This window comes from Jaculus jaculus, chromosome 14 (genome assembly GCF_020740685.1).
Source record: "Jaculus jaculus isolate mJacJac1 chromosome 14, mJacJac1.mat.Y.cur, whole genome shotgun sequence".
Classification (NCBI taxonomy): Eukaryota; Metazoa; Chordata; class Mammalia; order Rodentia; family Dipodidae; genus Jaculus; species Jaculus jaculus.
In genome coordinates, this window is record NC_059115.1 from 9,149,623 (window position 1) to 9,204,568 (window position 54,946).

General features: G+C 49.1%; 2 protein-coding genes, 1 long non-coding RNA gene and 2 pseudogenes across 8 annotated transcripts; 3 read left to right on the forward strand and 2 right to left on the reverse strand.

The window, feature by feature from the left end:
• Nucleotides 1-6,985: 6,985 nt before the first annotated feature.
• On the forward strand, nt 6,986-14,189 carry LOC123454769 (C5a anaphylatoxin chemotactic receptor 2-like). The gene is made up of 2 exons (XM_045134151.1): nt 6,986-7,107; nt 12,662-14,189. The coding sequence occupies exons 1-2, from the start codon at nt 7,081-7,083 to the stop codon at nt 13,691-13,693; spliced, it is 1,059 nt and encodes a 352-aa protein (XP_044990086.1). The 5' UTR covers nt 6,986-7,080; the 3' UTR covers nt 13,694-14,189.
• A 2,715-nt stretch (nt 14,190-16,904) lies between these two features.
• LOC123454874 lies at nt 16,905-18,056 on the reverse strand (annotated as a pseudogene).
• A 3,683-nt stretch (nt 18,057-21,739) lies between these two features.
• Nucleotides 21,740-23,174, forward strand: LOC123454673 (annotated as a pseudogene).
• A 50-nt stretch (nt 23,175-23,224) lies between these two features.
• Nucleotides 23,225-46,120, forward strand: LOC123454674 (probable ATP-dependent RNA helicase DHX34). Of its 6 annotated transcripts, XR_006633430.1 has the most exons (4): nt 23,225-23,918; nt 27,301-27,607; nt 31,682-31,985; nt 37,853-37,893. XR_006633430.1 is itself a non-coding variant. In XM_045133442.1 (2 exons), exons 1-2 carry the CDS (start codon nt 23,238-23,240, stop codon nt 27,427-27,429), a joined length of 810 nt encoding a protein of 269 aa, XP_044989377.1. In that variant the 5' UTR covers nt 23,225-23,237; the 3' UTR covers nt 27,430-28,313. The 6 variants fall into 6 exon arrangements, 1 of the variants encoding a protein (XP_044989377.1); XR_006633432.1 differs by lacking the exons at nt 31,682-31,985; nt 37,853-37,893 and adding an exon at nt 44,758-46,120; XR_006633431.1 differs by lacking the exon at nt 31,682-31,985 and having other exon boundaries at nt 37,853-37,910.
• On the reverse strand, nt 45,054-49,860 carry LOC123454675. The gene is made up of 3 exons (XR_006633434.1): nt 49,841-49,860; nt 47,793-47,897; nt 45,054-45,108 (listed from the first exon to the last, which is right to left on the reverse strand). It is a non-coding gene; the product is annotated as an uncharacterized LOC123454675 (long non-coding RNA).
• Nucleotides 49,861-54,946: the final 5,086 nt, after the last annotated feature.

Sequence of the window (54,946 nt, forward strand, 5' to 3'; positions counted from 1 at the left end):
ATTCCCTCCCCACCCCCCACTTCCCCTTCTCAACTCCACTCTCCATCATATCTCCTCTCCCTCTCAATTAGTCTCTCTTTTATTTTGATGTCATCATCTTTTCCTATTATGAAAGTGCCACTTTGTCTCTGGAAGAGTGCATTGTAAGGAGTCCTTCCCTTCCTTTGGCTCTTACATTCTTTCTGCCACCTCTTCCACAATGGACCCTGAACCTTGGAAGGTGTGATAGAGATGTTTCAGTGCTGAGCACTCCTCTGTCACTTCTCAGTACTATGGTGCCTTTTGAGTCATCCCAGAGGTCACCACCATCTGAAAAGAGAAGATTCTTTAGCCAAAAGTAAGAGTAGCATTAATGTATGGGTATGAACATTAAGAGAAGTAATTACTGGACAGTTTGATGAGAATAATATATGCATTTAGCCAGATACCAGAAGACGTTATATCCCTACTGCTCATGACCTCCCCCATCATAGGTTTTCAATATCAGGCATGTATTCCCTCTTGTGGAGCGGGCCTCCAGTTCAATTAGAGAGCAGTTAGTTTCCCCCATAACAGACATGCCACTATTGCACCTGTTGGCTCATTTGGCCTGGCTGGCCAAACTTGAGGGTTCCAGTGGCCACTGTTTTCACCACTGATGGCTTCTGTCTCCCATAGGGCTGCATGCAGTGTGGCTTTTACCAGCTTTCTGTCAACTGGTCTACAAGGAGGAGGTTTTGCAGAAGTAGCAGGTCAGGGCTGCCGGCCTGAGATGAGTCCTTAGGATATATGCCTAGGAGTGCTATAGCTGGGTCATATGGTAGATCAATCTTTAGCTATTTTAGGAACCTCCACATTGACTGGATCAGATTGCATTCCCACCAGCAGTGTAGAAGGGTTCCTCTTTTTCCACATCCCCGCCAACATTTATGATCATTTGTTTTCATGATGGTGGCCACAACACCTAGGATTCTTAGTTTCTTCCTTCCTTCGTTCCTTCCTTACTTTTCTTTCTTTCTTTTTTTTTTTTTTTTTTTTTTTTTTTTGGTGTTTTGAGGTAGGGTCTTCGCTGTAGACCAGGCTGACCTGGAATTCACTATGTAGTCTCAGGGTGGCCTAGAACTTGGCGATCCTCCTATCTCTGCCTCCCCTGAGATTGGTATGGGCCGGTCCCTGCTTCTTCCAGGCAGTCCTCAGGGATTGCCCCGCCCCCAGCCTGCTGGGGGGGGAGGAGCGGAGCGCCACCCCTGTATGGCCTCCTGGGAACTGGGACGGCGTCTGGCTCAGTCTCTTTCTGCCCACAGATCAATTTCCTCATCTTCATCCGCATCCTTGGCATCCTGGTATCCAAACTGAGGACGCGGCAGATGCGCTGCCCAGACTACCGACTGAGGTGAGGAGGGAGGAGGAAGAGAAGGAGGGAGGAGAGGGAGGAGGAGAAAGGAGAGGGAGAGGAAGAGGGAGGAGATCCGGATGAGGGACGTGGGCACCGCGGACCCCCTCTGTCCCCAGGCTGGCTTGCTCCACGCTGACGCTGGTGCCCCTGCTGGGCGTCCACGAGGTGGTGTTTGCGCCCGTGACTGAGGAGCAAGCGCGGGGCGCCCTGCGCTTCGCCAAGCTGGGCTTCGAGATATTCCTGAGTTCGTTTCAGGTGCTGAGGCGCGGGGGCGGGGTGTGGGGTGTAGGGGGAGTGCAGAGGGCTCCACGCTTCCACTTGGGGTCCCCTCCTCACCGAGGCACAGGGCTACAGTCCAATCGTCCCACTTTATCCCAGGCGACTTGACAACCACAGTAGCTCCAGGCTGGCCTCGAACTCACAGCGACCTGCGCCAACACACGCGGCCTCTTTTTGTTAGTTTTTCGAGATAGGGTCTTGCTGTTGCCCAGGCTGACCTGGAATTCACTATGTAGTCTCAGGATGGCCTCGAACTCATGGTGATCCTCTGACCTCTGCCTCCCCAGTGCTGGGATTAAAGGTGTGCGCCACCACACTCTGCCCGAATGGACTTTAAAATTAATTCGTTAAAGCTGGGCATGGTGGTTCAAGCCTGGACTACAGACAGATTTATTGGGGCTGAGGAGATGACTCAGTGAGTAAACTGTCCTTCCTGCCCCCACATGTGCCCACACATGCATGCACAGCTCACACACGTGTAAAAAATAGGGGCTGGGATGTAGTCCAATTGGCAGAGCCCCTGCTCTAGCATGAACAGGGCCTTTCCAGCACTTCGGAGGTGGAGGCAGGAGGATCAGTTGTTCAGAGTTATGGTGACCACTTAGTGGGTTCAAGGTCAGCCTAGGCTACCTGAGACTCTGGAGAGAGGAAGGGAGGAGACGGGGGCATGAAGGGAGGAGAGAAAAAAACAGTAAGGTGTAGACATTTTAGTTCCTTGCATATTAATTCCAAGCCTGGCTTAATACCTTAATTCTTACAACTACCTTGGGATGGTCCATTTTGCAGATGATGATTCTGGGGCACAGAGGTGTTAAGCAGGCTCAAAAGCAAAGGGCTGGGCTGGAGAGATGGCTTAGCGGTTAAGGAAAGGAGCTTGCCTGCAAAACCAAAGGTTTGGGTTTGATTCCCCAGTACCCATGTAAGCCAGGTGCACAAGGTGACACATGGATCCTGAGTTTGTTTGCGGTGGCTAGAGGCCCTGGCGCACCCGTTCTTTCTACCTGCCTCTCTCAAATAAAAAAAATAAAAATTTTTAAAAATCACCAAAGAATAAAACAAAAGAGCCGGGCATGGTGGCGCACGCTTTTAATCCCAGCACTCGGGAGGCAGAGGTAGGATGATCGCTGAGAGTTCAAGGCCACCCTGAAACTACAGAGTGAATTCCAGGTCAGCCTGAGATAGAGTGAGACCCTACCTCAAAAAAAAAAAAAAAAATCAAAACAGGGCTGGAGAGATGGCTTAGTGGTTAGGGCGTTTGCCTGCAAAGCCAAAGGATCCAGGTTCAATTCTCCAGGACCCATGAAAGCCAGATCGCACGCATCTGGAGTTCGTTTGCAGTGGCTGGAGGCCCTGGCATGCCCATTCTCATTCTCATTCTCTCTCTCTCTCTCTCTCTCTCTCTCTCTCTCTCTCTCTCTCAAATAAGTAAAATTTAAAAAAAATAATAAACGAAAGGCCTTCTTGCCTTCTTCACCCAGGTCTTAGTCCCTGGTGCTCTCTAGTCGCTGGAGAAGAACGCCTGACCTTTGCACCCCTTTTTGCTTTTGGTTTACATAGGTGGCCTGGGAATTGAACCCAGGGCGGCAGGCTTTGAAAGCAAGTGTCTTTAATCACGGGGCCATCTTCCCAGCACCCAACCACACCCCCCCCCCGTAGGACAGTGGGTGGGGGGAGCCCGTGAGCGCATGGCTTCAGCAGAAGTGCTTTGGAGCCATCCGTCACTCGCGGGGTTCGGTGCTGTGCACACCCCGCCATGTAACCTGCGCCTCCCCTGGCAGGGCTTCCTGGTCAGCGTGCTCTACTGCTTCGTCAACAAGGAGGTAGGGACCGCTGCCCCTGCCCACCCGCGCCCCGGCCCCGGCCCCCGCGCCCGCGCCCGCTCAGCGCCCGCCTTGCAGGTGCAGTCGGAGATCCGCCGCGGCTGGCACCACCGCCGCCTGCAGCTCGGCGTCCCGGAGGAGCCGCGAGCCAGCCCGGAGCGCGTGGCCCGCGCCCTGTCCTCCCGCCCGGGTCCTCACGACATCCCCGTGGGCCGCCGCGCCGCCCCGTCCTCGGGGACGCCGCCCGGGCCCGGGCTCGAGGCCGGCCGGGTCTCGGAAAGCTACTGCTAGGTGATGGAGTCCCGCGTCCTTACCGACCGAGCGCCTACCGTGTGGCCCGCCCCGGTGTGGGGGGAAGCTGGCGTCATCGTCGTCGGGGAGAAAGGAAGAACCAGAAGGACCGGGGGTCCCGACCTCCTGGGTGTCACCACTGAGCAGGGGGAGGGGACCGTGGACGCAAGTCACGTGCTTGATGTGGAATGACCTTTGGAAGGGTGGCCGGGGCCACCAACGGGGAGGCCACCTTCGAGGTGGCATTGAAGCCAGGAGTAAAACCTTTGGGGATAATTGAAGACGATTCCAGTGCCCTTCGGGGCAGGAAGAAGCTTGGGCCAAGCGCGCAGGAGGAGGAGGAGGAGGAGGGAGCTTTCATACCTGGAGTGCAGTTGGCCTAGAGCCCGCAGGTGGGGAGGGAAAAGGGCGGGGTGCAGGCATTGGGGTTTCATTCCCAATGCGCTCAAGCTTGCGGCACGAGCGACCTTTGGGTTCTGCAGGGGACAGATTATTAGGCCCGGCACATAGGGACTACAGGCAGGTGGGGACAGTGGCGGGAGGAAAGGATTTGCAAGGGGAGACAGAGGTCAAGAGGGGGGGGGAGTTTGTGGGGGTCCTGAGGTTGGAGTGTGGAGGGGGGAGGGAGGGAGAACCAAGTGCGTTCTTTGGATATGTGGAACTGACCAGCCCTTTGGAGACCCAAGGGAGCTGAGTATTAGGGTGTGGGGCTGAAGGACATTAGGAGTTGGCTCCCTAGGAGCTGGAGAGATGGCTTAGCGGTTAAGGCGTTTGCTTGCAAAGCCAAAGGACCCCGGTTCGACTCTCCAGGACCCACATAAGCCAGATGCACAAGGGGGCACATGCCTCTGGAGTTCGTTTGTAGTGGCTGGTGGCCCTGGAGTGCCCATTCTCTCTTTCTCTCATAAATTAAAATAAAAAGAGTTGGCCCTAGGACACAGAGCGGGCCTCGGGCTGGAACTTGCCTACCCAGAATAGCGAGCCCGTTGCTGGCAGGGCAGAGGAGGCCAGACCCCACCTCCCGAGGTGGGTGGCCCCTGGGGACTGGGAGATGCAGGAATATCCCAAATGACCCCGGCTCCTAAACCGGTACCTGGGTGCTGTGTTTCCCCTGGGCTTCCCAGCTCCCAGAAAAGACGTGCCCCATAGGCGAACTGGGAGCCTTTTGAAGCCCCCACCCCCACCCCCCAGGAAATTAAGCACGGGGAAGGAGCTGCTTTTGTTTGTGGATGGAATTTCCGCGGTGGCCTGTGTGGGTGGCTGGGTGGGGGCTCTGTGATGTTCTTGCTCTTCTGTGAGCCGCTGTCCCCTTCCTTAAGAGAACCCCAGGTGGAAAATATTTAAGACATATACAAATTAAAGTTGTTTGTGTTTGTGTGGATGTGTTATTTCTCTAACAAAGCAATATGGAAATAGGTGGGGTCAGGCCAGGTGTGGTAGAATACACCTATAATCGGGGCACTTGGGAGGCCAAGGCAGGTGGATCAGCCTGAGGCAAGGCTGGACAAGACAGAGAGTTTGAGGGCCGACCTGTAAACAAACACCTTAAGGTGTCTTTTTTTTTTTTTGGTTTTTCGAGGTAGGATCTCACTCTGGTCCAGGCTGACCTGGAATTCACTATGTAGTCTCAGGGTGGCCTCGAACTCACGGTGGTCCTCCTACTTCTGCCTCCTGAATGCTTGGATTAAAGGTATGCGCCACCATGCTAGGCTGTCTTTTTTGTTTGTTTGTTTTTTGATATTTTTGAGGTAGAGTCTTACTGTAGCCCAGGCTGACCTGGAATTCACTCTGTATCCCCAGGCTGGCCTCAAACTCATGGCAATCTTCCTACGTCTGCCTCGTGAGTGCTGGGATTAAAGGTCTGTGCCACCAAGCCTGGCTCCTTACTTTTAAAAGTAGGATTTATTTATTCATTTGTGTGTGTGAGAGAGAGATTGGAGAAGAGAAAGAAGGGACTGGAGAAATGGCTCAGTGGGTAAAGGCACTTGTTTGCAGGGCTTAATAGCCCAGGTTTGATGTTCGATTCCCCAGTACCCACATAAAGCCAGATGCACAGAGTGGCACCTCCATCTGGAAGTGATTTGCAGTGTTTTGAGGCCTCAGCCCACCTATTCTCTCTCTCTCTCTGTACTCTTTTTTTTTTTGTTTGTTTGTTTGTTTTTCGAGGTAGGGTCTCACTCTAGCTCAGGCTGACGTGGAATTCACTAGGTAGTCTCAGGTGGCCTCGAATTCACAGTGATCCTCCTACCTCTGCCTCCCGAGTGCTGGGATTAAAGGCGTGCGCCACCACGCCTGGCAAATAAATTTTTTAAAAAAGAAAATAAAGAGAGAATAAGTGTTGCCACTGAAAACTAACTCTAGATGCATGTGCCACTTTGTGCAACTGGCTTTAAGTGGGTACTAAGGAGTTGAACTTGGGCCCACAGGCTTTGCAAGCAAGCACCTTTAACCAATGACTCATCTTCTCAGCCCTTCACCTTATTTCTTGAGACAAGATCTCTAATTGAACCCAGAGCTCACAGATTTGGCTAGGCTAGCTAGCCAGCAAGTGCCAGGGATCCCCCTGTCTGTACCACCCCAGAGTTGGGATCGCAGATGCATGGCACCATGCCCAGCATTTTGGCATGGGTCCTAGGAACCTGAACTGCAGGACTCATGCTTTCACATGCCTTGTTCCTTCCTATTCTACTTGTGAAAAACTGAGGCCCAGAAAGGGGACAGGACTTGTGTTTCGTCCACCATGCAAGCCACGGGCCCTGGGCTTTGCTTCCCAGACCTTTCTGTGCAGGGTGTTACCCTGGAGTGGCTTCCTTGGAACATTTTTTTCCCTTTTTGTTTGGAAAGGAAGAATATTTATCAGTGTGCAGCTGGCAGGCAGGGCAGGGCTGAGAGCCCTGATCAAGGTCAGGAGGGGTACTAGCGGCAGAACCTCAGACGCCCCCGTGGAGGAGTTGGAAGCCAAGCCAAGATCTCCAAGTGAAATCCCATGTATAGCTGGCTTGCAGGAAGTGGTCGATAAGATTAGGGTTGGGGACGCTGTCTAGTCTCTCTGTACTGAGGCTTGTCTAGGTCTTCTCTCTGCCCTGTAATTTTGGGCTATGTGACTCATGGGAAGAGCGCAGGACAAACACACTCCAGGCACCGGGAGGGGCCCCTCCCGCCTTTCCTGGTTCTGAAGGGATCCTGGGGCAGCACACCGCGAACCCCATTGGAGCCTGGGTTGCCTGGGACCGGCCAGCTCCTGGCTCCCGTGGAGCAGCTCTGAGTCTCCCAACTGACTGTGGACTTGGATCTTGTTCACAAGTGGGTTTAGCCATGTTGGAGACCTTCTTGGAAGAGACGGTAAGGATGGACGGAAAGAAGGAAGGAGGGAAAGAGGAACTGGGGATTTTAGGAGCTTGGCTTTTTGGAATCATTCCTTTTGGAATCTGAAAGTCAGAACTACATTTCCTGGGGCACGGGATGTGGCTCCGTTAGAGTGCTTGCCTGGTGTGTACAAAGCCCCGAGTTCCCTCCCCAGCGCCCCATTACCTGAGTGTCCTAACACTTACCTGTAATCCCACGTTGGGAAGGTGGAGGCAGAAGGATCAGAAGTTCAAGGTCATCCTTGGCTACGTAGTGAGTTTGAGGCTAGCCTGGGCTCCATGAAGCCCTATCTAAAGAAAACTACAATTCTAGAGCTCCGGGTTCTGGGGATAGCGAGAGCAGCCCAGCAGACATCCCCCAGAAGAGCAGGAAGCGTTTTGTCATCAGTCAATCGAGGACGAGGCTCAGACTGTTCTGAGGAAGTCCTGCAGTTGAACAGAGGCTTCCCTGCTTTCTTTTCTTTTCTCTTTCCTTCATTTACTTTTCGAGGTAGGGTCTCACTGTAGCCCAGGCTGACCTGGAACTCACTATGTGTAGCCTCAGGCTGGCCCCAAACTCATGGCGATCCTCCTACCTTAGCTTCCTGGTGCTGTGATTAAAGGTGTGCACCACCACTCCCTGCTTTGTGAACCTTATTTCTTTTTTTTAAAAATAATTTGTTTTTGTTTTTGTTTTTCAAGATAGGGTCTCACTCTAGTCCAGGCTGACCTGGAATTCACTATGTAGTCTCAAGTGTGGCCTTGAACTCATAGTGATCCTCCTACCTCTGCCTCCCGAGTGAGGCGTGTGCCACCATGCCTGACTTAAAATAATTTTTATAAATTAATTATGGACTTTATGAAAAAATCATGTATTGGTCATATTTCCATTCGCTGATACTCTTATGCCTGCTCTCTCCTGCCCTCATTCCAGTGAGGGAACTCCTCAGTGGGGTTATTGATATTTACCCTGGGGTTATGAATGCATGTCAGTCTCTGTGGGGGAAAGGGAAATGCCTCAGGATACACCTTTCCACCTTGTGGCTCTTATAATCATTCCAGACACCCTTGTGCATCTGGTTAACATGGGTCCTGGGGAATTGAACCTGGGTTCTTTGGCTTTGCAGGCAAATGCCTTAACCACTAAGGCATCCCTCCAGCCCCCTGATTGAGTTTTGAGTACCCTCAGTGTCCATCTCCATCTCCGTGGAGCTGGTTGTCAGGCTAGCAGTGAGAGCAGCAATGATCACCAAGTCTTCTGTTATGTCTCCTGGGCCCTGGCAGATGTGATAGAGGTGGCTCACTTTGGGCTAAGCAGTCGTCTTTTCTTGTTGTACTGATGGATCTTGGTTCTCCCCAGCCTTCTCTCCCATCTGTAAACAAACAAACAAACAAATAAACCTAGATTCTCCAACAAAGAGTGAAAGCAGTATGTATTAGAGGGAATAGAAATAAGCACAGTTATTTAAGAGACGTTTTGACCCCTGTGGTCCTGCTTCCTAAGACACTGTTAGTCACTTATGCTAGTGGGCCCTCAACACAGGTGAACAGGGCAGTTTCGGGGTTCTTCATGAACTGAGTATACCAATGTGACAGCATTAGCATGATCCCCAGACCCAGCACCTCCCGGGGGGCCACTCAGAGCAGCTGGTTTTGATTTTCAATCACAGCTGAGGGTGTCCTTGAACTTCGGACCCTCCTGCCTCAGCCCCCCAGCGTTGGCATTATAGGCACTGCCATGCAAGGCTTGCACGGCTTTTGAAGACAGGGTCTAATGTGTTGCTGAGGCTGGTCTCTAACTCTGGGGTTTAAGCAATCTTCCAGCCTCAGCCTCCGGTGTACGTTGGGACTTTTTGAAGTTGCAAATGAACACGAGATGCTTGTGCCACTTTTTGTGTCTGGCTTACACGGGTGGCTTGGGATTTCAATTTCAGGCCCTCAGGCTTTGCAAGCAAGCAACTTTAAATACTGTACCATCTTTCCAGTCCCCCCCCACACCAGTGTTTCCTTTTGATAAGCATGTGTATTCTTTTCTTTTTCTTTAAAAAAATATTTTATTTATTCATTTTCCAGTAGAGAGAGAGAGAGAGAATGGGTGTGCCAGGGCCTCCAGCCACTGCAAACTCCAGACACTTGTGCCACCATGTGCATCTGGCTTACATAGGTCCTGGAGAATTCAGCCTGGATCCTTATGCTTCTCAGGCAAGTGCCTTAACTGCTAAGCCATCTCTCCAGCCCTATTTTTTTTTTAAATTGGACTGGGTGTGCTGGGCGTGGTGGCGCAGTCCTTTAATCCCAGCACTCAGGAGGCAGATGTAGGAGGATTGCTGTGAGTTCAAGGCCATCGTTAGACTACATAGTTACAAGCTGGGACTCCAGAGTGAGTTCCAGGTCAGACGTGGGAGTGACTACGAACATTCCAGGGCGCAGGCATCTGGTGTGGGACGCTGTGGCTGCAAGGCGCTCTGCGCCCTGCCTAGCTGAGGGCTCGTAGGTAAGGTACCTCGCGTCTCTGCCTCTGGCTGCAGGATGACGTTGTATACATACCAAAGTCAGAGGGAAACGATCTGATACAATGTTCAAAGCTGCCAGGAGGCTGTCTGGCAGACACTGGAAAGTGCTTAGTAAGCGAATATTATCTTTAACAATACTACATTATGACTATTAGCATTATTATTATTGCCAGAGGATTATGTCACTTTACTACCAACAGAGAGTGAAAATGAGAGCAAGAGAGAGAGTGAAAAACTGGGTGCTCCAGGGCCTCCTGGCCCTGCAGACCAACTCCAGGCGCACACACCACTTTGTTCATCTGGTTTTCCATGGGAACTGGGGGAATCGAATCCCAGGTGGACATGATTTGCAATGAAGTGATGTTAATCACTGAGCTATCCTCCCAACCCCGTTTTTGGACAAAGTGTCTATCGGGTATCCCTGGCTGTTTGTTTTTTTTCAAGGTAGGGTCTCACTCTAGCCCAGGCTGACCTGGAATTCACTATGGAGTCTCAGGGTGGCCTCAAACTCATGGCAATCCTCCTACCTCTGTCTCCCGAGTGCTGGGATTAAAGGCGTGTGCCACCACACCTGGCTTTTTTTTTTTTTTTTAATGCAAACAGTTTTGGGCCTGGAGAGATGGAGTCTCTGAGGTTCTCGCCTGCAAAGCCTAATAACCTGGGGCCGATCCTCCAACACCTATGTAAAGCCAGATGTACAAAGTGGTGCATGGAGTTTGCTAGAGGCCCTGGTGCTCCCATTCTCTCTCTCTCTCTTTCTTTGTCTCTCTCTCTCTCTTTCTGCTTATAAATAGAAAAGAATATTTTAAAACATAATTTTTGCCGGGCGTGGTGGCGCACACCTTTAATCCCAGCACTCGGGAGGCAGAGGTAGGAGGATCGCCGTGAGTTCAAGGCCACCCTGAGACTACAGAGTTTATTCCAGGTCAGCCTGGACCACAGTGAGACCCTACCTCAAAAAACCAAAAAAAAAAAAAAAAAAAAAAAAAACAAAACATAATTTTTATATAGGTATGTAACTATGTAAATACATATACACCATTTCTCTGCAATATAGCAGCATATGTATGTGTATGTGTGTGTGTGTGTGTGTGAGTGTGTGTATCTATGTATATGTGTATGTATGTGTGTGTATATATATATATATATATAATTTTTTTCCCCAAGGTAAGGTCTCCCTCTAGCCCAGGCTGACCTGGAACTCACTATGTAGTCTCAGGCTGGCCTCATTCACAGTGATCCTCCTGCTTCTGCCAGCCAAGTGCTGAGATTAAAGGTGTGTGCCACCACGGCCGGCTTCAGTAACATTAAAAAAATTTTTTTTGTTCATTTTTATTTTTTATTTGAGAGTGACAAAGAGAGAAAGAGGGAGAGAGAGAAAGAGAGAGAGAGAGAAAGGATGGATGGGCACGCCAGGGCTTCCCGCCACTGCAAACGAACTCAGATGCGTGCGCCCCCTTGTGCATCTGGCTAACGTGGGTCCTGGAGAATTGAGCCTCGAACTGGGGTCCTTCAGCTTCACAAGCAAGCGCTTAACCACTAAGCCATCTCTCCAGCCCTAGTAACATTTTTGACATCAACAGTAATGTACTAAGTGTATCCTCAGCACTGAATGTATCCATGTCTATTGAAACAGTAGGTGCATTACTTCTAAATTAGTCTATGCTGAGGCAAGTGAAGGCTCATGATTATTGTTTCACTGGCTTCTGTACTTTAGAAGATAACCAGTTAAGGGCTGGAGAGATGGCTTAGCAGTTAAGGCACTTGCCTGTGAAGACTAAGGGCCCATGTTCCCCTCCCCAGATCCCATGTAAGCCAGATGCACAACAGCGATGCACGCGCAAGGTCACACACGCGCACTAGGTGGTGCACACGTCGGGAGTTCGATTACAGTGGTTGGAGGCCCTGGTGTACCATCACACTCTCTCATCAAAAGGCCAGTCTGTTCAAATTTTGGCTCCTTTGTAAAAATATAATTTTGCCAGGCTGAGTTTGAACTTACTCTGTAGTCAAGGGTGATCCCGAACTCCTGCTCTTCTGCCTCCTCCTCCCAAGCACAGGGACTTCAAGGCGCACACCGTCACGTTCAGGTAGCACTTTTCACCTTGCGAAATACTGCCCACCTGGCTCCCTTATGCTTCCACTGGAATTCAATTGACAAGGGAGGAAAAGCTGTTTACTCTCCTGCTGTCTCAGTGCCTTCGTCACCCCCAGAACAAAAATGTTTGGAGCTGGACCGAGGTTCGATTCCCCAGGACCCATGTAAGCCAGATGCACAAGGTGGCGCATGGGTCTGGAGTGTGTTTGCAGTGGCTGGAGGTCCTGGCATGTCTATTCTCTCTATCCGCCTCTTTCTCTCTCAAATAAATAAAATATTTTTAAAAATACAGTGTTTAGGATCTATTTTTGTTGAATGAACAAATGAATGGTAGGGAATCCAACATTTCACTTGTCCTGATTCTGCAATGTTTTTTCTCACTGTAGCTCAGGCTGACCTGGAACTCATTCTGTAGCCCAGGCTGCTACTCACGGTGATCCTTCTACCTCAGCTTCCTGAGTGTTGGGATTAAAGACGTGTGCACCACACCTGGCTTCTGCTTTCCCAATGTCAACATTATCTTAAACAATTGCTGTAACAGGACTTTTTTTTTTGAGGCAAGGTCTTACTCTAGGTCAAGGCTGGCTTGAATTCATGGTTATCCTCTTACCTCCAATGCTAGGGTTACAGGGTGCTTCTTCCAACAGGCCCACCAAGGGTGGGAATTTTTTAATTTATTTAAGAGAGAGGCAGAGAGAGAATGGATGCATCAGGGCCTGTAGCCACTGCCAACTCCAGACACATGTACATCTGGTTTACATGGGAATTGGGGAATCAAACCTGGGTCCTTAGACTTTGTAGGCAAGCGCCTTAACCACTGAGCCATCTCTCCAGCCCACACGTGATATTGGAGTGTCCGGTGGCTGGGCGTCACTGCTCCAGGGTAACAAGCCTGTAGGCATTCTCCCGACTGTGTTCTCATCAAGTAACTGTCCCATCAGGTGTCTGGGCTCCAGATGGAGAACCGCTCCTTCAGCTACGAGCTTGAGTATGGAGGTTACGCTGACCTCCCAGACGTCCCCGTGGACTGCGCAGATGGTGCCTGCCTCTCTTTGGACACCCTCCGCGTGGCCCCACTCCTGCTGAACGCTGCCATCTTCCTGGTGGGCGTGCCAGGCAATGCCATGGTGGTTTGGGTGACCTGGAAGGAAGCCGTCCAGAGACTTGGGGCCACTTGGTTCCTGCACCTCGCTGTGGCCGACTTGCTGTGCTGTTTGTCTCTCCCGCTCCTAGCCGTGCCCATCGCCCAGAGGGAACACTGGCCCTATGGGGCACTGGGCTGCTGGCTGCTGCCCTCTGTCATCCTGCTATCCATGTACACCGGCGTACTCCTCCTGGCTGCTCTCAGCGCTGATCTCTGCCTGCTGGCCTTCAGACCCCCCTGGTGGGCTGCCACTCGGAGGATACTCGGGGTACGGGTGGCCCAGGGCACCGCCTGGATGCTGGCCTTGCTGCTCACAGTGCCCTCTGCCATCCACCGTCGCCTACATCAAGAACATTTCCCCTCCCGCCTCGAGTGTGTCATGGGCTACCAGGGCTCCGTCACCGCAGAGGCCATGGTGACCGCTGCCCGATTGCTCTTCGGTTTCCTGGGGCCACTGGTACTGGTGATGGGCTGCCACGGTGTCCTCCTGTGTCGAGTGTCCCGGCGCCACTGGCCACTGGGCACGGCTGTCATGGGGTTTTTTTTTGTATGCTGGGTGCAGTACCACATCCTGGGGGTGGTACTCACTGTGGCTAGCCCTCACTCTGTGCTCCTGGCCCGGGCTTTGCGGGCTGAACCTTTGGTCGTGGGCCTGGCCCTGGCACACAGTTGCCTCAATCCCATGCTCTTCTTGTATTTTGGGAGGGGCCGACTCCGCCAGTCACTGCCAGCCGCCTGTCACTGGGCCCTGAGGGAGTCGCAGGATGAGGGCAGTGTGGTGAGCAAGCTATCTACCAGCCACGAGACGGTGTCAGAGGTGGAGGTGTAGGGAGAGGGGTGCTGCCTGTGAACCCCCTGGCCTGGTTCACCATGGAGCAGCCAGCCTCGGGCATAGCTGGGCACAGGGACGTGATGGGGGCCGTGTTTTATTCTTCATGCAACAAACATCCATTCTGTGCTGGCCTTGTGGGAAGCCCTGGTATGGGCACTGGGGCATCAGTGGCCAGAACAGACACAAATCCTGCCCTCCAAGACCAGACACTCTAGAGGAGGAGCACACAAGTAAGCAGTCAAACACAGGAATGTGAACCGCGTCAAGCGCGGTAGGTGGCATCAACCTTAACAGGGACAAAGGGGACTGGGTGGGGAAGCAGAGGTCATCCGGGCTAGGTCTCCCAGGAAAGGTGGTATTTGAGCCAAAATCCGAATAATGGAGAGGGGAGCTGTTGGGTGAGGGGGTTGTGCAAATAGTGAGATAGGGACTGCTCAAGCTCAAAAACTAGATGAAGTTTATTTCAGCCAAGGCATGACCCAGCTGATTGATCAGGGACGCAGCCAGACTTGGAAGCTGGAACTGCAACCCTGAAGGAGTGCCTTAAGGGCTTTTAAAGAAAAATCACAATCAGGTACTAGGCAAACTAGGGGAGGACTTGGGTGACCTTTACAGGATTGGTGGGCTCGAGGTGGAAAAATACATTGTAACCATGTAATCGTAGTTAAGAAACTAGTTGTTTTGGTTTGGGGATGTTGGCAAATATAGAGGGTATTCAGAGAAGGTATCTCACTTTTTATTGATCTGCTCAGCTACAGGGATATACCTTTAACAAAAGTACATGAACAATATGGAGAATGTTTAACAAAATGGAGTTCCTGAGGTCAGCTTACAAGATGGAGTGTTTATGGTTAGCTTAGTCCTTTCAGAGCCATGCTTAAATCAGAGGAAGAGCAAGTTTAAAACTCTCACTCCAAAGACACTCCCTACAGGAAGTGTCTGATCCATATCTCTCTCCCAGGGAAAAGAGCTCTCCTTGTCTTGGGTTCTCAAACACAAGTTCCCAGATAAATTGTTCATCCTGCAAAGGTGATAAATGGACCTATTTAATTTCTTTGGATCCTTTTGCCTCCACCTCCCCAGTGCTGGGATTACAGGTGTGCCCCAGAACGCCTTGAACCCCAGCACTTGGGAAGAGGCAGAAGGGGGAGGATCGCAGTGAGCTCAAGGCCACTCCAAGACTATATAGTGAATTCCAAGTCAGCCTGGTCTACAGCGAGACTTTACTTCGAAAAACAAACTGAATTCATTGCTTCCCAGTCCTGTTGGTGGGCTGTGGCTCCTTCCTTGATTTCATATTTATTAATTTTTATTTTCCTTCCATTTAGAAAATATAGTTCTGGGCTGGAGAGAAAGCTCAGTAGTTAAAGGTGCTTGCTTGAAAAGCTTGATGGCCCAGGTTCAATTCCCCAGTACCCATGTAAAGCCAGGTACACAAAGTGACACATGCATCTGGAGCTCATTTGCAGTGGCAAGGGGCCCTGCCCTCCCTATTCACTATGTGTCTCTGATTACAAATAAATAGTTTAATGGCATTGTTTGGAAGCTGTAAGTAGGATGCTTAGTTCATGACTTTTTTTTTTTTTTGCTTCTGTGTAGGGGTGTAGTGTGGGGTGACACCCCCATATACTCGTCTGTGGCTGGTGGCACTTGCCTGTGGTGGCTAAGTGGGATGTCGTGAGTTCCACTCCAATGCTCTTTCTTTCTTTCTTTCTTTCTTTTGAAGGGGTGGGGCGTGTTTATTATGATAGGAAAGACTACTCCCTAGGAATTTTAACAAACAAGAACATTTTGCTGGGAGAACAAGACACTAGGATACAAAATTTTATTTATTTATTTATTTATTTATTTGAGAGCGACAGACAGAGAGAGAAAGACAGATAGAGGCAGAGAGAGAGAATGGGCGCGCCCGGGCTTCCAGCCTCTGCAGACGAACTCCAGACGCATGTGCCCCCTTGTGCATCTGGCTAACGTGGGACCTGGGGAACCGAGCCTCCACCAGGGTTCTTAGGCTTCACAGGCAAGCGCTTAACCGCTAAGCCATCTCTCCAGCCCAAGGATACAAAATTACAAGTGTTTTAACTCCAGGTCTGTCCCCAGCTCCGCCAAGAAGCAAGTGGAAAGACAGTTGAAGCAAACAAGCAATTCTGTAAAACTAGACTTAGAAACCCTACAAATCTGATTAAAATCTTAAACTTGTTTTGCTTTAAAAAATTTAATATATCAAAAGGCCTGCTTTAGTGACATGCTAAAATCCCACCAAAAAATAACACCAACACCCCCTTGTGAGTAACAAAGTTGACCAGCCAACTCATACTTCTAAACCCACGTGTGGACAAGTGCATGTGTGTCTTCTAGAGTTAGACACGGGGCTCAGAGACTGCAAGTAATGTGTACCATTGCCTGCAAAAAATGGGCAGGGAAATCCTGGTAAAATGAGGAATAGTCCCAAATAACCAATTTTTCTAGTACTGTGCTCCCCACTGCTACTTCCTTTACTTACAAAGGGGACCCTTGAGCCAAATAATTTACCTCACATTTGGCACCCAGTGACCAGGCTGTTTGTTTTCTTTAGAAAAACTCACATATCCACAACCCTTATATAATTTCTTTGTTTTTACATTTAAATATAAAACTACTACTTTGCTTTGTGTTATAAATGGAGGACCAAGCAGTAAAGAACTTTTCTTCTCTTAAGGTAGGACAGCCATCTGTTGTCGCTGAGCTGCTGTTTGTGAAGGGTGTGGGTGGCTCCAAGCAAGAGAAACACAAGAGGTAAAAAAAAAAAAAAAAAAAAAAAAAAACCAGTTCTTGCTCTTCTCCTAACCTCCACTAGTGAGAGTTGGTTTAATTTTAAGAACTGAAGGAGACATGCCATCCTAAGTAGTCAGGCCTGCCCCTTCAGCTGTCCTTCAGAGAAAGTTCTCCCCTCCTTCAAACACTGCTTTGTACGGAGGTGACATCTACCAGACAAGCTCACCTCCAGAGAGAAGCGGTCACCACCTTTCCCTGCGCCCACCCACACATCAGAAAGGAAGAAAACGGGGGCTGGGTACATGGAGATTACGAACTTGACCCCTCTATCCCGACCAAGGAAAGCAAGGTTCACTGGGCATGAGGAATAAAAAGACCTTGAAATCCCACTTTTGAGTAATGAGGATAATTAAGACACCAGGGAGAGGCACAGTTGCAGTGGGATGCAGAGCTGGGAAGGGCTCAGTCGCTGGAAGCATCGTCCCCTTAGTTTTTGTACTGGAAGGGCTCGTCGCCATTCTTGTTGAGAAGACACGTACGGATGATGGCCTCTGTCACTGCCAAGGGGTCGCAGTTGGCAGAAGGGCACCGGTCTTCGAAATAACTCCTCTTCTCCTGGCCGACAGACAGGGGAATAAGGATGCTGGCACTGCAGTTGGCAACACCGGTGGAAAAGTCGTTGATGTTGGAGGTCTCGTGGAAGCCAGTCAGGCTCCGGGCATTGCCCACGCCCCCCTTGGGATGGTAGGCACGGACGTGGTACTGGTGGCGCTTGCTGAGTTTCTCGATGGCCTCCTCAATGTACTTCAGGCCATTCTCCTCCCGCATGGCCTTCGTGCTGAAGTTGGTGTGGCAGCCCGCGCTGTTCCAGTTCCCAGGAATGGGCTTAGGGTCAAAGGTTGCTATCACACTGAAGTCTTCACATACACGATGTAAGATAAAGCAGGCCACCCACGGGTGATCTCCCAGGCGGATTCCTTCACTGGGTCCAATTTGGAATTCCCACTGGGCAGGCATGACCTCGGCATTTGTTCCTGAGATCTTGACTCCAGCATACAAGCAGGCCCGGTAGTGAGCCTCCATGATGTCTCTGCCATAGGCTTTGTGGGCTCCCATGCCACAGTAATAAGGGCCTTGGGACCCAGGGAAGCCATTGGAAGGCCAACCAAAGGGGTGCCCATCCATCCTCCTGAGAGTGTATTCCTGCTCCATTCCAAACCAGGGTGGCTGGTTGCTGACCTTGTCCATGATCCGCTTCCAGGTGTGCCTTAAATTAGTCTCAGCAGGCTTCCGATTATACTTGAAAACTTCACAGAACACCAGCTTGTTGGGATCCTTGCGGAAAGGGTCACGAAACACGGCAACTGGGAGGAGGCACATGTCACTGTTGGAGCCTTCAGACTGGAAAGTGCTAGAGCCATCAAAATTCCATTCCAGCAACTCTTCTACACACCTGGGCTCAGTCCAGGGTGTGGGGCTCGCAACGCAGCCCTTCTCCGGTACCATTGATTCAGACACACATGGCTTGGACTTTCTCACCCTGAGGCAGGGCCATGTACATCTGCTTGATGCCTTTGTTCCAGTTGGAACTTGCTGAGGTGGCCATGGTGGAAGGCGTTCTGGGTGGCCTGGCCAGTGGGAAGGAAGGTGGGCAGGCGGCGAGAGTGAGGTGGAGAGAGAGCGCGGAAAGGAGATCAGTGTACGGTTCAGACGCTGCGCTCGGCTCCCATTCTCGGCTCTCTCCAATGCTCTTTCACGTGGAGTTGTTTTGAGCTAGAATCTCTCTACAATCCTAAGCTTGCAGAGCTCCTGTGCTTCTTAGGTTCCTGCTCCTTTGCAGGGCTGGAGTTACGGGTGTGTGTGGCCATACTGAGCTGTTTACTTGACATCTGGGGATTTGAACTCGGGTAGTCTAAGGGGCCCCTCTGGCTCCCATGCTTGCTCAGGAAGTTCACATAAGTGTTGAGCCATCTCTCCAGCCCCTTCTTTTCCTTTTGATAATCATGTTTGTTGTTTGATACATCCAGCTCCCCTAACTGATGTCCAATATATAACTCAACCTAGACTGAGCAGCCCTATTGTGGAAATCCAAAATACGAAATGCTGGGCTGGGAAGTTGGCTCAGTGGACAAACAAAGTGCTTGCCATGAAGACAGGAGTTTGGATCCCCAGAAACCATGTAAATGCAGGCTGGTGTGGAAGGGATCCAAGCCCTCAGGGAGGGTGGAGACAGGGATCCCTGTGACAAACTGGTAACCTAGACTAGATGAATAGGTGAGCTCTGAGTTCAGGTGAGAGACCGTGCCTCAAGTCAATATATGGTGGAGGGGCTGGGGAGATCATCCGTGGTTAAAAATGCTTGCTGGGGGCTGGAGAGATGGCTTAGTGGTTAAGTGCTTGCCTGTGAAGCCTAAGGACCCTGGTTCGAGGCTCGATTGCCCAGGACCCACATTAGCTAGATGCACAATAGGGCACATGTGTCTGGAGTTCGTTTGCAGTGGCTGGAGGCCCTGGCGTGCCCATTCATATTCTCTCTTTCTCTCTCTGTCTGTTGCTCTCAAATAAATAAAAATGATTTAAATTTTAAAAAATTATTTAAAAAATGCTTGCTGAAGCCAGGCATGGTGGCTTATGCCTTCAGTCCCAGTACTTTGGAGGGAGAGGTAGGATGATCACCATGAGCTTAAGGCCACCTTGAAACTATATAGTAAATTCCAGATCAGCCTGAGCTAGAGTGAGACCCTACCTTGAAAAAACAAAAAACAAACAAAAAAACTTGCTGAGGGCTGGAGAGATGGCTTAGCAGTTAAGGAGCTTGCCTAAGAACCCAGGTTCAATTCACCAGAACACATATAAATCAGATGCACAAGGTAATGCATGCATGTGGAGTTTGTTTGCAGTGGCTGGAGGCCCTGGTGCACCCATTCTCTCTCTCTACCTGCCTCCTTCATCTCTCTCTCTTTCCTCTCTCAAATAAATAAAATATATTACACGCTAGGTGTGGTGGCACACGCCATAATCCCACTATCTGGGAGGCAGAGGATCATCATGAGTTTGAGGCCACCCTGAGACTACATAGTGAATTCCAGGTGAGCATGGGGAAGAGCAAGACTCTATGTCAAAAGAAGAAAGGGGTGGGGGGAGGAGAGAGGAGGAACAAAGACAGATAGATGTTGTTGCAGTCCGGTTCGCATTGCTGGTAGAAATCACCCAACAAGAGTAGCTTCTGGGAAAAAGAGATTTATTTTGGCTTATAGGCTCAAGGGGAAGCTTCACGATAGCAGGGGAAAACGATGGCATGAGCAGAGGGTGGACATCACCCCCTGGCCAACAGAAGGTGGACAACAGCAACAGGAGGGTGTGCCAAACACTGGCATGGGGAAACTGGCTATAAAGCCCATAAGCCCGCCCCCAACAATACACTCCCTCCAGGAGGCATTGATTCCCAAATATCCATCAGCTGGGGAGCTAGCATTCACAACACCTAAGTTTATGGGGGACACCTGAATCAAACCACCACAGATGTCTTTAATCCCAACACTCAGGAGGCAGAGGTAGGAGGATTGCCAAGTTCGAGGCCAGCCTGGGACCAGACAGTAAGTTCCAGGTCAGCCTGGGCTAGAGTGAGACCTACCTCAAACAAACAAAAAAGACTATTCAACTTTAAATGTCCCAAACTGATCGCTTCCCTCAAATCTAATTCATCTGGGTGACCATACTTCTAGGAGTTCAGGTCAAACATTTCCAGTCATCTCTCACCGCCTTCTCTATCACCATTCCTCAGTATTCCAGGGCGACCATTATGGTCTCCTCTAGCCACTACAAAGGAACTCCAGACGCATGTGCCAACTTGAGCAGCTGGCCTACATGGGTACTGGGGAATCGAACCTGGGTCCTCAGGCTTAACCACTAAGCCATCTCTGCAGCCACGATCACTGTTTTAATAGTGTTTAAGCTCCTTCCCGTTTCCCTGGAGGCCGGTTTGCAAGCGGCTTTGATGGCAAGTGGGAGGGAGGGAAAGGCCTGGAAGAGGCACTTGAAGTCTCCATCACAATGCCTCCACTGACCTCCAGATGGCGCTGGTGCTCTCGAGTCAGGAGCGCTCGGTGCGCAGGCGCATGGTGGTCTTGGTTCGTCCGCCGCTTCCTATTGGCTCTCGTGTGTGCAGAGGCGGGGTGTCGGTGTGCGCCTGCGCAGCCTCGGCTTTGCGCTCTGGAGCGCCGCTCGGGGCCGGAAGTGGGGGCGTCCGCAAAGGTGAGTGAAGTTGAGGCGGCGGCGGCTGTGCCTGGGTTCCGGGGAGCCTCGGGCCTCCGGCGGAGGGAAGACGTGTGTGAGGCCGGTTAGGACCTAGGAGACCCTGCGGGGGTGGTGTGAGGACAGAGCCCGGGACTGAGAGGAGGCGCGAGAAGGAGAAACTGAGGCGCCGGGAGCCGGAGACCGGAGAGGGAGACGGCAGAGCGGGACGGACGCCGCCCACGGCCCTCGGTGGGGGACCCGGGCCCGCTGGGGACAGACGGACAAGTCGGGGACGGAAGATACTGTTGCCAGACATCAGGACAGGCATCTGCCAGGCAGGCAAAGCCAGCCCGTACCACTGGTAAAGTTTCCCATGTGATCTCACGGTGCTCCCCGTGGGACATTCAGTGGACCCCAGAGGAAACCTTCCTTTTCATTCTGTCACACCTCTTGTGTTACTCCTGACAAGATCTTTTGTGACCTACATCCCTCCTTTAGGGCTCATAGCAAACATCCCTTTTTGTTTTTTAAGTCTTTTAAAAAGCTTATTTAATTGTTTGCGAGCAGAGAGAACACAGAATGGGTGCGCCAGGGCCTCCAGCCACTGCCAATGAACTCCACACGCATACGCTCCTTCTACAGCTGGCTAACGTGGTTCCTGGGGAATTGAACCTGGGTCTTTGGCTTTCAGGCAAGCACCTTCACCTTAACCACTAAGCCATCTCCCCAGCCTCAAACATCCCTTCTTCGTGGGGACCTTTTCTGGTTCCCAAACATGGAGAGCCGCCTCCAGACCCCCATGAATCCTTGAGGTTCTGTTATCACAGGCAGTCACTGGATTGTCACAGTGTGGTGAAATGTGTCTCTCATGTGACTATGGCCATCTGTAAGGGCCCTTGTAGTATTCATGACCTTTTTCTTTAGAATATTTCTTTTAAATTATTTACTTATATGTTTGTAATCAAAGAGAGACAGAAAAGAGAGAAGGGTGTGTCGGGGTCTCTAGCCACTGCAAATAAACTCCAGCTGCATGTGCCACTTTGTGCATCTGGCCTTACCTGGGTACAGGGGAATTGAACCCGGTCACTAGGCTTTGCAGGCAAGCACCTTAACCTCTGTGCCATCTTTCCAGCCCATGTTTTGACTTTTTTCTAGTTCAGTGCATAATTACTAGGCCTCTGATAAATGTTCTAAAAATGAACAGGCTAGACGTGGTGGCGCATACCTTTAATCTCAGCACTCGGGAGGCAGAAATAGGAGGATCATTGTGAGTTTGAGGCCACCCTGAGACTGCATAGTGAATTTCAGGTCAGCCTGGACTAGAGGGAGACCCTACCTCGAAAAACCAAAAAATAAATGAATAAAAATGAACAAATGGCTTCTTCCTCGGGCAAACACCAAATGGCGGGTGCACCGTGGTGGCTTCTGTGGAAGCTTTGGCAGCTGTCTCCGGGGTTGTGGGTGTGGGCGTGGCCGTGGTTGGGCAAGGCCGTGGGGAGCCAAAGACGAGGAGTGGATCCCCGTCACCAAGCTGGGACGCCTGGTCAAGGACATGAAGATCAAGTCCCTGGAGGAGATGTATCTGTTCTCCCTGCCCATCAAGAAGTCTGAGATTATTGACTTCTTCTTAGGCATGTCCCTTTAGGATGAAGTTTTGAAGATCATGCCACTGCAAAAGCAGACTCGTGCTGATCAGCAGACCAGGTTCAAGGCTTTGGTCGCCATTGGGGACTACAACGGTCATGTTGGCCTGGGTGTCAAGTGTCCTAAGGAAGTAGCCACTGCCACACAAGGGGCCATCATCTTGGCTAAGCTGTCTATTGTGCCTGTCCGGAGAGGCTACTGGGGGAACAAGATCGGCAAGCCTCACAGGGTCCCCTGTAAAGTGACAGGCCGCTGTGGTTCTGTGCTAGTGTGCCTTATCCCTCCCCCAGGAGCACTGGCATTGTCTCTGCGCCGCCCCCCCCCCCCAAGAAGCTGCTGATGGTGGTATTGACGACTGTTACACTTCAGCCAGGGGCTGCACTGCCACCCTGGGCAACTTTGCTAAGGCCACTTTTGACACCATCTCTAAGACCTACAGCTATCTGACCCCCGACCTCTGGAAAGAGACTGTGTTCACCAAGTCTCCCTACCAGGAATTCATTGACCATCTTGTGAAAACCCACACCAGAGTCACAGTGCAGAGAACCCAGGCTCCAGCTGTGGCTACCACATAGAGATTTTATACAGAAAAAATAAAACTGGATTAAGCCTGTTAAAAAAAATGAACAAATGCCTTTTGTTTTATTCCTCAAGCATCCAAATCTGAAAGTCCAGCACAAACTTGTGTCCCTTCTAGAGCTACCAGCAGGAGTCATGAAGTGCCTTGTCACCAACTCACTGGCACTGGCCACCTGCTCTGTCATTTGCAGTGGACCAGTATGAGGAAAGGAAACTTAGCTCCTTGAAGAGAGTTCGATTCAGTACGCAGGCACTGGCCTCATCCTTGTGGAGATGGGAACTGGTGACAGTGTATAGCTCGGGGGCAAAGCTGAGGCCAGGACAAGGGATGAACGAGATCGCCAAGACAACCACCAGGCTTCCCGGGACAAAGGTGCTTCAGAGAATTGGGACTGGAATTGTCCAGAGACCCATCGCCTCCTGGAGGATGTCTTCTTCAGAGATGAGGACTATATCCTTCGTGGCTCTGAGGAGCGTCAGAAGTTCTGGGCTTTCTTTGAACGCCTTCAGAGATTCCAGAATCTCAAGAGTTCCAAAAAAGAGGAGAAAAACTGGGCATCCCAAGCACAGCATCCCAGCCCTGGCTGACCTACCTCGCACTTACGACCCGCGCTTCCGCATCAACCTGTCCATCCTTGGCCCTGACACGCGGGAATCTCAGCAGCCGGGCAGTCGCCTTCCTGCGGCGAGAGCGTCTGAGTTCCGCCGGGCCCTGCTGCACTACCTGGACTTCGGGCAGAAGCAGGCCTTTGCACGGCTCGCCAGGCTGCAGCGCGAGCGGGCAGCGCTCCCCGTTGCCCAGTATGGGAACCGCATCCTGCAGACACTGAAGGAGCATCAGGCGGTGGTGGTGGCTGGTGACACAGGCTGTGGCAAGTCCACCCAGGTGCCCCAGTACTTGCTGGCTGCTGGCTTCAGTCACGTGGCATGCACTCAGCCCCGGCGGATTGCCTGCATCTCTCTGGCCAAGCGTGTTGGCTTTGAGAGCCTCAGCCAGTACGGCTCACAGGTGAGTGGTACGTACCGGTTTGTTCAGTGTGACTTTCAGAGTAAGCTGATTGTCCTCATGGCGGTATCCTTAACAGTTACACACGGGGGCTGGAGAAATGGCCTAGTGGTTAAAGGCACTTGGTTGCACAGCCTGACTGGGTTCGATTCCCCGGTACCCACATAAAGCCAGACATACGCAGTGATGCATGTGTCTGCAGTTCCTTTGCAATAGCACTTGGCCTAGCACAGCCATTCTCATTTTCTCTCCGCTTGCAAATAAGTAGACATACTTAATTAAATTTAATTTACTTATTTGGCAGAGAGAGAGGGGGCGGGGCAGATGCAAAGAGAGAATGTCATGCCAGAGCCTCTAGCCACTGCAAATGAACTACAGACACTGTGCCACCTTGTGCATCTGGCTGTACGTAGGTACTGGCGAATCAAAACTGAGTTCTTTGGCTTTATCAGCAAGCGCCTTAACCACTAAGCCATCTCTCTAGCCCCCAATTTAAAAAAATCATATATATGTGTGTGTGTCTATGTATGTTTATGTGTTGGTTTTGCAAGGTAGGGTTTCAGTCTAGTCCAGGCTGACCTGAAATTCACTATGTAGTCTCAGGCTGGCCTCAATGTCATGGCGATCCTCCTACCTCTGCCTCCTGAGTGCTGGGATTAAAGGTGTGCACCGTCACGCCTGGCAAAGATTTTTTTTTTTTTAAGTTACACAGGGGGGCTGGAGGGATGGCTTAACCATTAAGGCGTTGGCCTGCAAAGCCAAAGGACCCAGGTTCAATTCCCCAGAACCCGTGCTAGCCAAATGCACAAGGGAGCGCAAGCGTCTGGAGTTCATTTGCAGTGACTGGAGGCCCTGGAGTGCCCATTCTTTCTCTCTACCCCTTCCTCACTCCCTTTTTCTCTGTCAAATAAGTAAATTAATTAATAAAACAATAAATTAAATTAATTAATTTAAAAAGTTACACATGGAGGGCTGGAGATACGGCTTAGCAGTTAAGGCATTTGCCTGCAAAGCCTAAGGACCCAGGTTTGATTCTCCAGGTCCCACATAAACCAGATGCACGTGGTGGCGCATGCATCTGGAGTTCATTTGCAGTGGCTATAGGTTCTGGCGTGCCCATAATCACTCTTTCCTTCTCTCTCTCCCTCTCCCTCCTCTGTCTCCATTAGATAAATAAAAATAAATAAAAAAGTTACACATGGAACTGGAAAGATGGCTCAAGCAGTTAAGGGTGCTTGTTTGCAAAGTCTGATGACCTGGGTTCGATTCCCCAATAGCCACATAAACCCAGATGCACAAAGTGGCATGTGCATGTGGGATTCATTTGCAGTGGCAAGAGGCTCTGGCATGCTCATACTCACTTAAGTCTTTCTGCTTCTTTCTCTCTCTCCCTGTCTAAAATACATAAAATTATATTTAAAACATAAAAATCAAGCTGGAAAGATGGCTAAGTGGTTAAGGCGCTTGCCTGCAAAGCCTAATGACCTGGGTTCAGCTCCCTAGAGCCCACATAAAGCCAGATGCACAAAGTAGCACATGTGTCTTGAGTTGGTTTGCAGAGGCTGGAGGCTCTGCCACGCTTTCTCTTTCTCTCTGGCTCTCTGTGCTTGCAAATAAATAAAATATTTAAGAGTAAAAAGTTGCATTCTGTATCACAGGTGTGCACCACCATGCCTAGCCACCCACCTTCCTTCCCTTCTTCCCTTCCTCTCTCCTTCCCTTCCTTCTTCCTTCCTCCTCGCCTCCCTTCTCTCCTCCCTCCCTCCTCCCTTTCCTTCCCACCTCTATTCCCTCCTTCCTCCCTCCCTCCATTCCTTCTCTCCTCCTACCCTCCCTTTCTCCTTCCCTCCCTCCCTCTTAGTCCCTTCCTCCCTTCTTTCCCTCCCTTATTTTTCCCTCCATTCCTTTCTCCCTCCTCCCTCCCCTCCTCCCTCCCTTCCTTCCAGCAGTCCTGCTGGAGCCTCATGAGTGCTCCGAGTCCAGCCTCCTCGGCGCTTCTCTGTGGTGGCCTTCTCATGCATGTGTTGGCCATTTGGAGATTCACTTCGGTTTTTTTGTTGTAGGAGATCCTCTTTCTGAAGGGTGTGTGCTAGCCTTCTGCATAATTCTTCGTTTTTAGGTATTTTTAGGTTCTGATGCGGGTAATTGTAGGATTTTTGATTTGTTTTGTTTTGATTTTGATGTTTTCAGGTAGAGTCTCTCTCTAGCGCAGGCTGACCTGCAATCCACTGTGTAGTCTCAGGCTGGCCTCGAGCTCACGGTAATCCTCCTCCCTCTGCCTCCCCAGTGCTGGGATTCAAGGCGTGGAAGTCCCAGTGCTTGTGGGAGTTTTGTGTTGCATCCCTTGCCTCTTAACTGAGAGCTGCCCTCTGTTCTCTCTGTGGTGTCCTTTAGTAATTGTTGCCTTTTCATTTCAGTACAATTGTTTGTGATTTTTAAAAAAATGTTTTTTGCTCATTTTTATTTATTTGAGAGCAACAGAGAGAAAGAGGCAGAGAGACAGAATGGGCGCACCAGGACCTCCTGCCACTGCAAACAAAATCCAAACGTGTGCCCCCTTGTGCATCTGGCTAATGTGAGTCCTGGGGAATTGAGCCTCAAACCGGGGTCCTTAGGCTTCATGGGCAAGCGTTTAACCGCTAAGCTGTCTCTCCAGTCCTGTGGTTTTCTTTTGATGGTTAGTGCACTTTGGCTCCTCTTTAAGAAATTTTGCCTACTTTCAAACCATGAAGCCAGGTGGCGCATGCCTTTAATCCCAGCACTCAGTAGGCAGAGGTAGGAGGCTCGCTGTGAGTCTGAGGCCAGCCTGAGACGACATAGTGAATTCCAGGTCAGCCTGAGCTAGACGGAACTCCTACCTCAAAAAACAAAACAAAACCAAAAAACATCCATGAAAATGTTCCAAGAACTCTTGCCTTTAGAACTGCGTTTCCTGTAGAATTGTGTGCTGAGAGGTGAGGTTAACGCTGGAGGAGTGAGTCGGGGTGAAAGCTGGCACGTGCGGCAGTGGTGTGAGGCGAGGTGGGTGGTGCAGTAAAGCGGCAGTAGTGGCTGGCACATGGTGAAAGCAGCAAGCTTTGAAAGCAAGCATCTTTAACTGCTGAGTCATCTCACCAGCCCAGAAAGAGTAAATATTACTATGATCAGTGATGCCATGTGTTAGGAAACACTGCACAAAATTTTTGCGTGCATTTTCACGGGTCTCAGGGCATCCTGGAGGGTGAAGTTGAGTCTCAGAGGGGTGGTGGTGTGGGCCACGGTCAGGAGCAGAGACGGGATTGAACCTCTCTGCGTGGCTTTGGCTTAGATTTCCACATCCGGCAGGGGGCTCTGGTGCCCAAGCTCATGGTCTTCTGACCTGACAGTCTCCTTCCTCCCACCTCAGGTTGGCTACCAGATCCGCTTTGAAAGCACGCGCTCAGCGGCCACCAGGATCGTGTTCCTGACGGCTGCTCCTGCGCCAGATCCAGCGGGAGCCCAGCCTGCCCTAGTACCACGTTCTGATCGTGGATGAGGTCCATGAGCGGCACCTGCACAACGACTTCCTCCTGGGCATCCTCTGGCGCTTGCTGCCCAGGCGGCCGGACCTCAAGGTCATCCTCATGTCTGCCACTATCAACATCTCGCTCTTCTCCCGCTACTTCGACCACGCGCCCGTGGTGCAGGTGCCCGGGAGGCTCTTCCCCATCACGGTACGTAGCGCTGCTTCCCGGCTCCCAGCTGCCCTCCGTGCACTCTGCTCCCCTCGCTTCTCCACTTCGGCCGTCTCTTGTGGAAGCTGCTGTTCCCTGCACGTTTGCACCACGCTACGTGCTGAGTCTTGGGTCCAGTGAGCGCTGCATCCCAGTGCAGAGACACGCAGGAATTAAAGGTCTAACAAAGGGTTTCTGTCCTGTGACGTCTGGCCATTCTGGGCTGGGAGGCAGCTCTGCGCTGTATGGTCATCCCGAGGCTCAGCACCTCCCTTCTTGTGGCTCGGCCACCTTGCAGCGCTGGGTTCTCATAGTCAGCAACCTTGAACTTTCGGGCTGGATGTTGTATGGTGGGAGCTATAGATTTTTTGAGGATGGGGAGGATTTTTGAGGTAGGGTCTCGCTCTAGCCCTCGCTGGCCTGGAATGCACTCTGTAGTCTCAGGCTGGCCTCGGACTCATAGCGATCCTCCTACCTCTGCCTCCTTCAGAACACCCGCAACCGAAAAATCAGTGGGACTTGTCTCTGTCTGTGTCACAGCTTCCGGGAGGACTTCCTTGTCCTTGGTGGTTTCCAGCTTTACACGCCTTTGCAAGCAAGTGCTTGTAACCGCCGGGCCATCTTAACTTAAAAAGAAATAGCTGAAGAGATGGCTTAGCAGTTAAGGCACTTGCCTGCAAAGCCTGAGGACCCAGGTTTGACTCCTCAGAACCCACATAAGCCAGATGCACAAGGTCATGCATGCACACAAGGTGGTGCACATATCTGCAGTGGCTAGAGGCCCTGGTATGCCAATCCCCCCCCTCCTCTCTCTCTTTCTCTCTCTCTCTCTCTCAATATATATATAATTTTTTTGCAAGTAGAGAGAGAGAATATGAACACACCAAGGTCTCTTGCCACTGCAAACAAACTCCAGATGCATGTACCACTTTGTGCATCTGGTTTTATGTGGGTACTGGAGAATCAAACCTGAGCTGACATGCTTTGCAAGCAGACACTTTTAACCACTGAGCCATCTCCCTCACCCTCTACATGCCTTTGAATCTGTCTCCTAAGCAGTCATGAAGTAAAAAACAGGATGTGTCCCAAGAAGTATTTTCAAGGGCTTTCTACCATTTGAAACTTTTTTTGTCTCATTGAAGTTATCATGCAAAAGAGTGTGCTATACAATTAATTTTCGTAAGTTGAATACATCTTTGTAGCCAGCACCCATATTTTCAAAATTCAAACATTGCCAGCACTCAGAGGCCTTCCTGTTACCACTTGGTGTTGTTTACTTGAGAGAGAGAGAGAGAGGGAGAGAAAGAGAAGGAGAGAGTGTATGTGTGTGTGTGTGTGTGTGTGTATGGGTGTGTCAGAGCTTCCTGCCACTGCAAATGAACTGCAGATACATGTGTCACTTTGTGCATCTGGCTTTATGTGGGTACTTGGAAACTGAGCCCTGGTCAACAGGCTTTGCAAGCAAGTGTTCCTTTACAATGACAGCCTGGGTTTGGTTTACTGCAATTTAAGCCCTGTTCTGACTAGAGAGGACTCTCCTCCAGGGCTCCCTTAGAAACCTTTAGATAGTGTTTGTGGGTCTTAAGCTTAGAAATTTCCTTTCTGAGTTTCTGCTTTTCCCTTGATAGTTTGTCCAGGATTGCTAGAAGCAACCAGCCAGCATTATCATTCATCTTACTTTTCTACAGATATTCAAGTTTTAGACACAGAGTCTCTAAATTCCTTGCCCTTCCTAAGATATGACTCTGGATCACCAAATACATGTATCTTGTGGAGTTCTTTAAACAGTTCACACCATGGATTACTAGTGCCCTCCTTATTGCCAGTAAAAGTGCTCTCCTTGTTATTACCAGTAGAGCCTTTATTGGCACCAAAGTTGGAGAACCAACTCCAGAGAGCACCAAGCCCCATAGGGAAATCCATCCTTATCATTCAGTTTCTCTAGAACCACACTCAAGGTACCATTTTCTGTAGCAGACAGCTTCAGGTTCACTGAGATAAACTTCCAGACCAGACACAGTTATGGAGAAAGAGATTTTTAATTTTTTTTTGTTTATTTTTATTTATGTATTTGAGAGTGACAGATGGAGGGAGAGAGAGGGAAAAAGAATGGGCATGCCAGGGCCTCCAGCTACTGCAAATGAACTCCAGACACGTGCGCCCCCTTGTGCATCTGGCTAACGTGGGTCCTGGGAAATCGAGCCTCCAACCGGGTTCCTTAGGCTTTGCAGGCAAGCGCTTAATCGCTAAGCAATCTCTTCTGCCTGAGGAAGGGATTTATTGAAGCTTACAGATCTATGGGAAGTTCCATACTGGCAGAAGAAGCTGGCCTGCCTTCACAGGTCCAAGCAGAGAGAGAAGGGAGAACCACACAGCACACATCAGGAACTCCAGCGAAGCACACTTTGCATATCTTTAGATTGGAATCTCAGCCCCATCACCACACCTTCGGGCTGGACCCTGAGATCCACCCAGTGACATCACCTCCAGCCAGGTGGCTGCAGATGAAACTACTGAATATATATAACAAAACACTGAACATATTGGGGGCCATCTAGTCAAACTACCACAGTGCTGTTTGGAATGGAAGTTAGAGCCTTACAAAAGCTATGAGAGCTATGCAGACACTGAGCCTCCAGCCCCTCACTGGGGAGTTCTAGGCAAGTGCTGTGTCATTAAGCAGCATCCCCAGTCTTTGGACTTAAAAAAGAAAAAAAGCCTTTATTGGGCTGGAGAGATGGCTCACTGGTTAAAGGCACTTGCTCACAAAGCCTAATAGCCCAAGTTCAAATCCCCAGTAACCACATGAAGCCAGATGCACACGATGCCACCGCATCTGGAATTTGTTTCAGTGGCAAGAGACCCTTGTGCATATACACTTTCTTCTCCTCCTCTCTCCTTCTCTCTGCTTGCATAGAAATAATAAATAAAATACCTTAAAAGCTTCATTTTATTGCTTTCATATATGTGCACGGGCATGTGTGCCACTGCCTCTTGCTGCTGCAAGGGAACTCCTGTCCTGTTTTATTTAGGTGGGTAGCTGGGGAGTTGAACCAGGCCAGCAGCAAGTGCCTTTAACCACAGAGCCATCTCCCCCGCCCTCTTTAAAATTATTTATGTATTTATTCGCAGGTGTGTGTATGTATGCACCAATTTCTTTTCCATTGCAAATAAATGAATGCCTCGCTGGCTTTCATAGATACTGAGGAATTGAACATGGGCAGGCAAGCTTTGCAAGCAAGTACCTTTAATCACTGAACCTTCTCCCCCGCCCCCATTGCTTTTCTTTTCTTTCTCCTCCCCATCCTTTCTCCCTTCCTGGGTCCTTCCATCTCCACCATTTGTTAGGTCTGGGAGCCTTTCAAAGAGAGGACTCTGGAGTTTGTTTTTAGAAAGGTCTCATATCTCTTTTTTTTTTTTTTAATTTTTTATTTATTTGAGAGTGGCAGAGAGAGAGAGAATGAGAAAGGGCGCCGCCAGGGCTTCTACCACCACAAACGAACTCCAGATGCTTGTGCCCCCTTGTGCATCTGGCTAACGTGGGTCCTGGGGAATTGAGCCTCAAACTGGGGTCCTTAGGCTTCACAGGCAAGCACTTAACTGCTAAGCCATCTCTCCAGCCCCTATCTCTGTTCTTGATAACAGACATGATTTGGAAATATCTCCTACCCTCTCTGGAGCCTCACTTTGCTCATCTGTGGGTCTTACAGCAGCAATAGCCCTCTTAGGTCTGTTGTGTGAATTAAATGACATAATATATGAAAACAGCCCAGAAATCTAGATGTAGTAGCACATGTCTGTAATCTCAGCATTTGGGAAGTGGGGGGCAGTAAAATCAGGAATTCAAAGTTATCCTGGGCCTGCATAGTAGTAAGCTGAAGAACAGCCTGGCCTATATGAGATCCTGCCTTAAAAATAAAACAAAACAAAAACCACACACACACACACACACACACACAGCATGAGCACAACCAGGCGTGGTGGCACATGCCTTTAATCCCAGCACTCAGGAGGAGGTGGTAGGAGGATTGCTGTGAGTTCAAGGCCAGCCTGAAACTTCATACTGACTTCTAGGTCTGCTTGGGATAGAGTGAAACCCTACATCAAAAAACTGAGCCTGGAAACTGGCGCGCGCTGGCCTGACCGCGGCCTCCGGGCCACCCCAGAGGATCTGGAGCGCGGTGTCCCAGCCACCCTGCCGCCGCGCCCACCCACAATAAACCCAGCTCAGCCATGGCGCGTGTGTGTCGTGTTGTGTGCAGAGGCGCCCCGCCCCGGGAAGAGAAGGCCTTCCTGGGTCTGTCCATCGTCTTCTCCCTCGTCCCCGTGGCTGCGCGGCCTTCCCCAGCGGCTCTGGTCCTTCCTCATCGCTGCCATGGTATGTTTTGGGTTGGGGTGGTGAGAAGAGACTTGCCGTTTCTGTGGCCATTGAAGGTCAGATAGTGTCTATCTGGGTTCGAGGACACACACGAACCAACCCTGTGATAGCTGCAGGCAAGCTGGCCTGGGGATGAGTTAAAGCGGTTGGGCAAACCGCCTCAGCCCCCACAGCTGCTGGGAAGGATGCCTTTGTCTTCCTCCTGGGGTCAGAGATGAAGCGGGGTCGGGGAAGGGTATGCTGGGGAGGTTCTCTGATACTCTGGGGAGCGCGCAGCACATTGCTGCACTATGCTGCCTTGTAGGGAGACTGAGAAACAGGTAGCTTCCGAGGAAGTCAAAGTGGTTGAACCCTTTCCCCCTTCTGGACCATTGAGGCCTGCCACTGTGCAGACCTGGGAGCCCACCTGCAGGAAGTAGTTTGCCTGTGCGGCTTCCGTCTTGACCTGGGGACCTTTCCAGCAATGTGAGTTCCAGTGTCTCGGAGTGAGTGCCAGCTAGCCATCCCGGGAATCGCGAAGCCAGCAGCATCATCAGGCTGTGGCTGTGAGCACTGCCTTTTGGTCCTCCTCTATTACCCTGTGGGCCTCCGGGCAACTTAGTTCACCTCTCTGGTTCTCTAAGATGAGGTTGATGATAGTGTTTTCAGAGTTAGTCAGAACAGTGTTGCATGCCCCTGCCCCCACCCTTTTCCTCCTCAAAGGCTTTCACCAAGGTGGGTTCCCACCTTGTATTCAAAGGCCACTCACACTTGGTTTTTGGAGACAGGATTTGGCTATGTATCCAGGCTGGGTCTGAACTCTCAGCAGTCCTGTTCCAGCCTCCTCAGGTGCTAAATTACAGGTGTGCACCACCAGCGCTTTTTCTTTGCTTCTCTTCCTTTCCTGTTTCAGTCCTTTCCTCCCCCTCCCCCCAATGTAGAGTTTCACACTATCCCAGGCTGACCTGGATACTCAGGTTGTCCTTGAACTCACAACAATCCTCCTGCCTCTGCCTGCCAATCGAAGCCCAGCTCTTAGTCCATACCTTACTCTTTCATGTAAAAAGTACTTCTGTGAATATGCACTGTGTCTGACTAGTTGGCCCCCAAACTTCACATTCTCCTGGCTCGGCCTCCCGTTGTCATAGGAGTGTTGACATCCCATTTTCATCTCCACGTGGATGCTGGGGTATTGAACCTGGACTGTCAGGCCTTGTCAGCAAGCTCCTTTTAACTGCTGAGCCCTCTCCCCAGCCACCAGAAGACGTGCTCTTGATGGATGCGGCCTCAGACATGGCAAGCTCTTGACATACTCTGCTCTTCTATCTCCCATCTACCACCCTTGGAAAGGGAAGCCCACAGTGGGGAGCAGGGAGTACCATGTCGCCCAGCAAGCGGGGTGGGAGCAAAACCGCGGGGCTGGGCATACGGTTCTGCGGTCAGACTTGGCCTGGGCCACTGGGTTAGATAGAGATTTGCTGGGGGAGAGAGCCGGGAGGACAAGAGGAGCGCTGGGAAGATGCTGGTGGGTGATCCTCCTGAGATGGCAGCCTTTCTGCTATGCAGCAAGCCCTTTACCCATTGAGCCATCTCACTAGCCCCATTTTTCTTTTCCCTCCCTTCCCTTCCCTCCCCGTCTTCCCCTCCTTTCTTTCCCTTCTTCCTTCTTAATATATATCTATATATAGCTGAAGGGGGGGGGGAGCCTTCTAGAGGCAGGCAGAGAGAATGAGAATGAATGGGCCTGCCAGGCCTCCTGCCACTGCACCTGAGCTCCAGACACATGCCCCACTTTGTGCAGCTGGCTTTCCCTGGGTACTGAAGATTCAAGTCCAGGCTGTCAATCTTGCAAGTATGCGTCTTGAACCGCTGAACTATCTTTCCAGCCTTTTTTTTTTTTTTTAAACGCAAGGGAGAGAGAATTGGCATGCTAGGGCCTCCAGCCACTGTAGACACATGCTCACCTAGTGCACATGTGCGGCCTCGCGTCTTCTTGTGTGTCTGGCCTATGAAGGACCTGGAGAGTCAAACATGCATCCTTACGCTTTGCAGTTAAGTGCAGTAACTGCTAAACCATCTCTCCAGCCCTTTTAAAAAAACTTTTTACCACAGTTTTTTGTAATGTTTATTTACAAGCAGAGAGAATAGACAGAGATAATGGGCATGCCAGGCCTCTAGCCACTGCAAATAAACTGCCACTTTGTGCATCTGGGTACTGGGTGATGGAACCTGGGTCCTTAGGCTTCACAGGTGAGGATCTCGAGGTAGGGTCTCACTCTGGCTCAGGCCGACCTGAATTTCACCATGTAGTCTCAGGGTGGCCTTGAGCTCACAGCAGTCCTTCTGCCTCTGCCTCCCAAGGGCTGGGATTAAAGGCGTGCGCCACCACACCTGGCTATTGTTCTTTTTTTCTTTTTCTTTTTTCTTTTTTTTTTTTTTTTTTTGCCTCTTCTTTTTTTGAGGTAGGGTCTCATACTTTAGGCTGGACTTGAACTCCAGATCCTCTTGCCTCTGCCTCCAGAGTGCTGGGATTAAAGGCGTGCCCCACCACGCCTGGTTTCTGGTTCTGAATTCTGAAACACATGGGACTGTGGGGGTGGGGTGGGGTGGGGATAATTTTGTCCCAGTATCATGGTAATGAATGAATTACTGAGCTATTTATATCCTTTGTTTATCCCGCTTAGTGTGAATATTCATAGATTTTGCTGCAAAACTATTAACATGTCTGTCTGGGGCTTGGGGAGGGTTAGCTTGCTTCAGACCCCTAGTGGGGGTTGCATTGTTTGCGATTTGGGGTCAGAATTAAGTCTAGGGCTTGGCGAGGTGCCTCAGTGGTTAAAGGTGTTCCCTTATAAAACCTGCTGGTCTGCATTCACTTCCCAAGCCACCCAAGAAAGCAGCACAAACGTCTAGGGTTTGCAGGGGTGAGAGGACCTGGCTTGCCCCCACCCCCAACAAGTGCAAATACATAAACGTTTAAAAAAAAAAAAAAAGAGCTGCCTCCAAACCTAGGGCAAAGACTTCAGCCAAGGGACTGTGGACCTTTGATTACACGTGCTGCCAAGCCTAGGTTCATCCTAATTACTGATTCAGCATTTATTTAATGACTTTGAGAAGAAATTAATTTTCCATCACATTTAAACAAATTTATTACTTATTTGCAAGCGGGGAGCAAGAGAGAGAATAAGAATGGACATGCCAGGGCCTCCGGCCACTACAAAGGAATTCCAGATGCATGCACCACTTTGTGCATCTGGCTTTATGTGGGTACTGGGGAGTCAAATCCAGGTTGTTAGGCTTTGCAGGTAAGTGCCTTAACCGTAGAGCCATTTCTCCTGCCCTCCATCACAATTTAAAAAATTATAAATATAAATATAAATGTGTGTGTGTGTGTGTAGTTTTGGGTTTTTTTTAATTTTTTATTTATTTATTTGAGAGCGACAGACGCAGAGAGAAAGACAGATAGAGGGAGAGAGAGAGAATGGGTGCGCCAGAGCTTCCAGCCTCTGCAAACGAACTCCAGACGCGTGCGCCCCCTTGTGCATCTGGATAACGTGGGACCTGGGGAACCGAGCCTCGAACCAGGGTCCTTAGGCTTCACAGGCAAGCACTTAACCGCTAAGCCATCTCTCCAGCCCAGTTTTGGTTTTTTGAAGTAGGGCTGCCTCACTTTAGCCCAGGCTGACTGGGAATTCACTATGTAGTCTCAGGCTGGCCTTAAACTCATGGCGATTCTCCTATCTTTGCCTCCTGAGTCCTGGTATTAAAGGCGTGTGCACCATGCTTAGCTAAAACATAATTTTATTAACTTAATAGAGAGGGAGAAAGGGCACACCAGAGTCTCTGGTATCTGCACATGCACTCCAGATGCATCTGGCTTTACATGGGTACTGGGGAACCAAACCTGGGTCCTTTGGCTTAACCTCCAAGCTATCCCTCTAGCCTCCCCCCCCCAAATTTTTTTTTTTTTTTTTTTTTGAGGTAGGGTCTTTCTCTAGCCCAGACTGACCTGGAATTCACTGTGTAGTCTCAGGCTGGCCTCAAACTCTCAGCGCTTCTCCTACCTCTGCCTCCTGAGTGCTGGGATTAAAGGCGTGTGTTACCATGCCCACCTGACTTCTCTCTCTCTCAAGAAGACACTAGCTGTTAGATGAAAGAGGGTGGTGACTGGTCAGTCTTTAACTGCTTCTCACTGAACAGGGGTGTAGAAATATGGCAGTTAAGAGAGTCACTTTCAGAGAGGGGAGCCATTCTAAAGGATCCTGAAAGTGCATTGATGGAATGCAGGAAGACAGTTCAGGAAGAAAATGTTGGGGAGAAAGAATAAAAGGGGATATTTTAAAGTAGAGATAGGACACAGACAGAACGGGCACATCAGGGTCTCCAGCCGCTGCAAACGAACTTCAAATGCATGTGCCACTTTGTACATTTGGCTTTATGTGGGTACTGGGGAATAGGACATAGGTCATTAGGCTTTGCAGGCAAATACCTTTAACCGCTGAGCTATCTCCCCAGATGCCCAAGTTTTTTGAGAAAGGGTCCCATGTAGCCCAGGTCTTGATTTCACTATGTAGCCAACAGTGACCTTGAATTTGTGATCCTTTTGCCTCCCAAGTGCTGGGATTATAGGCTTGCGCCACCATGCTGCGTTTATGCAGTGCTGGGGGTGGACGCTCAGTGCTCGGCGCATGCTAGGCAAACACTCTTCCAACTGAGGTACATCCCCAGCACTCTACAGTTTACAAAATAAGGAGAGTGGCATTCACTAGGTTCCATTTGTTAACCATAAACTATGTTTGAGTCTCTGATGGGTATGTCTGTCATGGGAGTGTGTATTTGTGTTTGGTATTGTTTCCATGTGTGAGTGTGTGTCTATGAACGTGTGTTTGTGGGCTGGAGAGATGGTTTAGCGGTTAAGGTGCTTGCCTGCAAAGCCAAAAGACCCACATTCGATTCCCCAGGACCCATGTAAGCCAGGTGCACAAGGTGGCACATATGTCTGGAGTTTGTTTGCAGTGGCCGGAGGCCCTGGTGCACCCATTTCCTCTATCTCTGCTTCTCTCAAATAAATAAGGAACTTTAAAAAAAGTGTTTATACGCACTCTAGTTGTGCCCGGGTGACTGTGTGTGTGTGACTGTCTGTGTAAGCACGTGTATGAATATCTGTGAGAGCAGGAATGGTTCAGAGCTTAAATCTTACATGCTGGTCAGGAGTAATGGGCCACACTTGTGACCCCAGCCCTAGGGGGTGCTGATGCAGGTGGAGCCCAAGCTGGAGGCTAGCCTGGTCTAAATAATGAAGCTATGTCTCAAAAATATGATGGGCTTTCAGGGAAGTCACTGATGCTCCCAAAACATTATAGGCCATTGCCGAGGCCCTTGGTTTTCCACCAGGAATAGATGGTAAGACCCTATTGCTGAAGACTCCACATATTTGGGCTGCAAGTTCACTGAGAAATCCTGCTGGAACTGAGTTGATAGCCTCTTCCATGTTGACCAGCTGACCGAAAGCTGGAAGAAGCCCTTCTGCATGCAGTTCAATGGGAGAGAGAGAAATCACCAGTGAAGATACTTAACAGTGGACACTGCAAGCCTTATATTTGGCCAGCCAGGCTAAATGAGCGAAGGGGTGCAATAGTGGCACGTCTGTCATGGTGGAAACCAACTGCCCTCTAATTGGACTGGAGGCCTGCTCCATGGAGGGGATACATCCCTGATACTGAAAACTTAAAATGGGTAGTCATAAGCCCTAAGGGTGTAACGTCTGCTGCTGTCTGGCTAAATGTATATATTATGCTTATCAAGCTGCCTGGTAAGCACTTCTCTTAATGTTCATACCCATATATTAATGCTACTCTCACTTTTAGTAGAGAACCTTCTCTTTTCAGATGGCAGTGACCTTGGGATGACTCAGAAGGTATCATGGTGCTGGGAAGAAGTGACAGGAGTGCTCAGCACTACAATATCTCTATCACACCTTCCAAGGCTCAGGGTCTAATGCGGAAGAGGTGGCGGAAAGAATGTAAGAGCCAAAGGAAGAGTAGAACTCCTTACAACGTGCTCCCCCCAGACACAAAATGGCCTGGACATCCATGACCTCACCGTGTATGACACTACCTACACAAGACCATCATAAGAGGAGGAAAAGATCATGACATCAAAATACAAGAGACTGATTGAGAGGAGGAGGGGATATGATGGAGAGTGGAGTTTCAAATGGTAAAGTGGGGGGGGGGGCATCACCATGGGATATTATTTATAATCATGGAAGATGTTAATAAAAAAATTAAAAATATATGGGCCGGATGTGGTGGCACCCACCTTTAATCTGGCACTCAGGAGGCTGAGGTAGGAGGATCGTGATGAGTTCAAGGCCTGCCTGAGACTCCACAGTGAATTCCAGGTCCGCCTGGGCTGCAGTGAGACCCTACCTCAAAAATCCAAAACCAAACAAACAAAAATACCAAAAAAAAAAAAAGAAAGAAAGAAAAGGGCTTAGGGATGTAACTTAGTGGCTGCATATTTTCCAAGCATGCACAAGACCTGTAGTTTGGTTCTCAGCACTGAGCAAAACAAAACAAAATGAAAAACAATAAAGTTCTTGAATTGAAGAATTTCAGTGAGTTATGAATCTACTCAGACATTGGGTGCTGTACCTCTTCTGGCCACAGCAGGTCGCCTGTGCTCTTTGTTTAGAACATAGGAACACTTCCCCCCTTCCCCCCCCCCATTTTGGTCCTGAAGTTTGTAGACCCTTCTTGAGACCCTGGGGACAGGGGTTGGCTTAGCTGCTGTGAGGATTTTGCCATGTAGCCCAAGCTGCTCTCAAAGACTCAGCACTCCTCCTGCCTCAACTGGCCGAGTGCTGGGATGACAGACACGTGCCAGTGTACCTGATTCTCTCGTCTTAAAGAATATTCAACATGTTTTTGAATCATTTACCCATTGGTGTGATGCACAACTGTAACCGGCACTTGGGTCGTGGAGGCGGGAGGGTCAGAAGTTCAAGGTCATACTTGACTATTTAGCAAAGGCCACTGTACGTTCAACAACAAAACATCTGGTGGGAAGAGTGACAGTTCTTTACCTGTTTGAGCGGCTGCCTCACTCTAAAACATCTGGATCCACACAGCTGCCTGTGCTGGTTCCATTCTCATCCCAGAAGGCAGTGGGTCCCTCAAAAGCCCTCTGGACGTTCATGAGACAATGACAATGGCAAAAATCTCATTGCTATGCTTTTTATTTTTATTTTTATTTATTTTTCGAGGTAGGGTCTCACTCTAGCCCAGGCAGACATGGAAGTCACTGTGTAGTGTCAGGGTGGCCTTGAACTCATGGCGATTTCATCCTCCTATCTCTGCCTCCCGAGTGCTGGGATTAAGGGCGTGCACCACCATGCTCTGCTATTTATTTAAGAGAGAATGGGTGTGCCAGAGCCTCTAGCCATTGTAAATGAACTCTAGGTATATGCACCACCTTGTGTATCTAGTTTACATGGGTACTGGGGAATCGAACCTGGGTTCTTTGGCTTTACAGGCAAGCACCTAAATACTAAGCCCATCACTCCAGCTCCCAGAAAACCTCATTGCATCCTTATGAAAACAGGCCTGACGCTGCAGACCCCTGTGGTAGCATCTCAGGGACCTTTAGACCTTTTGACATCTTGTCAGCCTCATGAGACCCCTGTGAGGCGAAGTGTGGCTGGACAACACGTGGCATGGTGACTTCCTGAATGCCAGGAGTTACATCGTGGGAATTGACTGTGGTGAGTGTCATGGACAGGTTTTATTCATCCCATGTGTGCATGTGTGGAGGCCCCCTCCATCATCTGCACTTTTTCTCTTTCTCTTTTTTCTTCTTTCTCTTCTCTTTCCCTCCCCTTCCCTTACCTTTTTCTTTTTCTTCTTTTGAGGTAAGGTCTTACTCTAGCCCAGGCTGACCTGGTATTCACTATGGAGTCTCAGGGTGGCCTCGAACTCACTGCAGTCCTCTGCCTTCTGAGTGCTGGAATTAAAGGCGTGCACACCCACGCGTGGCTCACCTGCACATTTTCTTGACATGAGGTCTCTCCTCTCAACCCAAAGCTGATATTTCCACCCAGTGATTCTCCCCAGTACCTGCTTTCCATACAGCCTGGATTACACTTGTGTTTAGCCACGCCCAACTGTTTATGGGGGAATTGAATTTAGGGGCTCTCAGAACCTCTCAGGGCCACATGCTTGAGGCAAGTGCTCTTACTGCTGAAGAAATGCTCAGTACCCGCTTTCTTTTAAAGCCATTAGCAAACAAACAAAACCCCCCAAAATGCTGGGGTGTGGTGGTGCACACCTTTAATTCCAGCACTCAGGAAGCAGAGGTAGGAGGAACACAGGAACTCCATAGTGAATTCCACATCAGCCTGGGCTAGAGTGAGACCCTACTTGGAAAAAAAGAAAAGGGGGCTTGCCTAAGAAAAAGGGGAAAAAAAAGTTATAGCCTGCACTAAACAGTAAGACCTTGACTCAAAAAAAAAAAAAAAAAAGGAACATAGAGCCAGATGTAGCACACATCTTTAATCCCAGCATTTGAGGCAGATGTAGGAGGATCACCACGAGTTCAATGCCGTCCTGAGAATACATAGTGAATCCCAGGTCAGCCTGGGCCAGAAAACCCTGAAAAACCAAAAACAACTACACAAAACAACAATACCCAAGATACTTGGGTAACCCCAAGTAATCACTGTGCAATGGTGCCTAACCCTGAGTGATCACTGGGGTGGTTCTTATCCCCAAGTGATCACTGTGCAATGGTTCCTAACCCTGAATAGTCATTGTATATGTTTTTTTCTCTCTCTCCTTTTTTGAGGTAGGGTCTCGCTCTAGCTCAGGCTGACCTGGAATTCACTATGTAGTCTCAGGGTGGCCTCGAACTGACAGCGATCCTCCTACCTCTGCCTCTCAAGTGCTGGGATTAAAGGTGCGCCACCACACCCAGCTATGGTTCTCTTTTTAAAAAAAAAAAAAAAAGGTTTATTTTTACTTAATTGAGAGAGAGAGAAAGAGGAAGAGAGAGGGAAAAAATGGCTACTCCAGGGCTTTCAGCCACTGTAAATGAATTCCAGACACATGTTCTACCCTGGGCATCTGGATTATGTGGGGCCTGGGGAATTGAACCTGAGTCCTTTGGCTTTGCAGGCAACTGCCTTAACCACTGAGCAATCTCTCCATCCCTGTACATGGTTCCTTTTTATTTATTTATTTATTTACTTTACTTTTCAAGGTAGGGTCTTGCTCTATGCCAGGCTGACCTGGAATTCACTAGGTAGTCTCAGGTTGGCCTCAAACTCATGGTGATCCTCCTACCTCTGCCTCCCGAGTGCAGGGATTAAAGGCACGCACCACCACACACGGCCTTTTTCTCCCCTCCCCCCCCCCTTTACGTTCTCTCTCTCTCTAGCCCAAGCTGACCTGTAATTCATTCCGTAGTTTCAGGGTGGCCTTGGACTCATGGTCACCCTCCTACCTCTGTCTCCCAAGTGCTGGTATTAGAGGCGTGCACCACTGTGCCTGTTCTGTCCATGGTTCTTAATACCAGTGGGGGATTAAGGACTCGTGATTGAACATGGTGGCAGAATAGAGAAGGGAAGGTCACTGAGGCGCAGATTCATGCTGGGCGAGAACATGGAAGTAGGAAGAGAAATCCATGGTCTTTGAGGGAACAGAGCTGAGTTTCCAGTTCCACATGAGGTCCTAGGAGGGGGAGCACTTACCAGGTGAAATATCTAGTGCCCCTCTCCCCGAGGTAGAGTCTTACTCTATAGCTCAGGTTGACCTGGAACTCACTATGTAGTCTCAGGGTGGCCTCAAACTCATGGCGATCCTCCTACCTTTGCATCCCAAGTGCTTGGCTTAAAGGCGTGCGCCACCATGCCCAGCTTTGAAATATCTAGTTTGACACCATCAGGGACAGTTTGGAAAGTGGAACCTCTTCATGCATTTCTCAGATGTTCCCATGCATGTTCGCTAAGATAGGGACATTCCCTGCACTAAAGGAAGTTATTGTCATGAGTCCAAGGGATAAGATACTTCATGGTCCCAAAGTTGCCAGAGTGCATTCTCATGTGATTTTTTGTTTGTTTGTTTTGTTTTTGAGGTAGGGTCTCACTGTAGCCCAGGCTGACCTGGAATTCACTCTGTAGTCTCAGGTGGCCTTGAACTCACGGCAATCCTCCTACCTCTGCCTCCTGAGTGCTGGGATTAAAGGCATGCACCACCATGCCCGGCTTTTATTCCATTTTTTATTGTTTGGTTTTCGAGGTAGGGTTTCACTTTAGTTCAGGCTGACCTGGAATTCACTGTGTAGTCTTAGGGTGGCCTCAGACTCATAGCGATCCTCCTACCTCTGCCCCATGAGTGCTGGGATTAAATCAAGTGATTTTTACTTTATTTATTTGTTTATCTGAGAGAGAAAGAGGGAGAGAGAGAGGGAGCATGGGTACTTCAGGGCCTCTAGCCAGTGCAGAAAAACTCCAGATGCATGTGCCACCGGCTTAAGTGGATACTGGGGAATTAATTGAACCTGGCGAATGGTTTAACTGCCAAGCCATCTTTCCAGCCTCTCAAGTGATTTTGGTCCAACCCAAGCTGATTAAACTCCTCCCACGTGACGCGCTCATGCCTATTGTGGAACTCGATGGCAATGGACTATGATTCCTATGAAGACATGATGCGGAATACCTCGGTGGTGTTGATGTATTTTATTTCATATGATGTTACACAGGTCAGTTGTCATAAACCTTGTTAAAAATATCTTTAAAATTAAAAAAAAAATCTTTGATGTTATCCCTTAAAATTGTGGACAATATTTAAATTTACAAAACTTAATGTTTCTTTGATGTACATGGGTCATCTTCATGCGGTGGTTCTGCTGGGGACAGAGTGGGAAAAGGGTCAGGTTAGGTGGAGTTTCTGTGCAGAGCTCTGCAGAAGGACTTAGTTGACCACCCTAGGTGGGTGACTCCTTCCCCTCCTCCTCTGCTGTCCCCAAGGTCGGGAACAACATTCTGCTTCATTTGTGTTCTTTTTCTGCCTTGGCTCATCTTAGGGATGAGGCTTCTGGTGGAATCTGGAGACAAGCTCTTTCCTCTCTGGGCAGCTCTACTGCTTGTCGCCGTTGGCCGACAGCAGCTCCTCACCTCAGTTCCCCGAGGAAAAGAGCTCAGTCACCCGGGGGCTTTATCTGGGTGTACAGGGTTCCCACAACAGGCAGCATGGAGCGGAGAAGCAAAATGTTCACTAATGGAGACACAGGGCAGAGGAGGATGCAGGTAAAGAGGGTCAGTTACCTTCCCCCTCAGGATGTTTGGCCGAGGGGCGCCTCTCTGCCACTTCAACCGTTGACTGGCCTGGAAGAAAGAGGATAGAGTGGCTCAGCCATTCCCATCGACACCAGCTAAAGATATGCTCACACAGACCAGCCTCGGCTTCCCCTGCTTCACAGATTACCCATTTTCTTTTATTTAATTATTATTTTTGTTTTGTTTTTCGAGGTAGGGTCTCACACTGGTCCAGGCTGACCTGGAATTCAGTATAAACTCTCAGAGTGGCCTCGAACTCCTGGAAATCCTCCTACCTCTGCCTCCTGAGTGCAGGGATTAGAGGCATGCACCATCACACCAGGCTACAGATTGCCTATATGGTAACAAACTACATTTGAATCTTTGCCAATTATGCTCATTTCTTTCTACATGAAATGTACTTTCTTCCTCTGGGGAGGAAGGATGGAGAGAGGATCAAGCCATAAAGGAGAAACTGAGGCCCTGTATTTACACCTAGAGTCCACAGTATGTGACGCGTGATGGCGAATCTGTACATGGCCCTAAGTACACCATGTGATTCAGTGATGGCATCTGGTCAGTTCTTCTGCCCATTTAGAAGTCAACAACAAGTGTCACTGTCATCTTACCATGGAACAAGACCATCAGATCCATCCTGTTCTGACTTCTTTCACCCATTCCCCACAGTTTTCAAGGTGTATAGAGAAACTTTTGTAGGGGCCATGGGAATGATTCTAGGAAAAAAGCCTTATTATGTTACTTGGTGATCCCAGTGTCAAAAATATAAACATAATTTATTAAGCACTTGAAAAGATTTCCATGACAATCATACCATCCTCCCACCCTCCAGTTTGCACATCTTCTGAGCCAGTGGCTGCACTGACCACACTAGCCCATCACCAATGCCAGAGGGCACCACGGGAAGTTGCCCGGGTTGGGTCCCAATGGTCAGAATTATGAGGACAAGAGATGCCCTCACAGGTGTGTGTGTGTGTGTGTGTGTGTGGCTATGCAATGAACCTTGAGGGGGCTGGAGCAGCGAGCTCAGAGAAGCAGAGACCAAAGGAGCAGCCGCAGGGAAATGAGAACTGAGCCTTGTCCTCCTGATAAAGGCAATGGAGGACAACAGGGAAGGGTCTTCAGGTGGTCCTCGTGTCCTGGAACTTGTAGGGATCACTCTGAAGCCGTCATGGACAATCTCCTAACGCCACGAAACAGACTGAGTTACAATGCCACCTAATGACGTGTAATGCAAACCTGCGGGGATATTTTTGCATAGACTGTGATCCATGAGTGTATGGCAGATGGGGTGGCAATATAAGGACTGTCCCAAAATGTCCCTTCCACAAAACATCTTAGACACTTCAGGGTACTGGAAATGAACCAATGCTTATAGTAAAGCAGGAAGCGTCATTCCCAAACAATACATTTGATGGCATTTTTATGTGTCCTGACTCCATCCTTCACTGTCCACTTCAGGGTTTGGACTAAACAGCAGCAGTCACATCATGGAGAAAATGACACCTTCAAGTCAGGAGCACGGCACGAGCTCTTCCCAGCAGAAGGACCGTGACTGGGACAGTCTGCCCTGCAGCCACACTTACATAAATCTGAAAGGTTTCCAATGGACCTCAGAGCAAAGTCTTTCAAAAACTATATTCACAAGCAGGCAAGCACAGTTCCACCACATGGTGTTTAAGGACCAACTCACAATCACTGTGCAACTGAATTATAAACCAACAATAGAATTTCTCAAACCTATAAAACACTTACACTTGACACAGCAAAATACATTTTGACATAGACGTCTCAGCCTGCGTGCATGATGTCCTGGAAATCAAGGAAACAAATTCATTAACTGTGAAATGTAACAAATGCCAAGCTTATACTGCAATGTTTAGAATTGAGGAGCAGAGATAGCTTGCTTCCAAAGCCTGCCAGCATAGGTTTGAAACCCCAGTACCCATAGAAAGTCAGATGCACACAGGGACACATGCATCTGGAGTTTGTTCACAGTGGCTAGAGGCCCTAGCATCCCCATTTTCTTTTTTATATTCTTTCTTTCTTTCTTTCTCCTTCCCTCTCTCTCTCTCTGTCTCTCTCATAAACAAGTAAATAAGCAAACTATGGAAAGGAAACAGAACTGAATGGAAGGCATATAGAGTACTGTAATGAAAATGGTTCAATTAGGGAATGATCAAATGTGGCGCAATGCAAACATTGCAGATGATGAAAGGTTTCAGAGTTCTGTCTACTTAGAAAATAAACTTGACTACTAGAAATGACACCAGAGACCTGGAAAGCAGCAAACACAGACGATGTCTTTAAAGGAACCCAACAAATTCTTATGAATCCAAACTTTTTCACCACGGAATGCAGTCTCTGTGATATTCCATATTTATCCAGTTGACATGAAAAGCTGCATCCGCACAAACTCTCCCCAGGAACATGCACATCGCCTGTGTCTATAGTCACATAAACTGGAATAAAATATGATTTCTTTGCAGTGGTAAATGGATTACAGTTTTAACTTCATCCATATAGAAGACTGTGTTCTGTATTTAAACCATGTTCTCAATGAGGAAAGCAGAACATGCAGTGTATGTTGATTAGCAAAACAGGATTGCATAGGCAAGCTGTATTCTGATTCCCACTCAATGACCTTATGAAAAACACAAAAGCATAAACATAATATACAAAATGTCACTAGGGTTTTGAGCAAAGGGTGAAGCATTAGTTACTGAAGGACAGACGATTTCTGTGTTGAGAAAGAAAGTTTCCGAAGCCGGGTGTGCTGGTGCACGCCTTTAATCCCAGCGCTCAGGACACAGAGGTAAGAAGATTGCTGTGAGTTTGAGGCCACCCTGAGTCAACATAGTGAATTCCATGTCAGCCTGGGCTACAGTGAGATGCTATCGCGAAAAACAAAACAAAACAAAACAAAATTAAAAAAAAAGAAAAAGAAAGTTTTGTGCTGGAGGGATGGCTTAGCTGTTAAGGCACTTGCCGGCAAAACCAAAGGACCCAAGTTTAACTCCGAAGGATACACATAAGCCAGATGCACAAGGGGGCGCATGCATCTGGAATTCGTTTATAGTGACTGGAGGTCCTGGCATGCCCATTCTCTCTTTCTCTGCCTGTCTATTACTGTATGTATCTCTCTCTCAAATAAATCAATAAAAATAAAATAAAAAAGAAAGTTTCTGCTTGATACTGTGAGGGCAAAAACATGATCATATGGACATTTCAACCATAATTCACACAGACGATGTGCGCATGTGTAATGACAGACAGTAGCAGGATCCACATCACAGATGAGGATAGTTTCTTCCTGTCAAGGAAAACCACAGTTGACTACTTTTTGAGGCAAAGTCTGACTGTAGCTCAGGCTGCGGGTGGCCATGAACTCACAGTGATGCTCCTACCTCGGCCTCCTCCAAGGAATGAGATTAAGGAGGTGTCATTTAGAGGTGTTTTTTTTTTTTTTTCTCAGTCTTTTAAGTATTCCTATGAGGGAAGTTCACACATAGAGAAAAGGGTGTGGCACAGCCCTGGTGGAGATCCCCAGAACTCCACGACCAAGAGAGGGTCCCCAGCTCCGCTCCTTTGGCGCATCTTCCACAGGGCAGCCTTCGCGACTCCCAGCACCCACACAGGAGCGTGCAGGGTTGGGGATCTGAAGCCCAGAACTCAACTTCCCGTCCTGCCAAAGTCCTGTCTCGCCAGGATTAGGGGAGTAAAGCCCTCACTCCCCAGACCAGATCAAGGACAAGTTCAACTCGGCCTTGCTCCCCGCTTCTGGGCAGAGATTCACCCCTCCTCCAGGATGAAATGTACTGAAGATCAAAGAGGGGGAGATGAGGTGCCCTCCCCCCTCCCATCCCTTGATGTTCCCCTTGAAAAGGTGCTGGGGCAAAGGAGGCGGAAGATGGGGAGAGGTAGAGAGTAGGGAGCAGAAGGGGGAGGTGGCCCCTGCACCCCAAACCCTGCTGGCCTTGCCCCATTTCCACTCCCTCGGCCCCGCCCCCTCAGGAAGTGTTCCCAGCCCAGAGATCTTTTTGTTTGTTTGGTTTTGATTTTCCGAGGTAGGGTCTCACTGTAGCCCAGGCTGACCTGGAATTCACTGTGTAGTGTCATGGTGACCTCAAACTCTCTGCGAACCTCCTACCTCTGCCGCGTGAGTGCTGGGATTGAGGGCATGCGCCACCATGCCCTGCTTAGCCCAGAGATCTTTGAAGAGTGGCCGAAGGCCCCCCAAGGTTGCCATCTCCCTTGGGCCACCCAACCTCCCACTGTTGGGGTTGACCTTTGGTCCCTGTGGATGAGGCCCCCTTCCTCCCCCCAAACCTTCGAAAGTAGAGGGGAGGGTCTGATCTGCCTCCCTGGTCCACAGTGTCTCAGGAAGAAACAAAAACCCTGTCAAAACACTTCATACATCTACTCTGGGATAGGAACTAATGTCACATACAATTTGCTGCTCCTACTTCAACCCAGTTACTGAATTTCTCCCCTACCTGCTCGCTGCTGTCGACGCGGCCCTTCTTCCTCACGCTCATCACTGGGATGGTTCTCCTGACGGTTTGTCCTATTTCGTTGAAATATGTTCATGATGGACGACACTGAGAATGCATTCACAACACAGTCAGGTCAGCTTAGTGGCAGCAAATCAGAGGGAAATGAGTAATTATCCTGAGATTAAACACGTGATCTCATTTCACGCTTTCCATATAGTCATCACATCCAGAATGGGGCCTCAGGAAGATCATAATGTCCAGTGCATCCTTAACAGAGTGTATGTGAGGACTGCCTAAATTCATGAGATCATGTAGGGAAAAGAGCAGCATGCAGACCTGGTGGTCAGCATACAAACTCCTTTTAAAGCTCATATGTAATGAACACAGTGAAATTCCTGTGATTTCTCTTCCCCGTTCTTTGCACCCTGACACTATAATCATCACAAGAGCTCCCTCTGTGAATGTTTGAGTCTAAATAATGTAAGGGCTTTTAATGAAAAGGCTGATACTTTGGAACTGCTCTGAGATGTTCTTTAAATGCCAGAGCAATGAGACAGGGGTGGTTGAGTTAAGAGAACATGTTTGGATGGTTCCAGGAAAGGGAAGAACCCATGTTCTTTACCTAATCATGACCCTTCAACCAGCTCAGGAGCATCAAACAGTATCCTGTCCAGTAAGGGAGGCAGGCAGGTGACTGACCATACATCCTACTTTTCTTTCTTTCTTTCTTTTACTTTTTTTTTTTTTTGAGAGAGAGAGAGAGAGAGAGAGAGAAAGGGAGAATGGGCGCACCAGGGCCTCCAGCCACTGCAAATGAAGTCCAGATGCATGTGCCACCTTGTGCATCTGGCTTACATAGGTCCTGGGGAACCAAACCGAGGCCCTTTGGCTTTGCAGGCACATGCCTTAACAGCAAAGCCATCTCTGCAGCCCCATACCTCCCACTTTTGAGCTGCGGATACTGTATTAGGTAACGGCATATGTCTGTGACCAAACTAGCTGACAGAAACAAGGAAGGGATTCTCTACATTTCCAACACTGATGCAAAACAGGACAGATTTTGTTCCAAAGTCACCCATGGGATCTTGATTATGATAGGTGAGAACATGGCCCGTGTCTCCCGCCATGACTGAGAATCCCAGTCAGGGTAAAACAGCCATAACAAGATGATGTTGCCTGTATCCTGGAGCAGCTCACCAGTCCTCACAGGAACGAGAGACATGCCTAGGCACAGCCTAATTATGATACACACCCACACTTCCTGTGAAGTGCACCCCTTTTTTAGAAGCCATGATTTCCTAAGGAGGAGCATATGGGTTTTTACATCACTTACGCTGGTGAAGGTCTTTAGGAAGATGTGTCGATGCTATCTTTAATGATTGGCCACTGAGGCAGTCAGGATAGTGTTTTAGTGTTTGGAATCTCTGTATACGTGAGCATCTCAGATACACACAGGGAAGCTGGAGCTGTTTCTCTCAGTGCTGGGATTGAACTAAGAAGCTCGAGCACGCCGAGACAGCACTCCACCAACTAACTTATAATATGCACCGTGGAGAGGCAGGAGCGCTTACCCAGTGACTGTAAATCCCTGATGGGATGACAAGTCGAGGTGGTGACGTGTGAGCAACTTTGGGCCACATGTCATACACATTGTGGCTTTGGCACGTCACAGCTAGAAAGCTTGCTCACTGAAGTAGGTACCTCTGTTTATTCATCTGTGGATTGGTGTGTAGGGCAATAAACCTAGCATACATGTCAGCCATGACGTTGGAACTAGTTAATGAAGGTACAGTAGGAACCGTGATGTTTTTCAATTGAAAAAAATTGGGTTGGATTGGGTTGAGAGGAATATTTTTCTATGATAAACATACATGTAGTTAGACACTGACGCCCCAAATCCCACACTAGGTAAGGAGCAGAGCTGCATTCAGAGGCTGTATGCCCTATCCCGAGCAAAGGGCTCAGATCACAGTAGTGCACTGGAGAAACCAGCATCCCTACAATTCTTATCTAAAACGTGTCTTCACCAGTGACTCCAGAATACGTACATATTCGTGCCTTCCTTGTCATGGTCTGTAAAGTAGAGAGGGAGAAACATTTTGAGGCTCACGTCAAGCTGAGTACTTTTTTCCCTCAATTTAATAAACATTTTCCATGATTATAAAAAGTATCCCATGGTAAAACCCTCCCTCCCCCATGCTGAGTACTCTTGACCCAGGTCTCTGGTTCCTTGTTCTCATGTCAAAGACGCTGTTAGTCTTTGATGTGTGGCTATCATATGAGGCTGGGCACTTTGAAAAGAGAAATATTTTTTATGCTTTTGCGAATTCAGAGCTCTGATCATGCTACTCTATTTGCTGAGGCTACATTTAGAGTTCCAAAGATACAAAACAGCATGACAGAGAAACTGTAACAATCTGCTCTTGTGAGCGCTCATTACTCCATTCTAAAGTGGTTGGGATATTTCCATGTCCCAATTATCTCGATCAGGTCTCATGACTTAAATGTGTCATCACCTCAATGCCACGATACTGAACATATGAAGCACAAAGCACAAGAGCCTTTGGATGACACCCTAAAACTCTACCCAAACCATAACATACCCCAGAAGAAATGGGGCAAGTCATGTAGAAAGGGACAGGATTTTAATACAGGGTGCAGTAATCAAATCCATTTGGAAGTTTAGGTATCTTGCTGGTATTATGAGATGGAAATTCAGTTATGAGGAAAATGCTCTACCACTTCAACATCCTAGATTTGGCAGCACTAATTGTCATGGGGAATCAGGAATAGGTTGGTAGGAGATTCCCATGGAGTTCTAATACCCTCAGGAACTGATTCCTTCTGAACACAGAGCACAGGGACTGAACATAGAACTTCATTTCTATAAAAGATATGGAACTGTAGACATACCGGAATTTTCTTATTTTTTCTTTTATTGCCTTTCTTCCAAGCTGAAAGGAAGCAGAACAAATATCATTGCCTTGATAACTTGGGATTACCTCTCACTGCTGGAAATGTCTCTGTGTGCGCAGCGAGTGGGGGGGCTGTTGAGCAAGCGGGACTGGGATAAGGACCCTCCTACCGGGGGAAGGGCAGAAAGAAGCAGGAATGACTGGCACAGAGAAGCCCTGGCCCTAAAGCTCAGGGCACTGTGCACGATACAAAATGATCCTGCTGAGCTGAGCGCCAGCACTAGGGATGTGGGGTGCAGAGGTCTTGAGAACGTGCTTAGGCACACTGAATGTAAGGCCTACCTGGGCTACAGGAGGCCCTGTGTCAAAACACACAAAGAAGGAAAATTGAAAGCCAGGAATGCACAATACTGTTGGACAGAAGTCTTTTACCACCCTTCCCCCGTGTCTGGGAAGTCATCAGATTGGCTCAGGAGCGTCTTGACTGTTTCAAAGCCATTGGAATACATCATGCTGCTGCTACATGAAGTCATTTTGCAGGATATGGATTTTTATACAAAGCAAATTCCAATGATGAAATACACTAGATTCTAGGAAATGCACTCTTATTCACTTATAGTTAGTTTGTATCCATAGTATAAGTGATTATTATTTGCAAATATTAAAGATTAATAACTTTTTTTTGAGGTAGGGTTTTATTCTAGCCTGGGCTGACCTGGAATTCACTATGTAGTCTCAGACAGGCCTTAACTTCATCACGATCCTCCTACCTCAGCCTCCCAAGTGCTGGGATTAAAGGCGTGCGCCACCACATCTGGCTAAATACAATAACTTAATAATAGTCCAGGATTTCCATAGTCACTTTTGTCATTCTTGTATAATATGTGGTATACATGCATTTGTTTCCCTGTGATCAGGACAGTCAGGAGCATTTGTATCACACTTAGTGAAGGTGGTACCATTGAGAAATTTCTTGAATCACTGAGATCAAGTTCAAACAGTCATGAAAATTGATCTATATGAAGACAAAGACCCATTCCACAGGAGTCGGGAGATGGAATGAAGTCGCGGAAGGCTCTAGGGACAGTTCAGCAGGTAATATGGTTATGGAAAGGCTACAGAACTACAAGTCCTTTCCCAGTTCACAAGTAACATAGAGATGCACAAGGTGACACGTGCATCTGGAGATCCTTTGCAGGGGCTGGAGCACTGGAGCACACATTCTCTTTATCTCCCCCTCTCTTTGATATACAAATAAAGTAAAATAAAATATTTTTAAAGAAATCACAGTATATATTTACATGGTCTCAGACAGGAAGAAACTTTCAAAGAGGTTACTCAGAGGTACGAGAATGATTGCTTGAATGTGGAAATGAGAAAATGAGCCCTTTTCACTCCGTTAATGGCAAGGGAAGACATCAGGGGACGGTCGTCAAATGGTTGAGCCTCCAATAGCTCACAGAATCGCTTCAAGTCTCCATAAATGTGATGCTAAAATAATGAATTGGTCTGAATGGCCATGCACGGTCAGGTCATGTAATACAAACACTGAAGGAGACATCCTCATAGTGACCTAGAATAAAGACCCAAGAGGATCCAAAAGAAGACTGTTGGGCCTTGGAAGGCCTGGGCGTGAGGCCTCCTGGAACTTCCTGAGCCTAGCTGAAGTTAGGGATCTGCCTCCGGCCCACTCGGACTCAGCAGGGGCCAAATAGCCTCTGGCTGCTCCTTCCCGAGGAGTGGGATTCCCGGGCGCGCTTCGGGCCAATCACCTCAAAAGCCGCGGTTTCCTATTGGCCCTCACCTCTCCCCGCCCTAAAACCTCCACCCTCGTTTTCAACGTTATATGAGTAACGGCTTGTAGCAATAAAGCGAGTTCCCGCGCCCTGCGAGAGGCGGCCCCCTCCACACTGGCAGATGAAGACATCCTCTTGGGAATATTCCACAGAAGAGCTACGAACGACAAGGAGAGCGAGAGAACTGGCGGGGGCGGCGGCATCGATGAGCGCGACCCTTGACCGGAGCCGCCCCAGCCAGCGGCCTGGAACGCAGCGGTCCCGATGCAGCACAGCCAGCGAAGGGTCCCACCGGCGGGCGAGCGAAGGGCGGCGACCCGCGCGTCCTCGCCGTCCTCAGCCGCCATCGGCCTCCCTCAGCCTCCTCTGCCGCGGGACTCAGGCCGCCTGGGACCCAAGCCCGCTTCCTGCCTCCCGCAGCCATCGCCACGCTCCAGACTAGGGACCCCGAAGAGATCTCCCGGCACTACATTGCTAATGACTGGAGGGAAGTCCCCAAAGTGTGGTTCCCCCTTCGAGCCAACACCAGAGGAAAGATAATCGAGGAATAGGAGAACTTCAGCCCTCCACATGAGTCCACATGGCCTTCGTGGCAGAATCAGGTCTTCTCATGACCACCGTCACCCTCCTCTTTCCTACCAGGGACTCCCAACTCAGAGATCTCCGCACTGCAAGGGGAACGGGCTTCCTCAGTACATGTGCGATTTCCCAGTACGTACCAGGACACTCCTCCTCCTCCTCCTCCTCGAAGTTCTGCACCTAGAGAAAAAGAAACACCGTGAATGCTCATCCCTCAGTACACTCCCCTCATTTTTGGCTTTACTAGGATGCATTAGGAAATCACGCAGTGGCACACTTTGCATAGATCAACAATGTTGTCACAATGGACCGCAAAGGACAAGGTATATAGTCTTTAATGCAGACTGCAGTTACAAAATCCTCGGACTTTCAGTATCCTGCTGTTAATATGAGAATGAAATTCACTGATGAAGAAAATCCTTGCACATATGGATAATATTGATTTTGGCAACATTAACCATCATGTAGAACCCACAATAGGCTGGTCAGAGTTCCCCACTGAATTCTAACCAGCTCAGGATCTTACTCTGTCCAAACAGTGCACATGTACTGGACATAGAACTACATTTCTAGAAAGACACAGAATGTGGTCTTACGACACTTACTGGGCTTCCTCGCTCCTCCTCTTCCTCTAGGTCTAGAAGGAAGCAGAAGCAATGTCATTATGTTGGTAATTGTGATTTCATCTGGCTGGTTGAAATTTCTCTATGTGGACATAAACAGCTAGTGAGGTGTATGGTGAACACGTGGTACTGAGCTGCTAATGATCCTCTCTACCAGGGGAAGGAGAGAAGGAAGCCGGAATGACTGACACATTGAAGCCTGGGCCGTAAAGCTCTGGGCACTGTGAATGGTACAAATCAGTCCTACTGAGCTGAGTGTGGCATTGCCTACCTGTCATGCGAGCTCTAGGAAGGAAGGGTGAGGAGGTTTGAGACTACTTTTAGTCACAATGGATTTGAGACCAGCCTGGGCTACAGGAGGCTGTCCCAGACACATCCAAGTGAGCAAAGTGAAATGGCATGGAATGCATACTGTATTCAAATGGAAGCCTCTTCCCATTCTTCGCAGAATTGGGAAAGTTATCAAAATGGCTAAGGACCTTCTTGACATTTTCAAGCCTATTTGAATATATCATGCTGCTATAACAAGAAGTCCCTTTGGTTGTTGTAAAAAGTGATAGAAATACATTTCTGAGGGTGAAAGGCCAGAACCTAGGAAATGCAACGTGTGCACTCACAACAGGGTCACATCCATAACTTACACAAACAAGATTTATGAACATTAAAGTACAATAATTTTGTACTAGTTCCGATTTATATACACATATATGTTTGTAAATGTATATTTTATTGAGTATGGTGACACTCTAGCTCAGGCTGACCTGGAATTCACTATGTAGGCTCAGGGTAGCCTTGTACTCATAATCATTCTCCCACCTCCACATACTAACTGCTTGAATTAAAGGCTTGCAACACCATGTGCAGCTATAAGGTCACTTTTGTCATTCCTGCATATACTGGGGACACACGTGTGATTCCTTGTCATCAGGACAGTCAGCAGGGTTTGTGGCACTCTCAGTGAAGGAGGTATCTCTGTGCCATACCCTCAATAACTGAGTCAGGTTCAAAGAGAGACCAAAGCCAACCTACATTAGCCTAAGAGACCCAATTCACAACCTTCAGAATAGGCAATCAAACTGCTGTGTTTAATCACATGGTCTCAGACGGGAAGAACCTTTCAAAGAGGATACAGGTAGAGGAATAATTGTCATGAAACTATGAGACCAACATACATCAAGTTAATTAAGGTGTCTCATTTGATGTCAAAGCAGTGAAAGTCAACACTTGCTGCTTTCACAGAT

Bases quoted from the DNA above. Each gene is read 5' to 3' on its own strand.
- LOC123454769 (XM_045134151.1), top strand. From the start codon at position 7,081: ATGTTGGAGACCTTCTTGGAAGAGACG. The intron at 7,108-12,661 runs GTAAGGATGGAC...CTGTCCCATCAG, and splicing joins AGACCTTCTTGGAAGAGACG to GTGTCTGGGCTCCAGATGGA.
- LOC123454674 (XM_045133442.1), top strand. From the start codon at position 23,238: ATGAACGAGATCGCCAAGACAACCACCAGGCTTCCCGGGACAAAGGTG. The intron at 23,919-27,300 runs GTGAGTGGTACG...CTCCCACCTCAG, and splicing joins TCAGCCAGTACGGCTCACAG to GTTGGCTACCAGATCCGCTT.